This window comes from Magnolia sinica, chromosome 11 (genome assembly GCF_029962835.1).
Source record: "Magnolia sinica isolate HGM2019 chromosome 11, MsV1, whole genome shotgun sequence".
Lineage (NCBI taxonomy): Eukaryota > Viridiplantae > Streptophyta > Magnoliopsida > Magnoliales > Magnoliaceae > Magnolia > Magnolia sinica.
Window position 1 is genome coordinate 10,796,837 of NC_080583.1, and position 72,089 is coordinate 10,868,925.

The 72,089-nt window shown below is 38.8% G+C and overlaps 1 protein-coding gene across 13 annotated transcripts; it reads left to right on the forward strand.

The window, feature by feature from the left end:
- The first annotated feature begins 9,713 nt into the window (after positions 1-9,713).
- On the forward strand, positions 9,714-37,461 carry LOC131218797 (RNA-binding KH domain-containing protein RCF3-like). Of its 13 annotated transcripts, none has more exons than XR_009157859.1 (11): positions 9,714-9,857; positions 14,312-15,061; positions 15,941-16,408; positions 16,968-17,222; positions 17,313-17,651; positions 23,695-23,774; positions 23,875-23,986; positions 24,073-24,233; positions 27,414-27,725; positions 27,916-27,971; positions 37,146-37,461. XR_009157859.1 is itself a non-coding variant. In XM_058213609.1 (9 exons), the coding sequence occupies exons 2-8, from the start codon at positions 14,351-14,353 to the stop codon at positions 24,214-24,216; spliced, it is 2,109 nt and encodes a 702-aa protein (XP_058069592.1). In that variant the 5' UTR covers positions 9,714-9,857; positions 14,312-14,350; the 3' UTR covers positions 24,217-24,233; positions 37,146-37,461. The 13 variants fall into 13 exon arrangements, 6 of the variants coding, with proteins under 6 accessions (XP_058069592.1, XP_058069593.1, XP_058069591.1 ...); XR_009157860.1 differs by lacking the exon at positions 37,146-37,461 and adding an exon at positions 36,395-36,883; XR_009157857.1 differs by lacking the exon at positions 37,146-37,461 and adding an exon at positions 36,479-36,883.
- Positions 37,462-72,089: the final 34,628 nt, after the last annotated feature.

A 72,089-nucleotide genomic window follows, 5' to 3' on the forward strand; every position in this document is an offset into this window, starting at 1 on the left:
TATCTGGAGGAGATAGTTTGGTAGAAGATGAAGTCTCATCTACAAATGTAACGGAGAGTACAGACTTATCACCATGCTCAATTAATGTGACACAACGTGAGAAGGACGAATGTGTCACATTTCGAGACAATATTGCTTCGAGGATGTGGAATGAATTTCATCCTGTGAGTCGTGGTATTTGATATTCAAATTATATTTTGTCATTTTGTAGTAGGTTATAACATCACATGGTTGTACGGCAATACCTATAAGCATGTCTTAGCATTATTTTGGATGTTTGGAAGAAGATGATCCTCACGGTCTATTTTGTATACCATATTTTGTATCTGTGCATTAAATTTTAACTTTCTTCATTTATTGCCTTCCCATGACATATATGCAATGTTGTACTGTTAGACTAAATATATCCATTGTACTATTTGTAGATAATTGAATTTAATAGTGACGAGGAAATGTCTCTAAATGGGTGAAATAACCAGTCAACCCCCACCAAACAATCTGGGCAAGAGTAGTGTGTCACACCACGAAGAACACCGCGAAAGTATAAATTAAAATTACTCGATGAAAACATTGTGTCTAGTGGTGTAATGCGGTGGACGGATGAAATGGATGACTGCCTCATTAATAATTTGATGGATGTTGTGGTGAATGGCTGCAAGAGTGCAAATGGTTTTAATAAGGAGACCTATAAAACGGTTGTGGAAATTGTCAAGAGTGCCCTAGGGATATCAGTACAGGAAAAGCATGTTGGTAATCGCCTCTGGACATTGAAACGATTGTATTTTGAGGTTTAGGAAACCTTCAATGCCAGTGGGTTTGGCTGGGATGAGGACAATAAGCTAGTTACGGCCCCATATGATGTTTGGGAGGATTACATACGGGTGAGATTATTTTTTATATTGAACTAGTTTGTTACTTTAGCAAAATGTTTTTTTAAAGAATATCTCATCGATATTTGTTTAGTAATACAGATTTTTCTTGGTCATTGTCAATAATCACATCCCTATGCACAACACATTCGAGGGAAGGCGGTGCGAAGGTACGATGACCTCACCTTCCTATTTGAAAATGACCGCGCTACTGGATCGCGTGCTTCCACAGGAAATCTACATAGTATTGTGCGAAAGGGAAGGTCCCGTGATTCCGACATTAAGCCGACAACATCGGTTGATCTGAATGACAATACACTTGTGTTGTCGAGTGACGATGTAAGGGACAGTGGACATAACATCTAGTGGTTGTTTCACAGTGGTGACGGTGCTCATGTCGCAACCCGTGGTCCGAATGTCAATGGGAACAACTTGGTGAACATAGGCAGCGCATCCAATTCTAGGAAGAGAACCAGACAAGATCACCCTTGCGACGTCATTGGCAAAATAATGAGTGACGTTGCAGAAGTTGTCAAGTCATTAGCTATAACCATACACCAAGGGAATGATTTGGTACGTATGTCCCAGATTGTGACTGCTTTGGAGCAGATTGAAGGCCTCACGGGTCACGAGATCCTACGCACCACGAAGATACTATCAAAAGATGAACAACAATTTGCCTCGTTCCTTTCACTCTCTGAGCATAAGAGGTTGGACTTTGTGCTGATGCTGCTTGCACCAGATCAGTCTTCTGACTGATTGCACTACCATCCACCTGACCGTTGATGGGTTTCTGTTTTCTTGGGCTTGTCAGCCAAATAGTTTTTGGACAAAACTTCTTTTTTTGGTACAGGGCTAGTTTTGTTGACTAGCTGGAAAAATGTTGCTTATTTTGGATGATATTTTTCTTTTTTATTTGTTTTTTTTTTAAAAAAAATCTTGATGTATGTTTTTTATGATCCTACTATTAATGCGTATTAACTTGCATTACCTTTTGATGCCCATCTTACATTATCTGATGTTAATCTCCTTGATATATTGTTTTCCATATGACTATCTTACTTATATCTGCACTTTGTATAGGATAAGTACCAATTTTTTGATGGACAAGTCATCGCTTCAGGTATGCTCTTAGATCCTCAGATTCGTTATATTATCAGTTATCTATCGTTCCCGGTAAAGTGTATAAAAATTGTTACATGTTTAATTATTAATATCAATATCAATCATCTACATGTTGTACTTATTCGTATTTCAATAGTCTGCAGATGGGTAAGAAAATGTATGTCGTCTTCAATGGACGTCGACCCGGACTGTATAATACCTGGGAAGAGTGCCGCCAACAGGTGGTCAGATTTTCCATGGCCTGCTTCAAAGGATACAAGTCCACGTTGGAGGCATATACTCAATGAACTGCTTTCTGTGAGTATGTGGTGCAGCACAATGAACTGGTGGCCGACATTGAGGACGACCATCAGATGAGGACGTTTAACACCATAGGGCGCTCCCCATCACCATCCTACTATTGTGCAAAGTGTGCTGGCAATGGCACACCGGGAGATGACGTTGAAGAAATGCCATGGTCATTTAAGGCCCTCCTTAGGATTATCGTCGGTTGCTTGCTTTTAATCCTCGCCGTTTAGCTCATGGCGTAGTGCTAGTTTATAACTTTCTGGTTAATGGTTATTTTTAATACGACTGTTGTACGATTTCTGAAGGACTGTGGTTTACTTTGAATAGGTTATGTGGATATTTAGGATTTTATGGGTTAACTTCTAGGTGATTTTCATAATTCATTACTGACATGTCACATTTACAGGAGTACATTATATTATACTCCAGTGGGGCCCATATTTCCTCACGTAGTAAGGATTAGTAGCAAGCACTTGCTATTGACATTGGATTACTGATCCCACATCCAGATTTTCAGTGGTGTGAGTACGCTGATACACTTCAATTTAAAATTTTGAAGTGTAACATATACACCATGACCCCTATATGTTTACTTTTGAATCCTGTGTTTATTTATCCATGTTACAGCTAAATTATGTATACGATCATCCATTATCCTTCAAAATCCAAATTTAAAGGGACCCATGTACCCGCTTTTATTCCGTCGGTATGCTGGCCATCTAGATTCAGTTGTTGCAATGTTAACCGTGAGACACGTCCGTTTGAAACAGGTCCACCACATAGTGCTGATATACATTTTGGTGCATTTCGATATATGTTGTGGACCAGACAATCTATCACAAAGATCATCATGTGGTCCACCACATAGTGCTGTATAAAAAATTTAAGCATATGCAAAGATTGGGTCCCACGATCACTTGTCCAGAGTTGACCAAATTGCTGAAAGGAGAAGTTGTATATTCAGCACTGCTATAAAAATCAAATAACTGATTACAGTTGTTGTAGAGTTGAAATGGTGGACACCATAAGAGCAAAAAAGGAATGATGTGACTACTACACTGTCTATCCAAACATGTTCCTACTAAATTTTCGTCTATTACACCCAAAACATACCAAAAAACAAGCGTAGGAAAGCAAAATATAGGTATTGAAACAATCATTGCTAATACATGTAAAGACGTAATCATATTGTCTTTACACCCAACTACCGTGGTAATTGGAAAACCAAACAAGCCCATAGTACATGAGACTAAAATTGAGATGGATCTAATACTCAAAGACCATATTAAAAGGAAATTTTGAGGAAAGAAATTTCTAGCATCAAAACCTTCCTAAGGTCCACCATGATGTTTATATACCATCCAAACCGTTTATAGGGTCATTCCCACTGAGATGAACTTTAAACACACACACACAAAAAATTAAAAATTAAAAATAAAAAATCAGCCTGATACAAAACTTTCGTGGCCATGCTAATATTTCAAGGGTGGTCGTTCAATTCCACTGTTTCTTGTAATGTGGCCCACTTTAGAGTCCGTGAACAGCTAACCGTTATTGAGTTTCTGTTACTTGACCGAATAACCCCTATATATATATATATATAGAGAGAGAGAGAGAGAGAGAGAGAGAGAGAGAGAGAGAGTCATGCTCCCCTGCGCACCTACGCATGTGCACACCTTTGCACACGTGTCATAGGTGTCTAATCTAAACAGTCCATGTGATGCGGAATCCCATGAAAACCCCTGTGACAAATTTTCACCCCGATCTAAAATTCTAGTGGGCCATAGCAAAGAGAAATGCAAATCAAGGGAGGAAACTGTTTTCATTTTTCATGGCCCATAAAAGTTTTAGATCAAAGTAAAACTTGGTCCCGGGGGGTTTCACGAGGTGTTGCTTCACATGAACGGTTCAGATTTTGGATCCACATCACGTATGATGGGTTCTCAAAAAAGTTCATATGTAGTACGTACGAACTGGTTCGCAGGTGAGCGTTTTCGCATATATATAGTCTAATGTCGTAAAATGAGCTTGCAAAATGGATTAAGGTAGTGGATTCCACAAACATCCCAGTAGGCCCTACTCAACTTCTCACCGCAGGAAATTTCTGTTAAAGGCTTGTATCCTACCCCATGCTACCTAATCCCTGTATATGTGAGACCAAAGTGTTATGGGCACTGCCTGTGATCTTGTCAATCGGACTGGGGCAAGCTTCATGATGCCAATGCCGGTCCAAGGTCTTTTAGTCTAACTGAAGAACGACCATGTCCCGAAAAAGAAGTAATATTTAAAGCACTACCTTTGCCTAGTTTATATCATATATTATATGCTTATAATTAGATTGTTTTAGCCTGTGATCACTTCTTTTTTTAAAAAAAAAAATTTACACACGCACACTCATGCCATTGTGGGATTTCACCACCTATGGGTATTCGAACCCTTAACCAGGTGTTGAAACTCCTAAGAGTCTACCACCGGAGTAAGAGTAAGGACCCTAGCCCGCAATCACTTGTGCATGATGTTCATCACTATTTCTACCAATTTCTACAGGAGTTAATGAAAAAGATGGCGTGTAATTATCACGGAGTTGCATGGTGTGTTTGAATATTTATAGAGGTATATGAAGAGAATTTTGTGACAATAAACTTGATGTTTATTGAGCATAAATGTATATGAAGAAAATTTTGTGGTAACACACCTAATGTTTATTGAGCAATGTCATGTCATCCATTAAGAGAAAGTGGTCGAGCAAAGGGTGGTTATGCTGAAGCGATTATTGGGACAAATGTCAAGCTTAGAAGCAAAGAAAGCAAGTCGTGCTGAAATGATCATAACAACCATCAGAATGACAGAGGCATTCAGATTGTCAAGTTAAGTCTATAAATGACAAATTAATTCAGATGAAAAAAAGTATCATACCAACAAAATCAAATTAAACAAAATCTTTCTTTCAATCATTAATCATTTACATTCCTTAGTATAATCATTATCTTTATCTGCTATTTACATTCCTAAGTATAATCACTTATCTCTATCTATTATTTACAGTCCTTAGTGTAATATATAACATTAATTAGACAGTCGTTGACTTTACATATAATCTGTGTCCACATTCATATATCGTATTAAGTTTGAGTATTAAGTAAAAATTTTCAATCAAAGAGGCGTTCTACAATTGTTTTTCATGACCGAATGTTAGAATTTCCTTTCTATTTTATCTGTATTATAGAGAAAAAGTCATTTCATATGAAAAGACAGAGGTGTGACCCATTTTCAAATGATGAACCCCACCCTCTGACTATAGTTTGATCATCTTAAGCAATGTTGTGTAAGTGGTTGAATATGTGATTGATCTTATTATATATTGGTCATATATAGTCAATTTCTGATATATTTGTCAATCTCAGTGCTTGGGGTTGTAGTTGTTCGATTTGAATCGAGCCGCACATTCAATTTTGGCACACCCGCACTAATCACATGACCAAATTTGAAATCGAACCATGACATATAGTAAATGCATTAAAATAAAACGAAGACAATTATTAAATTTTAAATGATAATCTTTAATTATATTAGTTCAATTTAAATGTTAAAAATTTTATAATTAAAATTTAACTCAACCTTATATATACTAAAATAATGCAAAACTCTCTCAATGTAACTTAAATAAACTTTTAATGATGCAATGGCATCTCTACTAATACTTGTGATTTAATCTTATAACTTTTTATTTTACTATTTTCTTTGTAATTTGGTCCTTCAATATTTTGTTTAGTTCTTTTGATTGTTGTTTTTAACCTTTAATTTTCTTCTTTTTTATTGTTTTGATTTCGTCTACATTGATCATATACATATATTTTTCCACAACAACATCTTATTTCATTAATATGTTAGTACATGTATGACAAAAAATACCAAAATCTCATTTTGAAATAACCGGTCAACTGATTCCAACAAGCTTTATGCCTTTATTTCACATTTCACTTTGATTCAACTATTGGCATGGGGTCACGGGTAACCTTCTCATTAATATATAATACGTGTTTGCACATGTCTGCTTGTAATAATATATTATATACATAATATAATATATATTAGGGATATATCGACACGAGGAATTAGGCCAAGCTCAACCCAAATTTATTCGGCCTAATATGATCATATATTGTAGGGATAACTTATGAGCCCGACTTACCCATAAGGTTATAACCTACAGGTAATAGGATTACAGGAATTCCCCTTGATCCCAAGCTGTGTACGGTCATCACGATATTTGTGTTATATCCGCTTCATTCATCAAATTCAATTGACGGAAAATCTATATAATTACTTGCTAGGCAGAGCTTTGAATTGAGACATCTCTAGGTCTGGGTTGGCATTCGTCATCCATAATCTAACACTACCCGTTGAGTGGTTAGCGCTACCTCTTCTGGGTGCACTTTGACCATCATTGCGTTTCTTAAGCTACTGTCTTAGAGTGTAGGGTTATTGTGATGGAATGTAATTAAGGGAATATGTCATATCACAACTTGCAATGTATCTTATACCAAAACTAATAAAACTTAATAATAAAAGCATTTTAGTCATTTCTTTCTCCGACGTATCTTGAAATTTTCTTTAAATGCTCTCTCGGAATCTATTGATGGGGTTTTCCTCATCGGTTCAAAGGAGAGGCAGTGCAGATCGGATGTTTCAAATCTTGGCATTACCACGTGACTCGACCAGTCGAGGCTTGCTCAACTCAAAGTCTAACTAGTAGTATTTTTTGGTCTCGACCAGTTGTGGGTCAGGCTCGACTGGTCGAAAGGGTCGTTCTACCAATCGAGCACTAGTTGAGGGTTACGTAGATTTTGCGCGGATTTTGTGCGGACTGCGTAAATTTGAGGCGGTTTCTCAAAGGTGCGGAAAAAAAGTTGCCTAAACTATAAATAGGGGTCCCTAGGGCTATTCTAGGGCATGCTAATGCGTTTTCACGACTAAAATAAGAAAGAGAGAGAGAAAGCTTGTGGAAGGGAAAATTTTGCTCGTAGAGGTGATCTACTACGCAGTCGACGTCTCAGCGCTTCTACGTCTTCGTGATTGGTGAGATCTCTCCGTTTTCATTATTCTCTTATTGTTCATTTACTCTTATGTGAGTGAAGAAAGTTTGATCCAAATGGTGTATGCTTGTGATCGGTTGTAACGTTTTACTTCATAGTGAATTGTTGCTCTGGACTAGGTCTCGTGGTTTTTTCACATCTTTGAGGGTTTTCCACGTAAAATCTCTTGTGTCGTGTGGTTTGTTTTTTGATTTATTTCATTGCTTTATTATATCCCATAATTCTAGTGTTTTGAGAGGCGAGATCCTAAGGTTTTTGTGCAACACTCCCAATATCTATATCAATCAAAATACATGTAAACATGTGCTGTCAAGAAATAGATTTCAATGGATTTTTGCTTTAAGTTGTATGTTTGATTTATAAATGGAAATCTCCACTTTATTGTATGAAAGTCACATTAGATTTTGTAATTGAGAATCGTAAATGTATAAAAGTGTAATGATTATATTATAAAATTTATGATTATCTTTGCAAATTAAATAAAAGACAACATTAATAATTACACTTTTCTTTTATTCTTCAAAGTTATCCTACTTATCAAAATAGACCATGAATAACTGAAGAGTTTGTATGGGTCACAAGGTTGGAGCATATGTAGACTCCCTATTTGAACTAGGGACATCAAGCCTATCTTCCTTAGGCCAGTCTCTATGGATTGCTTCAACAGCCCTTGTCTACAGTAATAGAACTATGGTGCCCGTGTAACATCCACTCCTTCCATCGGTTTCTCCAGCTCATATTAGAACCTGAGCCCAAAACCAAGGCAGATCCAAAACTTCAGCAGGCCACATGACATGAATCAGGGGAGATGGAAACTCCCAACTCCCACCATTTAAAACTTCCGTGGCTTATAGTGATGTTTAGTGATGTTTATATGTCATTCAAACCGTTTATATATAAAGCCTTTCCCACTAGCTAGGATCAATCTAAAGTATAAACATTAGCTAGATCCAAAACTTCAAAGAAAGAGTCATTTGATATTGTGGCAGAGCATGACAAATTCTACAGCTGCATTTACAACTTACGCGTGGTAAATAAAAAGCCAAGCCAGTCAGTCATCAGTGGAGGCGGATTGCGTACTAAGACAGTACGAGTACCATGAAGGGTCCTTAGTAAACTCTGTGGGACCCACTGTGATGTTTTTGTCTTATCCCCTCCGTTCATCTATTTTATCAGCTCATTTTAGGAGTTGAACCCAAAATCAAAGCATATATAAAGCTTATATGGACCGCACAATAGGAAACAATTTGATAATGACGTCCACAGTTAAAACCTTCTTTGGGCCAACAGTGATGTTTATCTGTAATCCAATCTGTTTATAAGATCACAAAGATATGAAAAAAATGTAAAACCCAAATATTAGCTTGTTCCTCAACTTCTGTGGCCCTCGAATAGTTTTTAAAGACACACATTCAATTTCCACCTTTTTACTTGTGGTGTGGTTCACTTGAGCTTCGGAAATGCTTCGCTTTTAGGCTCATGTCCTAAGATGAGTTGATAAAACAACGGCCGGATAAGACACATATATCATGGTGGGCCCCACAGGTTTTACTTGTCCGCCAGGCATGTGATAATTAGAGCTGGGCACTAACTCGACTCGTTCGAACCCACTCAATATAAACCGAATGAGTGAGTCGATCTGAATCGAGTAGGCTTCCCTCAATCGGAACTCAAACCAAGTTGAGTTACTCAATTACTTGACTCGAAACCCGATCCGGTCATACTTAACTCGACTTGGATTCATGGATATATATAATAAAAACAAATCTTAATTTTTAATTATCTTTAAGCCTATATGCTGCACCCGATCCCACCACAATCAAATCCCAAACTCTCTCTTCCTCCCTCATCCTCCTCTTCCAAGCCCGGCAATCACCCACCGCCCTCACCACCCTCCCCTCTTCTCTCTCGTCTCTACTCCCACCCTCATCTTCCAAGGCAGCTACCCACCGCACCACCCTCCTCCTCTCTCTCTCTCTCTCTCTCCTCCCTCCCTCATCTTTAGATTCGAATCGGAACCAACTTGAAATGACTCGGTGCTTTTTACTTGGTTGGACTCAGTGGGGGTTAGTCCAGGCTAGACCCAGATTGGATCAGTACAGGCCTGCTTGACTCGGTACCAGGTAGAGTCGAGCTCGGTTCACGTGACATTATATCCGTCGAACTCATAAGCTTGCCTATTTTTCTAACCAAACGACACATTAGATATCCACGAACAAATTGCCAACGATAATATTATTCCAATATATTCGAGGCTTAATCATCCATCTATAATGGTTCACATGATTTGGACCGTTTTGATTTAAATATAACGAGTACTACGTGTACAATTTATAAGTGCATCTGCACGAACAATAATACTCCACTAGAGTACAAATGTTTTTTTGGGTACCAAACCCGACGGTCTCGTTTCAAGCCAGCCTTCGTTGCGGTCTCTCTTTCTAGGGTTTCCGCTCATGAAATCCGTTTCCTTCCGCAGGTAAGAGCTTCCATTTCTTCCTTTCTCGTGTTTTTCTTCGTATTTTAAAACGGAATCGCGAGATTCCTGCAAGATCTCGGCCGTTCTTCAGTTGTGTCCCATCTCGTACCCGCGCTGGTCCGAGAATCAGCTGGTTCGTTTATCAGGTGGCGGACATGCATGTGAAAATAATCGGCGGCTTGATTAAGGGCGACTCTACGTCTATATTCGACACACGCTTTTTGGGCCGTCTGATGGGTGGGCCAGCCCAACGGCCATGCTCATGGTTGTCCCACCTGATGAACGGAATGGATCTCGCACATCCGTGCCAAGTTGGCACGTGCTCTGTGAATTTCACTGTCCTGTGCCGTTTTAAGGATAATTGGCGGGAATCTAGTGGCATTTCACAACTTGAACTTTTGAAAGTCCACACTGTAATGTGTGAAGGTTCTGACCCACCATTTTTGGATGGTCGGAGATGCGGGCTGATAGGTTCCAAGCCCTATCCAGCCCACGTAAAAAGAGGGGAAGGGCGTCCTCTTGTGTGAAAAACACGGTTTAAGGTAAAATTCATCTACATTCCATTAGTTCTCCGGAGAACTACATAAAAGGAGTCAGGGAAGAGCTACAGAATCTTACCTAGATGGTAAGATAAACACAAATACTATCAAGTAAACTAATCTCTTATCTTAACACAAATACTATCCTATCTTAGAAGGGTAATGAAAGGAACTACTAAGATAGGCTCTACTCGTCACGTTAGTATGTCGATTAGGTTGGGCATGTAACATTGCACCCATCTAAAATTTGCCCATTTTCTGATGGCATGAAAATAGGATCACTCCACAGGTTCCACGTAGCCTCTTCACTTGGCATGCCAGGAAACTACCATCGTCGAATCAGGGTCAGATTCCGCTGGCAACAAATTGGGTGGTTCTGATTCCTCAATCATGAGATCTGCATTTTGTTTACAATGATGGCCCGGTGTGAAGCATTCATCGCAATAATAACAAAGACCTTGATTACGTCTGGTCCTCATAACTTCGGGTGTGATATTTTTAATAGAAGTTGTGACTGCTCTAAGCCAAGTTTTCGGATGGGATTGCGCGGGTGCGACATTTGACCCTTTACATACAGATCCTCTCAAATCTGTCTGCATTAGCAGATGACTAGGTGTTGGTTGTAATGACTTTCTTAAGTGTGCAAGCTTCTCCTCTTGCCGACAAGCCACCCCATTCCCTCCTGCAAAGTAGAGGGTCAAAACATCAATACTTCTTGACATGTAACCCTTGAATGAACGTGCCCATTATAGCCTGTTTCGACCAATCTTCAACCAGTGTTTTAAATAGCGGTAGCGTGATGCGCAGCGCTCAGCCCTCTATAGCATGTAGCGTAAGCTACACGATACTTCTAATTTTTAATTTAAAAATAGGACAAATATAATAAATAGTGAATAAAAAAAAATATAAAAATGCCTAAAAGATGATTCATTTTATCAATTATAAGCATGTTCAAAAAAGTTATTAGTTATCATTTATCAAAAGCCAATCCACATATATAAGCCAAATCAAATAATTATCACATCAACAACTTTATAAGCAAACCACTTTAATTAATAATGTCTAATTGAAACCACAAGTTACAATTATGAAAAAAAAATAAAATCCCATAGGTTAAAAGTATCAAGTACAATACAAGTGTCACATTTCTTAACATTAGAAACAAAGAAAACTTGAAAAAATAATAAAAAACTAAAATAGTAAAAAAACACATTGTAGCTTACGCCACAGACGCTACGTGCTACATAGCTGTAGTGTACACTATGTATGCTACAGGGGATTTACGCTATTTGGGATGCTACGTAGTGCTACGGCCACGCTACGCTACGTAGCGTACGCTACCGCTACGCTACGGGCGCTAGTTGAAACATCGCCTTCAACGTGGTTGGTAAGGTCCTTAAATTCGTCTTGATAGCTTTGGATGGTCCCTTTTCCTTGCCATAATTTCACCAACATGACGTCAAGATTCTCCTAATCGATTGGCCCAAAATGGACCAACATGGCCTATGTCATTTCCTTCTATTAGGTGTCAAGGTTTATACTGCTAGACCGTTGAAACCATGCCGACACAGGTCCATTCATGTGGAATGAGGCAATGAGAACTTTCTCATTTTCTGCTATTCAATGGTAGCGGAAAAATTGCTTAGATTTGTAAATGAACTCCAATGGGTTGCGTCCAGTGTTTTAAATATCGACGATATCAGCCGATATATCCCATGATATTTCTTGTATCTCACCTGTGCGATACAAAATGCACAAGTAGTGAGATATATTCCACATGTTTGATCCGGTGAGCATTTTTTATTTTCGATCATTTTTTCTATAAATCATGTTAAATCAGTGTCGAATTGTTACAAATCCATGTTTTTTCCTGTTTTGTATGAAAAATCATGGATTGGGAGCGTTGATTTTGAGATTTGGAGGAGAAGGATCGAGTTGTGGAAAATTGAAAAAAAAAGTTAAAATTTTCCAAATTTCTCGCAAATCGGTTACAATCTTTGTATCCAAACATAAAATCAAACATGTATGTAACCTGATTTAGTGATTCTTCTTTTGCTCTTAAATGTATTGCTTGTGTTTCCACACGTCTTCTTACATTTATAAATTATATGAATAAACTTTGAATATACTCGCATCAATTCAGGTAGACAATGCATAGATTATGACCCCATACAAAGAAAACCTATCATGTGCACTTGTTTTTGTAATGTTTTGATTTGTAAGTGTGTATTGATGTCTTTTTTTATAATCACTGAAATTTCATTGAAAAATTCGACCGATTTCCAATGTTTCGCCATGTTTCCAACAACAACGATACATTACGCGATACAACCGATATATCCCATGCGATAACCGATATGTATCTGTATCCCAAGGGTGCAATATGTAACCTAATATCGATATTTCGAACACTGGTTGTGTCTATCAAAGTGGGAAAAATCAATATGAGCGAAACACGATTGTATCTGACTGTCACTTTGCCCGTTTGGATTTACAATGCTAGATTCCCCAACTCCAGATTGCTCTCCATTGGTGGTGAAAGGAAGCCACAAGGTGAGATGTTCCAACATCTATTGGATCAATTTGTGCTTGGTGTTCATCTAATCCCAAGCTTCCTTCAGATGCTCCACACGTCTCTCCATTAGACTTGGCTTCTCTTGTTGCCTCTCCTTGGCATGCCCAAGAAGGGCCACCTTGAATCCTTGATACCAAATGACAGGGGTGAAGCTTGTATCCAGCCCACTTAAAAAGAGGGGAATGACGTCCTTCTGTGTAAAAAATATGGTTTAAGGTAAAATTTATCTACGTTTCATTATTTCTATGGAGAACTACATAAAAAGAGTTAGGAAAGAGCTACATAATCTTACCTAGATGGTAAGATAAACACAAACACTAGCAAATCTCTGATTTTAACACAAATATTATCAACTAAGCTAATCTCTTATCTTAACACAAACACCATCCTATTTTAGAGTAAAGAAAGGAACTACTAAGATGGCTCTACTTGCCACGTCAGCATGTTGATTAGGTGGGCACATAACACTGGCGCATCCACTATTGGTGGACACTGCCCACAGAAGTTTTAGGGCATGTTTACATGACAATGGTTTCTCATTCCAATTGGAAATACAACTATTACACTTCCGCTGGTTTGAAAATCAAGACGCTTCTATTCCCCCCTAGAAATGAGCTTGGGAGGCAAGATGTGGCTGTCAATCCGTACAAGTGCTAACACACTACACATATGTACGATCCAAACCTGCTCAATTTTCTACTTTAATCCTCGAAATAATACCACCTCTAGTTTAAACTTAGTTTCTAAGATTCCTTCATGTTTGACATGAATAAAGAAGTGGAAAAGGAGCAAATATATATATATATATATATATATATATATATAGTTTGAAGGGTGAAAATTTTATTAAAAAAAGAAAGCAAAAAACTATACAAAGGGAAAACAAAATGTTATGGTTGAATAAAGAAGTGGAAAAGGAGAAAAGTTTTTTTTTTTTTTTTTATAGAGGAGTTATTATTATTATTATTATTATTTTAAAATGGGCCCTTTATGGTTGTATCAGCCTGTAATGGCATATTGACCCCAAGATGGTGTCAATACAGGGCATATTGGCTGATATAGGCCTAAACAACCTGCTTTTCATAATGGACTGATTCACGTAACCGTTTTTTAATACCATTTGACTGACGTCGTGCTATGTTAATCTCTCGTAACTAGCCATCTTTGAATACTATTCTTAAATGGGATGAAGACGGACTGTTGTACAAGATCATGTTGCAAATTGTTATTGCATCTTTATAGTCTTTTACTGCCCTCGATTGAGTGTTGGTTGTTCATGGCATCTCATTTATATTGCTGTCTGGCTACGTCTCATTCTTTCTTTCATTGATTGTGTGCAGAGGCAAACTTTATAGGGTAATTATAATCTTCTTATAGACATGTCTTTTCCTATAACACCTTCTAAGAGACCCTTTGATCGAAACCCTCTGGAGCCGAATGGAAGGGCAAAGTGGCAAAAGACTGCAGCTTTTCATTCAAAGAATCAGCCACTGAAAATATCCCCTGGTTCTACCGTATTCCGTGTGCTTTGTCCTGCTTCCAAATCTGGAAATGTTATCGGTAAAGGTGGGAGCGTTGTAATGCAGATACGCCAGGAAACTGGTGCAAAGGTCAAAGTCGAGGAAACCATCCCTGGTTGTGATGAAAGAGTCATTATGATTACTGGTTCTGATAAAGATGCAGAAATGAGCAATGATCAGAACAAGGATGATGATGAAAACAATACTGCTGATGATGACGGCGATGATAACAAGGAAACTGATGAGAACAATGAAGATAAGGAATCGCCCCCCTTAGAGGTTTTACAATCTGGAAAGGTCACTTCATCTTCAGCACAGAGGGCTTTGTTACTTGTTTTTGAGAGGATAGTCGAAGGAGATTCTGACACCGATGGAGGAGAGGAAGCAGCCAAGAAGCCTTCTTCTTCAGTTTTCGTGAGGTTGCTTGTGCTTTCAACCCAAGTTGGTTGCCTTCTGGGTAAGGGTGGCAGTGTAATCAAGCAAATGGCGGCGGAAAGTGGGGCCCAGATCCGGATCCTTCCTAGGGACAAACTTCCTTCTTGTGCTTCACCATCTGATGAACTGGTCCAGGTAACATAAAAGTCACTGGATCTGGGTGCTTCTTCTTCCTTTCCTATTCTTATAACATATGATGTTGCAATTGGAGCTTTGCTAAGCCCACACACCTCTCCACTTGTTCATTGAGATGCGGATAAACATGCCAGCTTTGCATGTATAGTGCACACCCCAGACATGCATCAGGTGGTTCCAGTAGTGTGGATAACTTGCCCCAAAAGTCAGGCAAGTTAACTCATCAAGTGGGTTACACTTGTATGCCAAATGGTGAACGGTAAAAAAAAAAAACTGAGAATTGTTCGCATTCAACATACATGCGTTGCCCATCCGCATTCGATATGCATGCACAGCCACCATTCAGAAATAAAGAAAAAAAACAAACTTGGCTACCATTCCAAAAAAATAAAATAAAAAAATGCATGGCCCAATTGGTGAGTTGGCTTGCTTGATTTCTGGTCCATCTTGTCTAAAAGTGGGGCCCACTGGATGCATTTTTATGATGTCCGCTTTACATGTCAGGTTGCCATGTCTGAGTGGTTTACAATTGTTTGATATTTCCTCTAACCTTTCTGTTTTTCTTATGCTCTCACGAAAATACTTGTCTGAAGCAACACGTGGATTTTAGACTTATGCATTATTTTTGTGTCTCCTAATTTCTAACGAAATAGTTATCTAAACCAGTCGCTTTTACCAGCACTTTGAGCATGCCTGCTTTATTTAGACCATCAACCATGATCCTGTTCCTCTCCATTGTTTTCTCTTATCTTTAACTTTTACTGCAGTAACCATCTTCTGTCCTAGGGACTAATTAGTCCAGATAGAAGCTTGGCTCATGTATGTCACATGCTTCTTTTCTGACTTTTTAAACTTTTCTCTGTGATATATTCATTTCAGATCACAGGAGAGTTAGATGCAGTTAGGAAAGCTCTTCAATCAGTTTCTCAACAACTTCTGGAGAATCCACCTCGTGATCGTGATTCATTTCCTGCAAGCAAGCCCACTGGGCCATCATCTCATCGTTTTGTTCCTCTTCCTCAGGCAGAACTTTACCCACCTGCAAATTATCATTTCCCTGTTCAACCGACACCATATTCTGCTGGGCCCCACCTTGTTCCTGATTATCATCCACGTGTTGCCTTATCTACTCCTAAATTTCATGAAAATGTTCTCTCTGGCCAGATGAATGCTGTGGAAGAAATACTCACATTCCGGTTATTGTGCATGAATGAGAAGATCGGGGGTGTGATAGGAAAAGGAGGGAGCATAATTAAAACACTTCAACAGGAAACGGGTTCTGATATCAAAATTCTTGATGCTGTCCCTGAGTCAGATGATCGCATCATAGTCATATCTGCTCCAGCGGTAATTCTTCTGTGAGCTTGCACTCTTCATTTCGGTGTTTCAACCGTTGATATGACTGGACTTTTCAAGTTACTTTTCATCTTTATTTAGCTTTTCCTTGTTGATGAACTATAAGATCCCTGCTTCAGCAATCGTATGCAATACCAATATGCAGGATTCTGTGCACGTGGGATCCATCCTCAGGGAATCAAAATTGTTGATCTTAAAGCCCACTATGGGTGAGGGATGCCTCAAATTTCCATGATTAGAAGATTCAAACCCTTTTTATTCCTAGAAATAGATAGGACAAAATCAAGCAACAGTTCATATTCTGTGGACGAGGCCAAAATCTCAAAGGGTTACCATGCTCCAATTTGGGAGTATCTCCCTCAGGCATCCTCCATCTGTTTTGGGGTCCTCATATCAACAGTTCGATTGACTAAAAAGGCTGAACCCCTGTTGTGCAGGCAACTCGTTGTTGCCTTCCACAAATTTATCTTATTATTATTGTTATTTATGTCTATTCTATTTGAGTGAAAATTCAGATGACTATGAAAACTGACACAATTAACTGGCGCAGCATCCAGATGATAGGATTTCTGCTGCACAAGAGGCAGTCCTTCGTATGCAGAGCAGGGTTGTGAGTCCTGTTCCTGATAGTCCTGATAAAGTTCTATCCTCCAGACTCCTTGTCCCCTCGAATCATATTGGTTGTCTTCTTGGCAAGGGTGGCGCCATAATAGCAGAAATGAGGAAACTATCTGGAGCTCACATTCGTATATTGGGGAAGGATCGGATTCCAAAATGTGCCTCAGATAATGAAGAAGTCGTTCAGGTTCAGACTTATGTGTGTTGTCAATTGATTATGTTATAGTTTGTTGTGATTACAGTGCCAGAATGACATTTGAATCCCTATTCTCTCTAGGTAATCGGGGAATTTGAGGCAGTTCAAGAAGCTATGTTGCAGATAACTTTGAGGTTGCGGCAACATCTCTTCCGTGATAAGTTTCCCGCGATGAACCATCTACCACATCTTGATTTTCCTGATCAATTACCGCCTCCATTTGCACCATACATGGGAAGGCGGGATCCGTCGCCCCCTCGAATATATCCTGGTTTAGGCCCGTCATTTCACAAGTTTGATGTTGTCGGAGGCTTCCCTCCCCGTGATGAACGATCTGCTTTTGCGCACGGTATTCACAAACCTGGCTTCCCCCCTCATAGTTCTGAAAGAATGCCATCTTCAGCACCATGGGCACCTCAGGTACCTGTACTGCAGGATCATACTTTTTTTTTTTTGGTTGACTTTATTAAATATTCTTTTTGTTTAATAGCGCCGCCTTCACGAGCATTGTCAGTAAGGCAATCTGTTCTGGGTAGAAAAGCAAATGGAGTGAGCCGAGCTCTTTTTTTTTTTTTTTTTTTTTGATTTTTTAAATTTATTTTATGACCTTAAAAAAAAAAACTTTTGTATAAGTGCATTCTGGTGTTTTGCCACTATTTTACCAGAGTTGATGTTCCACTAAGCAACTAGGAATTGAGCCCTGGATCGGGGTTAGTTGATTGCTTTTCTATTCCTAATTTCTTAGCCCTATTTGGTTACTTGATGAGGAGCTGTGGAATCTCCTCTAAATTGAAAGCAAACTACCAAGGAATATCTTTCTGTGATTTAAAATATCTTTTGATACTGAGTTGATTGTCTGTCAGCTTGGTATTGACCTATAGATGAGATAATTCAGGGGCCCAATTTAGAGAAGAGGTACTGACCTGAATTAGAGAACTTTTGGGTGTTGTTCTGACTTGTTTGAGTTGCACAGTGCTACTCATCCTTATTGACGATACGCAAAATGCTACTTGTTTGCATGGGACTATGAGTGTCCAAATACTGAATCTCGTCTGTATTGACCAAGTTTGTAGTAGTTTGCACATCTGTTTTTTCTAAATGGATAAGCGTCCATGTGGTTTAGCAAGTTAATTCCAGTGAGATATCCATTTCCTTTCCTGAATGTTTTTCCCGTGTCCCCTCCTCCCCCTTCCTCGAGACATGAACCTAAACATACATCTGTTTTTTTTTTTTTTTTTTTTTTTTCTTTCTTTTCTTTTTATTAGATGAATGGCAAAAGTTACATTAAGAAGCAAGAAAGTACATTATATGAGAGTCCATTTGTACTAGGATATAAAATGTAAAAAAAATGTACTAGGATATAAAAGATATTCCATTTTGTAAGGAAAAAAATGATATTCTTGCAGGAATGTTTCAGAAGTGCAATAATGTCATATTTTCCTTTTTTTTTTTTTTTTTTTAATGTCTTCTACTCAAACATTATAATATTAAGAGCTCTGGTAAGTGAACATGCGTATAACTTAGACCATCCACATGCCAAGATAGAACACGGGTAAAAGATCAAAGCTATCCAGCATTTGGGCCCCACTATGGAGATAACTTGGCCAAATAAAAGGCCTTCAGTCTCCAGCAATTGAGTAGGCTGCATTTTACGGAACAAATGGACAACTGAAATAAACTTGCCCAAGATTTTATAATCTGTCAAACTATTTCGAATACTTGCATCCCCAATTTGCCTTTTCCTTATTTTATTTTATTGTCTATAACATTAAGAGCTCTGCTAACTGCACACGCGTATAAGTTAGACAATGTGTATAAGTTAGATTGTCTACATGCCAACATAAGGTACAAGATCCAAGCTATCCATCGTTTGGGCCCCACTATGTAGATTACTTGGCCAAGAAATTAGGTCTCCAGTCTACAGCAATCAATTAGGCTGCATTTTACGAAATAAATTGACAACTGAAATAAATTTGCCAACCACCCCCCACCAAAAAAAAAAAAGAAAAAAAAAAAGGAATTTAAGGCCAGATCATGTTCATGATCAAAACTCATGATGGATGACCTAGATAGGGTATTTTAAATAATTTAGATGGGCCCAAATCTTGAGTGATTAGAGGGCCACTTTGTATGTTGTAACGCTCTTTTAATATATTAATGTATCGTCAATGTTTAGTATGCACACTAGTATGCACATGCGGCTGCCTAGTACATGCGCTTGGGCTTAGCAAACCTCAGAAAGAAAAAAAGTATAACCCCGTCGGCAATGTAGACACTCCATATAATAATAAGGATTTCATGCAACCAAATGGTCACATAAGCCAATTGATCAACATTTGAAGAATCCATCCTTATCCCACACATGTGCACAAGAAAAGGCTCATTTTCCTTTTTTTTCAACTTATCCCTATTTTCCTTTTCTTTCATAATCTATGTTAGGAAATAAGTAATCTTATATATATTTTTTGTTTAAGTGCTTTCTTATTTTAGAGATTTTGTGCTAGGAAATGAGTATTATTAGATTTTCTTATTTAAATATTTTTTCTACTTTGGAGATCCTTCATAATCAATGTTACTTAGGAAATAAGTAATCATATATATATATATATATATATATATATATATATATATATATTTCTATTTTGGAGATCTTGACTAGGTAGGAATCATATTTTGAGATTCCATAGAGTATGGTGAAGACTGGCACTCATTGTAGATAAGGCTTAGGCCTATAGAATAAGACAATTGAATGGTATTCTCTTTGATCAAATTCTTGTTTTTCCATGGAATCTCTAATCCTCCATCTCCTAACCTTTCACCCATATTTATTGCAATTGTCTCTCTCCACAGAGTCTTCCTCTGTATCAAACCTCCACTACCACTTTCCTAGAAATGCTAAATTAATTATTTCTAAGTCTCTCATATTAGCTCCCTCATTATATGGCTTGCAAACCCACTCCCATTCCAACAGAGGAAACTTTTTCTTCTTGTCCGATCCTTGTCACAAGAAATCCCTTCCAAGTCTTCTTAGTGAATCCACCTGAAAAAAAAAACAAAACTATCGTATAGCTATCTGGGCCTGATGCATTGTCTCTTCATAGTGAATCCACCTTTGCTTTGACTTCCTCTTCGGTAAAGAGTTTCTCAAGTGACTATGCTTGTGCGCTTGATAGCCTACTGAAATCTAGATTATCCAACTTTTGGCCTTTCCCACCCTTCTCCATTACTTTTTTCCCTCTTGCTTTCCTTTGTAAAGTTTCCATTATTCATAAAAAAAAATTTGAAATACAAAGTGCAGAATCTGGAAATTAGGCAGTTATATGCAAGGAACAAATCGAAAATGAGATCTATATCTTCCACGAAAATCTAAATCCTGATTTCCATTTATTTTGATTCCTCTAACCAACTTTGACCAGATTGGTTGAAACCCACTTAATTCGACCCAAACTTCCATTTTATTTTTCAGAACTATCTGAGCTTATCCTTTGTTTTGTGAATATTACGATCTTGCTGGTTGGACACCCTTGGATTTTGGCATTTTGCTTAAAAAAATTTGAACGATGCATTTTGCAGTATCTCATGCATCCAAGCCAAAATTACTTGAACACCTAAATTCACCTTGATTGACCTTCCCAACACCACAATTTATCATCTTACGATCTTACCTTCGAATCAACAACCTAGATTTGGTCACATGTCATCCATCTAGAATCTCACCAACCCTTTAGAGAAGCCTTGTAATTCCATTACTTTGCAACGTGTCTCCACACTAATCAATAGAGACCCCACTTCCCCAAGAGTTCTTCATCTTGAATTCTGAGTCCATTGTAATAGAGCATCCCCTATAGGAGACCTTAACCACCTTCCATTAAAAATTCTGCAAATTCTCAAAAGAAATCTTGAGAAAGTGGAAAACAAGGAAGATGGCTCTAGTGTGGGTAGAGAGAATTTGCCATCCTAAGGGGCTAATAAATATGACACAACCTTCTGATTGTGAGCACCGGGGTGCAAAATCCTTGAGAGAAAAGAAGTTTCTTAGTCCCTCACCCTATCCAATTTCCTATTTGAATCCAAAGAAACTGGATTAAGGTAGAACCTTTTGACGAAGATTGAGGCATTTAAAGAAGGTGAAGTATCCATTAAAAAACATAGAAGACGGAGTGCTTGTTGGCTATTCTCCAACATTCCCTCCATTCTTCTTCTTTTCTCTACAATTTCATTGTAGTTCTTATACTTCAAGCAATTCTAGAATTAATATGCTACTGAAATCGTATTATCGGATCCTCATTGTTGGAGGGGAGGGTGGGTTGCTCAGATTGACCCATTGGCTCGCTTGTGGCGTTGCGCTGTTATCCCGGTCCTCTGATTTTGGTTGCTTCTGGATGGTTAGTCACTTGGGATAAAATGTTGACCACTGATCATCTCTGGAATAGAAATATGATTATAAGGAATGCATGCTTTGTCTTGATGATGCGGAATCAGTAAAGATCTCTTCATTCTTTGCAACATTGCCTCCAGTATGTGGATGCAATTTATGGGTATCTTCAAATACAGTTGGCAATGCAAATGAAAATGTAGCTTCTGCATGGGAATGGGGCTTAAATGACAAAGGAAGAAGATCCTATGGTGCCTCTCTGACGCAGGACAATTAACCACTTGCTATAAAAGCTCGAACTGTTAGAGCATGGCGAATTAATCCCTTTATCTCATAGCCCAGGCCCCACATCTCATGGGTTAGGACCTCGGTCGAACCCCCTTCGTGGGCCTCAAATCACATGGGCCACCCACCCCGAATGTGTCCCCGCATCCCACGGGCTACCCCACTTGAGCCCGGTGTGAAATGCGCATTAATCACCCCTGGTAAGGAGTCTCGAACACGAGACCTCCCCCGTGGGCCCCAAATCGCATGGGTCACCCACCTCGAGTGTGCCCCTGCATCTAACAGACGACCCCACTCAAGCCCAGTGTGAAAATGCCCCTGCATTAATCATCCCTGGTGAGGAGTTTCGAACACGAGACCTCCCGCTCTATTTGACGCAGGACAATTAACCACTTGCTATAAAAGCTTGAACTGTTAGAGCATGGTGAATTAATCCCTTTATCTCGTAGCCCAAGCCCCACATCTTATGGGTTAGGACCTCGGCCGAACCCCCTTGGGCTCCAAATCACATGGGTCACCCACCCCGAGTGTGCCCCTGCATCTAACAGGCGGCCTCACTCGAGCCCAGTGTGAAAATGCCCCTGCATCACTCTGCTTTCTTCCTTCTAGTTGATGGTCCTTATGGAGAGAGAGGAACAACATAAATTTTCGACAACAAATTTAGAGAGTGCAAATGCAGTTTTCCAAAGGGCCAAAGGGAGGGTGATTTCATCGGCACTGGAAATCCCCATTTCAAAGGCTGTATATGGGAAGATACTTTGGGATTTGGGGGCCTTTGTTGGATGACTGCTCATCATTACAGTAACACAGTATTTGGCCCCTCTTGAAATCAAGGAGTTGATTGCATGATGCAGTATTACATCCCGGGGCAATGCTGTCCCCATCCTTCTCCTACCTTCTTTCTTTTCTTTGATAATTCCCTTTTTGTTAGGGACATCCCCTCAACACCATCTCTAATTTTATTGTAATTAGGGCATTTTTGCTTTTGTTTAATAAATAAATCACCATCTTTCAAAAAAGGAAAAAGAAGAAAAAAGAAAAAGAAAAACCAACATCTATCAGGTGAAGGAAATCCCCTCTATTGTATGAGCTGGTCGACACCTTCAACAAACTTTTGACATCTCTGCCTTGGGTTACCTTTTATGCAGCAGACACCCACAGAGAAGCAAACATGAGTGAGCTAATGAATGAGTCTTGTCATTTTCTTACATTTGAGTGCATCTTAATTATCCTTGCTTTGTACAGTTTATTCTCTAATTTGATCAATGTTATACACACACACACACACACACACACACACACACACACACACACACACTCTATAATTATGCATACAAAATAATGTTGAGGCCATGTGTATGTTCAGTTCTCTTCACAGCAGGAAGTTTTGTATGATTCCCGTTGTCTAAATTCTAGTCTCTTTGAGGCTTTTTCTTTTAACAATTTATATACTTGGATAGGCTGCCCATTGGATTCTTTGGAGTGAACAGAATAACCATTGCTTTTGGAATATTTGTGGGTTGGCCCCGGATGTCTTCCGAAAGGCGAAGATGGCTGTTTTAGAATGGGCTGGTTGATTGTTTTTCTTTTTTCTCAGGTTTGAGCATCTCTGTATGGTTGCCTTCAGGCATTTCTTTAATAATATTTGATTCCTTAAAAAAAGTACTTTGGTAACTTAAACTTTATTCCACCTCATTGAATAGCCTTCTTTATTGGGTCAATACCTATAAATCGAATTGCAGAATTGCTCGATGCGGTTCCCACAACAATTTATCACTTGTTTTTTGAATTTTTGATGCACAGGGCATAAGTGATGGTGGTGGTCCAATTGGAGTTCCTGATTATGCAGGAGGTCCTCAGAGAAGAATTGGTGGATTTGGAGGGTTTGTGCATTTCTGTTCTTTCAGTTCTTATGTTATCTTTTGGATTACAGCCTGAATTGTTCATCCTTGACATGCTTGGGATATATTGTTTTCTATGTAGCAGAAGCCAGTCAGCTGTTATCACGAGCACAACTGTAGAAGTTGTTGTTCCCCGATCTGTTGTTCCTTCTATATATGGAGAGGATGGAGGCTGTTTAAAACAGATCCGCCAGGTATGTTCTAAGACTTGTGGTGATTGTGATCGTCTAAGCCCTTGTTTTCTTGATGCCTTGATACTGACCAATCAAGGCAATTTCAGATTTCTGGTGCAAAAATTACCATCAATGAACCCAGACCTGGAGCAACAGAGACTGCGATTACAATATCTGGAACACCTGAGCAGACGCATGCTGCACAGAGTCTTCTTCAAGCATTTGTACTGAGTGAGCAGGGCACTCCTTGACTTGTTGCATTGGACTGGTAATCTTTGAAATTCTGCTGCATCTGACCTGTGTTTGAGTATATTCAGCAAGAAAGAACAGTATGATTTGCTCCTTGTTAGCTGCTGATAGATTCATTAGCATCACAACTTCATCATCATCATAGCCTTGTCCCAACTATTTGGGGTCAGGTTTATGTAAGTCCCTACCCTAGGTTAGTGAACAAGCCTTCATATCCCTTCTCAACCTCAATCAATGCCCTTTTAGGTTTTCCTCTGATTCTCATTTCGGGCCCTGCAACTCTGTTTCCCTTCTTAAAAGAGCTGTCTCAGGTCTTCATTGCACATGACCATACCCTCTCAATCTGCTCATCATCATTTTTTTTCTATTGGGACTGCTACTGGGTTGCTTCGGACACCTCATTCTAAACTATGTCATTCCTAGCCTTCCCATGCATACATTTTAACAACCTCATCTTTGCAATGCTCAGTTTTTTTGCTTTTGATGCCCTCATTGCCCAGCACCCATCATAGTTGGTCGAATAGATGTCACAGAGAAATTTCTCCTTGAGTTTCAAGGCATGCATTTTATCACACAAAACCCCGAAGGTACATTTCCACTTCGTCCACCCAGCTCTAGCTCTACTGGCAACATCCTGGTCACTCCCCATCCTTTTGAATAAGATAAAGGTAACAAAACCCATTGCGTTGAGGAATTTCTTGACCGCTGATTTTAATCAAATAAGCGCTTCTATAACCATAGTTTTAAATCTCGAAAACTCGACTGGACTCAGAAGCTTGTTGAGTAACTCAGTTGAGTTTCTTTGAGTCTTTAACATGAAAAATCTGTAATATTAAATATTGTAGTCCTGGCAAGTTGAGTCAAATTTTGTTGTATTCTAGCAACTCGAATCAAGTTGATCAAGCAGTAAGCCGAGTCTTGAACAAGTCTTGACTGAGTCATGACCAAATCGAGTTGTTGTTGTTGTTATTATTATTATTATTTTCCATGTCTTGACGAAAACTGATCAAGTCAAGTTGAGTTTTTCTTGAGTTTTTACACTGTCTATTTCTATTCTTACAAAAATTGCATTCCAAATACTCCATTTTTGCATTACAATTAATTGCTATTATTTTTTGGCTCATCACTTCTAAACACGGAAACTGATATGTCTAATACTTTGATATTTTATGTGTGCTGTCTGAAACTCAACATTGCTCGTCAGCTGAAGATTAAGAAGCTTGAAGAATGTGATTAACTAGGGACAGATAGAACGACTTGCAGTTTTTCCAGTATGATATTCAAACCTCTGGGGAACATTACTAGGGAGTAGGGACATACTCCAAACTTGGCAGATTTACTAGATCTTTGTTGGAAACCATACCCATCGGATTTCGATTGAAGATTTGCTTGGAGTAATCAAACTGTTCTTTGGTACTCATTGAATGAGGAAAATAGAGACTTTTTGGAACTTGATGTAAGAGAAATATAGAACTGAAACTTTTTCGAAATTTTACCAGGACATACTTTTCATGTTCCATTGCTTCTTTTTCCTTTGAAGAAAAATGTCTTGAAAACTGACCAAAAATTTTCTGTAATGGATTTATTGCATAATGAGTTTCTTAACAAAGGCTAATCAAAGTGATTCCAGATCAATAAATGAAGAGCAGCTGGATATGTTAACCATTTGTGCCATTTTTACGAACCAGTCACCTTAGGAGCTGGTCACTTGTTAAGTTACTCTGAGAGCCTGTAACCCTTGATAGTTCTTTCAGCAATGATAGTCGTTCATCATGTTCAAGGGCTTTGCACAGTTTATTTCAGTTTTGTCCCTTGCATTGATTATATTGCTATTCAAAGAGTCAAGCTTCCAATGTTTGTACTGGGCATCATTACATTGAATCTGGTTAATTGGAAGGTTGATGTTCTGTGCAGTTTTTTTTTTTTTTTCAAACGTTAATTAATAGTGTAACTTTGTTTTGGTTACATGCGTTCATAATTTAGGTTTGCCGATTTAATTCTGTTATGATGCATCTAGCTGATTGATGCCATATTCTACAATTACCAGACAATTTTCAAACTACTAGCCTATTGAAATTGCTTTGTGTGCTATAGTCTTCCATTTATTTCTTCTTCTCCTTTTTTCCCCCCTTTTTTGTAATGATGAGCATATACCAATTTTGTGCAAAAGCAGAAGATGAAAACAAAGGATCTAAATGATGGGTATCTGGCATTTTTCTCTCCTCAGAATAAATGCATCAATGTTATCTAGCCATGCATTTTTATTACCTTTGGAAAAGGTACTGGAATTGTGGAATGGATCTTCAGAAAACTTACTATGGGGACATACAAATGGTATAGATGATTGTTTTTCTTCTTTTCTGCACAAAACAAAACTGTGATGCAGCAAACTTGATGGGAACTGAATTCATGAAGAAGTGTGAAGACTTACGTTACCACTTGAGAGATCAAATCCTCCAACTGAATGCAACAAAAAATTTGATATTTAGGCCTAGATAATTGTGTTAGTTAAGTGAAGCAGTAATAGATTCGGGTGTGTGAGAGCAGGGAAGTGTCTGTTTCAAAATGTAGCAGGTACAAACAACTGGGAAGGAGTGATAGTCCAAACAAAGCATGAGTGGCACCTGGGTAGAAGGTTTGTGCAACTTAGGTGGATAACCACACTCTTCGAGTATTGTTACTAGAACAAAGGAAGAAGAACTAATCTTCCAGAAACGTTGACTAGGGAAAACTCAGAGAAATTTAATTATGAAATTGTTCATAAGTATGGCATAGAGAGTTCTATACAGACCTCAATCCTCCAAGAAGTTTCTAGATTGCCCTTGCTAAAATCCCAATGGCTTAACCATGTTACCATTTTTTTTTTCATTGTAATAAAAAGAAGCAAACAAATCTAGTATGGAAACTAAACGAAAGAGTCACGAAACTAACATTGTTCCCTATATACACCCATGTGGGTTATCATCTTATAGGCCTGTACAACATTTAGCTCTTTTACGATTTCTATATATGACCTAAAAAAGGTGTATGGTCAGACTTGAGGGCCCCACAGTGAAACTGGTTGAACATTGGAGACATCCTATAGATATATGGGCCCCATAGTCCAATCAAACCCTTGACTTGCTTCAGATTTTTCATCATGACGTTGATATGGTCTAGATCTTCAATCAGTTCAATGTCGATTTTTGATATGGTTCAGATTTTCATCGGGATCCTCGAATGGTATGATCTTCAATTGAATAGGCTTGATCCTCAATTAGATGGGTCTGATCGTCAATCGTCCAGCAATGGAATCATGGGATCTGCCTTTGGATCTCCTATGGGTGATTGGATGGCGTGCATGCATCAACCTGTCAACATTTTATCAGTGTGACCTAAGACGCATGCTGTTCCCACTTGGAAGTGGTGTTGGGCAACACGAGTGCTTTATTTATGTCAGCAAGTAAGAAAAGTGTGTTCTCCTAATATTTTTGGTGCTACTCTAGTCTAGGAGGCATATTTTTAATCTGGGGTAAGTTCTGTTTTTTTTTTTTTCTTTTTCTTTCTGTTATCTTTGGTTGATTCGTATTGGTGCTATTGTGCTTGCGTTTTGTCAAGGCAGCCTTTTCTATATGGCTTTGCCCACTGTTTGCTCGACTAAAATTAGTAGTATTTTAACACTTGTTATGTTCATCTTCAATTCATATTTTTATATGTGACAGAGAAGCCAAGCTTCCTATGGTGCTGTTTGCTGCCCTCAAAAGGTGTATTCTGCCAGGTTTGTTTTGCTAGGAAAAACCAACTAAACGGAATCATGAGGTGTCTTTCTTTTTGTTGACTTCAAGGGGGCATTTCATATTCTTAGTTATGGATTAATAAACTGAAATCCACTTCTAGTTTTTGCTTCAATTGCATGAAATCCTGATCTTGGTTTGCCACAAACATAGTTTTAAACCTTTGTGGTCCTTAACTCAGGCACATTCTGATAGATGAGATATTTGTTTTTCCACAAACATGTTAAACAGCCGGTTCAAGTCTTTTCAGCCATCCTTTTTGGACTCATTTTAGTTGTGACCTACTTGAGCATAAATCCCAGAAATGTTTGGTCTTGTTCTCTGCTGTTTTCACCTCTTTTGCATCCTTGCGGTCTTCCATTCTCTGAAAATTCTCTGGATGTTATATACAGAGTGCTGATGCTCCAGTCAATCTATAAGTTGGCCTTTCGCATGTTGTCCAGGGAAATATTGAATAATCTGAGGGTGTTTTGTGAAATCAACAAGTGTATAAATATATCATTTGGGTTCACCATCAATTTATCATTGCCTTGACTATCCTTCAGTGTCCAACTATTGTACTTGTATCCTTCAAAAGTCTAGAATACTGAGTTGGGTCTCCTGGGATAAGGTATTGATTAGTTCCAGTGTTCGAAATATCGGTATCGCCTTACGCATTGCATCCTTGGGATACAGATACGTATCGGTTATCACACAGGATATATCGTTTTTATCAAGTAATTTATCACACTTTTTGGGAAACATTGGGAAAATGGTTGAATTTTTCAATGAAACTTCAGGGATTGTTAAAAAAGGCGTTAATACACTCTTTTAAATCATAACATCTCAAAAACGAAGTGCAAATAATAGGTTTCCTTTCAAAATTAGTCTCAATCGACAGCTAGTTGGAGGAAATTTTCGAAAAAACCATGGAGCAATTGAAGAACAAATGGATATCAAAATCAGGCTCCAAATCCATGATTTTTCATGCAAAACATGAAGAGCCAATGTAAACATTTGACACTAATTCAACATAATTTCAACAAAAAAAGGGATTGGAAATTGAAAATGCTCACCGTATAGAACACGTGGGATATATCGGCACTACCTGTGTGTTTTGTATTGCCCAGGTGGGGTACAAGATATATCATGGGATATATCGGCTGATATCGTTGATATTTAAGACATTGATTAGGTCTACCTCCCCGTTGAGATTTGAGCTCCAGATCTAATTGGGTTATTAATTTCGACCTAGAAATTATCTATTTGAGAACATTGACTGAATCCGGTAGTCCTGCCAAACAGACTACAGCTCAACTTCTGAATATTGTTGGGATACATTTACCATTCTTTAGAAAAACATGTATCCAATAACACAACAGCATCAAAGAACTGCAGAGGACCAGGGTTGATGAAAATGCTAAAATTCTAGCATTTGACACAAGTGAGAAACTTTCAAAAAATTTAGGCTGTGAGTCTGGCTCAGGATTTGAGAATTATGAACTATGTTGGATCAGTCAAGGCATGGAAATTTGAAGTATTTTGAAATTTGAATTTTCATGGAATTTTAAAAGTCGCCAAAGTTCTTGAGGTCTATCAACTGCCTTATGCACTGATGACAATTTTTTTTTAAAAAAGCATTGACAATATTATTAATAAAAGGCTAGAGCCACACCTTTACAACTATACAAAACAAGAAAGGTTTACAACTTTGCTAACAATCCAGAAACTGAGCAATAACCTTTGAATTAGTAACATTTGATGCACGGATGAGAAAATTTCTTGATATTAATAGCTAAAATCTTCATTGTCTGGTGTTTTCTGGTACATCTGATAGTTTATATATATATATATATATATATATATATATATATATATATATATATATATATATATATATATATATATATATATATCCTGAAGATTAAACGATGCAGGATCCTTCACTTCTTCAAAGGGGGTCCACAGGGTCCCACTGTTTCCTGATTACAAATCAGGCTATGACTGGTTGTTCAATTGGACTGTAGGGCCCACAGATGACAGTCCAATTGGTCTGTGGTCCCACAGAGTCCATCAGATGGATTTATACTTCATGAATGGACTGTGGGCCTCACAAGTCCCACTGGAGTCTGGACACTATTCTTGGAGTCACGGACAAACGAATCGCAAGTTTTTGGACTTAAACAAACTGTATGGCTTCTATACTCCATGGGCTGTGTAAACAGTCTAGAAGCTGGTATGTAAAGAGTCTTATTCTTATCGTATGTGGACTATATTTCATTGTCTTTATTTGTTTATTTTCTTTTAGTTGCCAGTTGAGACAATTCAGGGAAATCTACTACTACTATCATCATCATCATCGTCGTCATTGTTATCATCATCACCATCTAAAGCTTAACCCAACTAACCGGGGTTGGCTTCAGGAATCCTTGTCTGCGGTTCCACTCTATCAAGGGCCATAACTTCAGTTAGAGCACAGGTCATCTAGTCTTTTCTTACTCCTCAATGCATGTCCTTTTGGGCCTTTCCCTTCTCTTTTAGAGCCTTCAACTTGTACCAACTCACTCTTAATTGACGCAGTTCTTGGTTGCCACTGCACATACCTTTTGGTGCTACTCCAAAGTTCCCTTGAAGACATCCATTTCTACTCTGTGGAAACCTATAGTAATTGGGAACCCATTTGTTTCTCCACTAGTGGTCGTCACTTTTGTTATTGCTCTCTCATATGTATCCTCAATAATGTCAACATATCCTCATGAAATCCCTTTCTTTCCCACCGCCCACCAAATTAACTCTCTAGGGACCCTATCGTGAGCTTTTTCTATATCAATAAAGACCATGTGGAGATCCTTTCTCCTGTTCCTATATTAACTTGGGAGGGAGGGAGGGAAGCCTATTACCTGCACCAATAGGCTTCTAGCCTAGTTTCTTCGATTTAAAGTAGATTTTCATACATATGGGAATCTATACACTTAAAAAAGTTAATCCCATTGCCTTTCCCCATTATCTGATATAAAAAAAAATGATCAACGGAATGTCTCCTGGTTTTTCAACTATCATTATTAATATCGGTAATCTGGCCATCAATAGTTCTTTGAAGCATTTTTTTTTTTCTGTTTTCCGAATATGATATGATTTAATCTGGTAATAGAAAGTCTTAGTTTGAGTTTCACATCCCAACAAATTATTGATATCTTTCATCATTATTGGCATTTTGATACTATGGAAAATATTTTAGTAGAGACAGCGTTTTAGGTTGTGCAATTTTAGTTGTAGTGGTTCAGTTCTATGAGGAGATGGCTTCCTGTTGATGGTTCATGAAACAAAAGATGTTGTCTTTTGCAACATGTAGATTTTAGCTTTATATCAGTTGGTGGTTCACTTCTCTGCAATCCATTTGCATTCCCATATGTTTCATACATCTATGCCCTTCAATACACAGGTTGGGTGGCTCTGTGAGCCAACAAACCTGACATGTTTAAAAGCCGGTCTCAAACTGAGTTTATTGGCTTTGATGTTGGGCTTGGGTATTTAATTAAACAGGTCGCACTAGGGTTGATCCTGGTCTGAGCCAACCTGCCCATACATTTCAATCATATATGAATAAATAGGTACTTTAGAACAAGTATGTGCTTGCTTTAGTGGATAAAGTGTGGATTAGAAGCTTTTGGCTTCGAGCATTCTCATGACATGCACTTGGGTTTTGCCAACTTGCCTGCCTTCATGGGGACGTTAGCAATGTCCCCAAGCCCAAACCTTGTAAAGGTCACACGGGAATGAACTATCGTTGATGTTTCAAGATGATGATTGGACATTTCGTTTCTCTGGTCAATCTTGATTGTCCATTTTCATGCTATTGATTGGAAGCTTTGGATCACCCAATTAGTATAATTTTTGCACTATGGCCTGCTCCTAGTTGTATGTATGAATGAATGGTTCAGAACGACGATAGGTCACCCTGTGTGACCTTTGAAAGGTTTGGTGATGTTACTAACGTCCCCATGAAAGTGGGTCACCTCATGCCCTACACATACATACATATGTATGCACACATACACACACACACACACGAGGACGTAAGCAACATTACCAAACCTTTTAAAGGTCACATGGGGTGACCTATCTTCTATCTGAATTCTTCATTCACCATACAACTAGGATTGAATCATGGTGTAAGAATCATGCTGGTCAGATGAGCCTAACCCTTTGAATTAGGCCAATTTGTTACAATCATCTATTGTTTGCGAGCCATAACTTACATGGTTAGAATGATCAAATCAACTTTAAAATGATAAGAAATACAAGGTGGGATCTATCCATTGTTCGAAGTATCCCCGATATCATTGAAATATCTCTGATATTATTCGTATCTCCAGCTCGGCGATACCAATAACAGTGGTAGCCCCAGAAATGCTAGGTATTGGCGATGTATCACTAAGTATCACCAACGTATTGATATCACCAACGTATCACCAATATTTTTGATTGTGTAAATTTTGGGTGTTGCTTGTATTGCCAATATATCGGTATTGCCAATATTTTCGACTATGTAAATTTCAGGTGTCACTTGTATCGCTAGTGTATTGGCGATGTTTTGGTAATATCACCAATGTATCATTATTGCCAAAAATTTGTTCATTTAAAAAATCCATTTCAAAATTTTTTATGGACACATGGTTGTATCAGTGCTCAAATTGTTGACAATAATATTAATCATATTGCGATATTATTGTTGTCGCAACATGGGCGATATCGAGACCATTGTCTTTCATTTCCTTTCTAGTTGTCGATGATTTCTCGACAAAATATCATGTGGTGTTGATATTCTTAAATATTGATGGATGTTTGGATGGAAGGTTAGATGGTTGGATGGATAGATGGGATGGTTGGATGGAAGGTTAGATGGTTGGATGGATAGATGGGATGGTTGGATGGGTAAATGGGACCGATGGGATGGTTGGACTGGTTTCTTACGTCAACACATGCTTTTATGCCCCCATTAGATGGAAACTTATCATGCATGCATTCTTTTTACATTTTTAATTTTTTTTTTTCTAAATATGTAAATATGTGTATTTTAGTATCCCTTGGAGTTTAATTCCATTGTTTCCCTGAGGTTTCTCCAATGTTTCCTGACATTTCCGGTTATCAACGATATTACCAGAGATATCGATATTGTTTTTATATCCTCGGCCAATGGAACTTGTAGCGATATCGATATTTCGAACGCTGGATTTATCTACTTGATGTTTCAAGATGATGATGGGGCCTATTTTGTTTCTATAGTCAATCTTGATCTCCCATTTTCAATCTATCGATTGGAAGCTTAGAACACCCGATTGGCATGATTTTTGCACAACCACTTGCTCCTAGTTGTATGCTATGTTGAAAGCACCAGTATCATTACATGTATCGATGAGCGGGGATATGGAAACATGTATCGGTATTGCCAATATTATCATTGATACTCGGAAAAATATCGTTGTCTGAAGGAAACATTGGGGAAACATTTGGAATGAAAGTGGAAATTTTTAGTGAAACTTCGAGAGATGTTAAAAGACATGATTTTTTTTTTTTTTTGAAAGGTTGTTAAAAGACACATAATCACACATGTAGGAATGAAAACATTGGAAAAAAACAACTACATACCATAGGTTTCAATTTTATAGGGGCATAATCATGTGTTGTTGAAAAAATTGGTATGAAATTTTTATGGCCAATCAATAGATTGACCAACAGTCATTAATATATAAAATTTCCAGATTAATTAATAGTGAAAAACACATTTCCAATTTAAAAACAGAAAAATTAGGATTTCACCAATATCCCCAAATTTTCACTTACACGTTAATTTTTCGCAACAAGTTCATGTCAGTGCATGAGAATCACGTATAGACCTGGACTTCCATTGCAACCTATGCTAACGTTTGGGGAAAAAAAAAAAAAAGTTTCTACGGAACTTTTGAGTTCCAGCCCATATTTATTTTGAGTCGAGTTTTTCCCTAAATCTAAACTTTGATTCAATTAAAAATAAGAGTGATTTATTGTTAAAAAAAGAGAGATAGAATCACTTGCGGAACAAAAAGAAAAAAGAAAAAAAAGGAGAAGTTTGTGTTTTTGGAAAATTTTCCAATTTTATGCCAATTTCACCTACTAGTGGATGTTTCTATGGTATCCATGGTTTTGAATATTGGTATTGTTATTTTAAAATAAAAATAAAAATTTTAAGCCAAAGAATTGAGGAAAATATCAGAAAAAGGAGAATAATAAGATGTTTTTCTTATAATGGTCCACTTCACCTCGATTTGTCGGATCCCATTCAAATCATTTGTTTTGATCCCAAACTAGGTCTAAATCTAGCCTAAAATGAAAATTTAAGATTTTTTCTTGGTTTAAATGAAAAAGAAGAAGAAGAGGAGACGAGTGAAATTGTGAAAAAAAAGGGGTTAAAAATTAGGCTTTTATGGGCGTATCGGTCTATATCGGCCATATCGGTGTTGATATGCCATGTCGTAACCTGAATCCAGCCCATTGCAACCCACAAATGCATCACATCCCTACTTTTGGCATCTTTGGCATGTACATGATTCAATAACACCATGGTATGCTGTAACGGCTGTTACGGGGCCGTAAAGGCTGTTACGTAAAGGAAACGGTGTCAACTGTTACATGTTACAGGGTCGAAAGGCCGTAAAAAAGGATCCATAAAGGCCGTTACAGCCCCCATAAAGGCCGTAACGCCCTGTTATGGTCCATGATGGGGCCAATACAGGTTTTTTCGGTTTTTATTTATTTATTTATTTATTTTTTTTAAAATAAAATAAAAAAAGATACTGTAATGACCATTGTGGGGGCTGTAACAGCAACAGCTGTTAGAGCCCATATCGTGAGGGTAATGGTAGTGGCCATTCCGGTAATAACTTGGATAATACTGTGGATCTGATTTTTTCTCATTGAAGTTAATATCCTGCAGAACCTTTCTTTGTTGTCTCCATCTTCCTTCAGAATTGTTTTTGAGGTAGCATGTCGCATCATTTGGGAACTAAGTGGGAAATCTTCTTTCTTGGTCGGTATTTGAGACAATTAGGGTTTGAAACTTCTTTTGAGTCCCCTTATAACCGTTATATATTAGGTATCTCTCAACCACGGATGATATTATTTGGTTGTTTTGTTACTGACAGTGTGATAGTTGTATTCTCGTGGGGATTTGTTATTGAATGTTTGAATTAGTAACCTCTAGCGTTTTCTGTTCTCACCACATATCCATCTCTTTTACTTTTCATGTAATCTTGATCATATGATCTTTAGCATACTGAATATCACATCCATCATAGAAAAATCTCAATACCTCACAGGGTGTGATGGTCAATGCAAAAAGAAAAAAGAAAAAAAAGAAAGGAAAAAAGAAGGGGTGTATGTGACATACAAGTAACTCAAATTAAACTGTCCAAGCGGTACATCCCACTTTAGATGGATCATAAACTAGAATTTAAAACTACTTTGATTACTTGGCTAGTAGATTGGTGGACATGTATTGGACAATTTAATCAAAAGCAACCAACCTTTTGACAAACTAGTGTCTGTGCATCAGAAAATGAGATTATTGATTTTGTGATGATGACCCCTCTACAGTCGGTCAACTATTTGGACAGTTTAGTTTGATATAATGGATGGTGGGTGTAGAATTAATCACCTCATTGGATGCTTGGGACTGACTTCCTGTATGTGGGGTTCTGCAAACTTAGCTGATTTTCATGTGGAGGAAGTCTTTATCTGGTAGAAGCCACTTACCCAAAAAATAGGAAAGTTGGAAACAGAGGGTGAGGGGTCTGCTGTGATCTCCGTTTTTAGCTGGTAGAAGCCACTTACGCAAAATTAGGGAAGTTGGAAACAGAGGGTGAGGGGTCTGGTGTAATCTCTGTTTAAGTTGTGACGGGTTCTCTAAAATACGAACCTTCTTTTGGTTTCTTTCCTCTCCTTCCCTCATAACCTACAAACCTTAGTGGTTACTCCCTCTCCTTACCACCTAGGTTCTACTTCCATCTAACTCTAGTGTTATCATCCAAAAAATGACCCAACTTCCTGAAAGTCTTTTCTTGTAATCCGACTTACAAGGGTCCTGACTTTTGTCTTGTAACCTGACTTTCGGGCATCCAAACGAACCCATGAGTCCCTGGGTACCAAACATTGCAATCTGCCAAAGCATCAAATAAACACCCTATCCATATTAGCTGTAGTTTTGTACTTTGTTTATCCATTAAAGAAGAGAGATATGATCTGCTTTGTGATTTCATCATGCCATAGATGACAGATTTCTCCTCAGCTTGAGATACCATATTTCTGGATCTAGATCATATTTTGTCAATGACACAAGTTCTTTCATTACCTTGTTTGCTTCCATTCTGTCAATTCTCATAAATCATTTCAGGTTGCATTCACATCCCATGACTTTCAATCTGTTAACCAATTCCGAATTGCCGTTTTTTCACTTCCCATGTTGGGATTCGAACAGTTAATGTCACAATTTCTCAATCCACTTGCAACTTTTTGGAGCATGCTACTTTTTGGAGCATGTTGGGATTGTGTCAGTTGCATGAAGTGGCTGGGCTGTCCTCTCTTTCAGAATGGGCTGACCGCCAGATTGCAGATGGTTTTGTAGCAGTGGCCATTACGCGTGCGAGCTTGCTGACAGCAGACTGGACAACCCATCATTGGACACTAGCAATTGATGCAAGCTAGGTTCATCTGTATGCTTGTGATAGTCGTAACTAAGAGCTCAAAACTCTGAATTGAAGTGATGATATATGCTTATCTCGTTTTAAGTTTCTATCCATATGAGTCTTTGTAAATCCATACAGTTCTGGTTCTTCCATTTCTTGTTCCAAACCATTCTTTCAATTCTTCTCCTTTTCTTCTATATGCTTGACTTCATCTGTTTATTCATTCAATTAAAAGTCACAGAGCCCTATGGCCTTTTGTTACATAAGCCCCTTACTGTCGGGGGGGATTTTGAACCCTGTTGGGTATGCCTAGGCCCAGCCAGCAGCATTTTGAAAGTGTTGTAGTATTGAGATAACCCAACATTGTATGAAAGGAACAATCTTTGGAAGCTGCTAATCATGGGTTTTCTTTCGAATGCGGTATGTTGCCGCGTTTCTCGTAACCATCTATATTTGCAGGCCGCAGGATAAACAGTTAGGATTGTCCCACCAGGAGTATTTTGTTGCAATGTCCATCAATGGTGGAGCCCAGCAAAATGGATGTTCTGGACAGACTGAAAACGCGAGTATATTGTGCATATCATCATATAATTCCTAAAGTAAAAGGGGACTGGACTGAGTTGATCTCACTATCTCCATAATCTGATTGAGCCCATGGAAATAGCTTTTGTAATCTGGCAGGTTTAAACCGTCCAATTGGTGGGCCGCATTTTAGAACTATCATGATTTGAAAAGTACACTTGATTTGGTTATGAAACTAGCCGATTGGTGAGCATTTAGTGGGTGGAGGAAAAGAGAAGTATTCAATGGTATGAATACGACAGGCAGGTCCACCAACTGATTGGCAGGTTCTTTCCAATCGTTTTATTTTTTGTATGATGATCCATCAACAATGGGCCCTGCAATTTGGAAGGTCCATTTGAGTTATTAAATTCTGCTTTGTAAAATATACTAGCCCCTGCATGTGGGGCCCACTTGATGTATTCATTCCATCCAACCCATTTGTTAGATTGTCACTCTCTTAAAGGGATGAATATAGGTGCTAGGTACGGATAAATCTCAGAGAACTAAAACTAAGTCCTATCCAAAAGTTGGGAGGGATCCCCACCCTCGAATATCACTGGGGCTCACCTGAGATGCAAAACAGCCTGAATTTTGGTATGATCCTTTGTCTGGACTGTATGAAGGGTCTGAACGGCCTTCATTCTATACACGCAGCATGGCGGCCCCCACAATGCAAATCAACGGTGAGCGTTATCTCTAAATGTATGTTCCCTTTGCTGTGGCCCATCTTGGAGGTTTCTGCGGTGACCCATGTATGGACGGGTAGGATTCTCTGAGCACATCACGGGACCCTCATTCGCCCTTTAGGTACCGGTACCACTGAGCGTGCCTTCATTAAAAGCGGCTTTTGCATTGAAAACGATTTTTGTTGGAGCTGTGTTCATGTTTGATAGGGGCATTCACCCCGGGCCCAGTAGATGAACGATCCACATCACTGCAAAATGCACCCATTTGACCTAGTGATGGGTAGGGTTGCTACTAGGACCAAACCCAACTGGTCCAGTCGAGTCAACCCATATTTTCAATTAAGACTTAAAATTCTGGGAAATATCCCTTTATACATCTCTAACTAAGCTTGTCTTATCAAATAATTTTGGAAAATTCTATATGAAGAAGATAGCTTATGGACATTTTGGGTCCATATTAAATATATCCGTTCTAAATCCATTTGGGTCCTAAAATTTACTCTAATGCATGCTAGGTTTGGAGGAGTATTCTTGGTATTAGGCCCATACTCATAAATCATATTAAGAAATAGGGATATTTATAATCTTGGTCATGGGATGGACTGGTTCGATAATGGATATTCTCTCTCTTTTCTCTGCGAGGCTATAAGTGTTTATACGATTACGAAAAAGACACATCTGACTAATTGAAAAAGACACATATGATAGAATTATAACTATTGAATATGCCCTGAATTAAAATGCTGATTTGGATTGGATTCAATCGACTCGGAGTCATTTATCCTTGGGCCTAGCCTCTGAAACAATTGATCTGGCCCAAGCCCCACCTGACTTGACTCATTTTCTTGATGGGCTTATGTAGATACCACACCTGAAATGAGAATAGATTACTCCTTAGCTTTTAGTCAAGCTTCAATAAAAATGTCTTGAAGCAAATTAAGACCGCTTTGAAAGACCATGTGAGTCGAATAGAATATGCTTTGGTCAGTTATAGAAATAACTGATGGACCAGATTGGAAGATCAGTGGGCCCGGCCTATCTGATCCTAATCAAACTACTTAGACCTTCTAGAGGCTCAGAACATATGCTACTCTAATAAAACCATCTTCGACGATTTTAGAAAGCCTTAAAAATTCAGATGATTCGGCAGAAAAGCTTCTTGATTTGACTTGGAAATGATTGATGGATTGGATTGGTGGGCCTGCAACTGGTTGAATAAGATAATGGTCGATTGTCTAAGTTATCGAAAGGCTTAGGCTATGCGCAGCTTCGATCAGGCCACATTTTCTAAACTCGAAGATAGGGAAATTTGAACAAACTAAGTTGAAAGGATTCCCTACACTTCTAAGTGACAACTACCAGGTTCGATCGACCGATGCTAAATCCAACAAAAAGCAAATAAAGGTCATACATCCTGGCTCTCGAAATCCTGAAAATCCCCAGCACATGTTAGTGGATGCATGGAGAAAAGAAAATGATAGGAGACCCTTTAAGGGCCGCTTATAAAGAATAGTAACTCCTTGCTCATATGCCCTTTTTATCTGACATTCAAGGCTAACAACAGGCAAAAGTGAGCCTATAGCATATTGGCAGTCCTTCAAGGGCCACCTATCTAGGTCTATATAAACTACACAACAGCAAGCCTTTGGGCAGTTAAAAGTGTTGTGGGAAAGAAAATTACGGGGTATAGGATTCCTTGGGCTTTTGGGTGTGCAAGGTGCACTTGTGGTGGCCGGTTGAGATTTCTGACGATGCTAAAATTCTGCATGACTCAGGAGATGACTGCCATCGAAGCTGCTACAAGATAAGACTAGGGTTAGAAACACCCTGATCCATATCTCAACTGGTATACTGAGTGGAGATACCTCGTTTCAACACTTGAGGTCTTGGTATCGATCCCTAATGGGAGTGGCTAACAGTGGAGTGTGTACTGACATGGGTGCATACTAACAAGCTAACCCAAAAAAAAAAGAATAAGAAAAAAAGACTAGGGTTAGAATCAGGGACTTCCGACTGTCCCTTTTGCAAAAAATAGTATCTAAATTTTTTTTTTCCACATCTCAAGTCAACCTACATTCCACTCCATACACTATTCTTTTTTTTTTTTTTTTGCAATCCTCCTCCCCTCCCTACATTCTCCCTTCTTTATTATTATTATTATTATTATTTATATATTTGTCTACTCGGGGTCCTAAACCCTACATAGTAAGGCTAAGTGCTGCATATATTATTTTTGCCTACCCGGGGTTCAAACCCTGCAAAGTAAGGCTAGGTACAATTCATTTAATTTTTTGTCTACCTAAGATTTTAAATCTTGTAAAGTAAGGTTAAATGTGATATTGCTGAAGTTCCATTAAATTGTCTAAAAATTGATAATTCTTGCAAAGTAGAAACTGTGTAAGTGCGAGCAAAAAATGGTGCCTAACTTCTTCATTTTAAAAAAAAAAATAAAAAATCATTGAGGCTCTTGCTTGAAATTTACAGTCGTAGACCAATCGCAAGAGTCATTTGAATCGGGAAATTTTATGATTTCTTAATCCCTAAGCAATTCTATGGTTTCTAACCGACTGTAAAACCTAAACTTCATTTGGGTAGTAGAGGCTCCAAATCAACATGAGGTTTCAAATCTACTCAAAGAGGGGGTTTGAAATCTAAGTTGAAAGCTTGGATTACATCCAAAATCCTTCCCAGAGTTGCATATGTAACATGCGTGTCACTAGGCTATTAATCTATTGGACACATGGCCTACCATTGATATCCCAAAACAATTAGATTATCAATTGCATCACTATAGTTACTTTAATATGATGATATGCACCGTCCAAACATTATCCATGTAAATCAATGGTTAAAAATCGTTGGTTAGTCAATGGGATGTGATCTTGTGCTTGTAGCCCATCCGAGACTTGGAATTTCATCATTAGTAGGCAAAGTATATATTTTAACGGGCTTTTTACAACAATTGTGTCAAACATTACATATACACTAATTAGAGATATTAAAGTTGATTTAGTAATTAAATTTAAACTCCTATGAATATGTTATGCATAGCTAACTTTGGATTAGAGGGGATACTAAATTTGGGGTGCCAAACACAATGGGAGGATTCCATATCCAGGGGGTTTCAAATCTAGGGGGTTCCAAATCCAGAGGGTTCCAAATCCACGCTCCCAAACAGGCCCTAAGCTTGTTATAAGTAGGCCACGTAGGGTTCAATCCAAGCCCCACCAATACCTGGTGAGTCTAGTCTTGAATGAACTAGAAAGTGAGTTGGGTTAGCTGACTCAACCCACTACTAGCTAAGGGCAACAGTGGGTTTTGACTAGCCCAAACTAGTCTTCCAGATATCAACGCCTTGCTCAGGCTTAGATTTGTAGGCACATCAGGTTTAAGTCTAGATATTTGCCTTATTTGTAATTTGGTTGGCCTTAGTTTAAGCTCATTAGTCCTTATTGTAGGTTAGAGGTGGGCTCAAAATGGTTATTTTGGGTACGTTTTTACATAGGATTTATACATCGAATTGTCCACTTATAAGGAAGTGATTTCTCACTCTCATCATATGAAGTTTCTCCATAATTTTGTCTCATATGAGTTTTAAGGTGCACGTAACTTTCACCCGAATTGTAAATCACTTACAAGGAAGTAACCTCTCACCCCTAACCTATGAAGTTTTCTAGCAATTTTGCCTCCTATAAGTTTTTAAGTTGTAAGGGTCCGTTTGGATTAAATTTTGTATCTTTCTTCAAGTATACCATATATTTTCATAAATTCAGGGATACAATCAGACAACATCTATAGGGGGTTGCTGATCCCACATCCAACTAACATCATAGGGAACTTTTTCTTGCAGGGCCTAGAAAAAACACATTGGACTCTAGTGGTCCAATACATTACATTGCAGTAATGAGGTGTGGATTAGCTGATAGTAAAACAAAAAAAAAAATGATATTCAAACTTGGGGAGAACAGGTAAGCTCATATGTGGCCACATTTTATTCCAATGTAAGTGGCCACCTTGCTTCCAGTGTCAATTTTGTCAGACTACCCATCTGTTTAAATAAGATCCACCATATAGTGTTGATTCCAAAAAATTGATGCATTTCCAAATATATTGATCCACCATATAGTGCTGATTCTAAAACTTGAAGCATTTCTAAATATGTTGTGGACCATAGTAATATGAATGAAAGATCATCTTGATATTATCCCACGTTGATACCAAACTAAGACCCCCACTGATTACTACATTCGTATCAAATGATTGGTACGGTTGGATCAACGACGTCGATAAAATATGTACAAAAAATTGAGTCCCACAGGATATTAACCACTGTCCATCGGTCTAGTGAGAGGGGCATACTACAATCCATATCTCTAATTAGGATTGCCGTTGAAATCAAATAGTGCTTTGCATTTGTAGTAGAGCTGAGGTGCTGGACACCATAAGAGCAAAACGGAATGACATGACTAATACACCATCTACCCAAACACACGGCTAGTGAATTCATGTCTATTACACCAGAAAAATTTTAAAAAACAATCGTGTGAAAGTAGTCAACAGGAATACGGATAATCATTGCAAATACATTTAAAAAGTAATTATGACCTCTTTAAAACCAACTACCGTGGTAATTGAAAAACCAAATAGGCTTTGAAAGTACAAGCTAATCCAAGCCTACTTGCTAAAGGCCTTGATATAACATAAATCAACGACAATGCCTGATTGGTATTTTAAAACATCGTCCTAGGTAGGAGTGAGTAGCTAACTCAGTAGTTTCATTAGTTTTAAATTACATATGTTATCGACTCAATCAGTGCAGTTAATAATAAATAAGACATCAAGCATTTCCCAAATACTCTTGTTAAATGAACGAATGCGATTATGGAATGATGCATACGCTTTACAATCTAACACTCTCACAAGCGACTCCAATGCCTATTTCGCAAATACCAACATTCCTTTATAAGCGACTTCAACACTAAATCACAACATATTATAGGGTATACATGATTAGTCTAGTGATTATTAATTCCAATTCATACATTAGATTGGCGAAGCTAGAATATCGACGTTATATCATGAGTCCTTATCTGGATCATGTGGTTTGTTGCGACATGTAATGGCTCCTCACCAGTGTCCATTGATCCAAATTTAAGTATCACCCGTTTATCTCACAAATTAACGATTCCGAATGTACGACATGATACCCAAATGTATGAGAATCAACTCGGTATGGGTTGTCACCCAAACATCAAGTATGTTCACTAAGTTCTAAGGTGCGTGCTTGTAATATAAAATCAAATCATCACAAAGGAAATGGCTTGTCACCCAATTCCATTCACGCCCGGGTTGTTCAAATGGTACTCTGGTATAGAACCATCGATTGGGTAATTTGACGGGGGCCGTTCAAACAATAATTTATCACCTCCATTAGTGCTCATGGTCATTACGGGGATGCTCGTCACCCCAGCATAGGCCGATAGCTCGGACACGATGTCCCATACCACCATGCCTAACTCATGAGTCTTAGTGAGATTGTATCACTTTAACAGTTATGAATGGACCAATCCATTGGGAACATGGTATCTTAAATTCAATTTAGTTGTATCATACATTTTGAACATACATGATTAGTCGATTAGTGGACTAATTTGATTGACCTGAGAGAACCCTAGTGTAATTGACATTGTGTGCAGACATCCTGTGTAGTCCAGCTACTATCAGTCGTCTGTATTTAACCCGGGTTGATCAAACAAGCCTATGGTGGCCGCCCTAACTCGGGTCACTCCTTTAGTTCGGGTGGTTAGCTAACTGACCCAATATCGTAGTAATTCTAAGTATCGTTATAGACTAAACACTACATCACGCAATTATAGCATAAGTTCCACTACACAATCACTTAGGCATTTCATCAAACATGTGAGCATCCATTGGGTACTACATTCACTAAAGGATTAAATCAAACATGTGAGCATGCATAAAGTAATATAATAACTTAAGCATTAAATCAAGTATGTGAGCATCGACAAAGTAACATATTCCACCATCATTTCATCAAATATGTGAGCATCCATATCCAACTAATATCATATATTATAGTAAAATCAAAACGTTAATATATTAGTATGCATAAATTCATTTACAAACAACCAATCATTGAATGAGACCCTCAAGGGTCGATAAAAGATAACTTAGAAATAATGGTTCTCACCTTGTGATGATTAGCCCAACTCACGGCTCTCGTAGGGTTAGAGTATTAGGGAAAGATCGTCAAGAACCTAAGCAAAGCACACAAGCTTGTAAGATTTGGAAGGAATTAGCTACAATACTTAAACCTATAAGTATGACTCAATAATTACGTCTAATTATTGCCAAATTGACATCGATGAAGGGAAAAATTGCTATAGAGGGGATGAGATGGTGAAGGTGTTCAAATCCTTACACTTCCATTCTATCTCTCTCTCTCTCTCTCTCTCTCTCTCTCTCTCCCTCTCTCTTTTCCTTTCTCCCCTTTCTCTTTTCTCTTCAAAGCTAGGGCTCGAAATTCGTATGGGGAGAGGGGGTGAGTATTAATAGTGCCAGAAAGTGTACAAATGGCCCCAATTATCCTTTGTTCATTATTCTAACATAAAGGAGGTTGTTTCTGTAACATCCCGAATTTTTACGGCTCGAGTACATACTCATGCTTGAGAATTCCGGGTGTTAATAATATACAAATTGGATGCTTCGAAATGACACCTTATTATTATTATTATTTTTAAAAGATAAATCATATCTAGTTATATTCACAAAGGTAAACATTCACGAGAATAAAATCAACTCTATTTATCATTAGAGTAAAAAATATCTAACTAATATTCAAATGCCCTCTTAATGGGAGCTTATTACATCATCTTAAAGTAATCACTGAAAAATAAATAAATAGATTTCAATGCCATTCTTCTTCTTTATTCAGACGTATATTTTACAGAATGATCATCGTCCGTATTGTCAACCTGTATTTCACCTGCAACATCTGTACGGTTGGAGAGGGTTAATGCCCTACTCATAGTAATAGTTATCCTTTAAGATTAATAATAATTCAAGAGATTTATAAAAGTAATGTAAGGGTTCTGATACGTCTCGTACTCCACCAATACGAGAGGTATCAGTAAACACAACCACTATATATATATATATATATATATATGAATGTATGCCTAACAGAGAGTGTGTGACTCATCATACATAGTGATTATTACAATGTGAAATATAATTCATATAGAAAATTCGACTCACCCCGTATTCCATAACTACGAAGATTCGTCGGTGTGTCTAACGTTACCGTAGATTTACGTGAATACCTCGAGGCGGCATAATACATGAGTCAGATGAATTACGTGACACGATTTATTCATGGAATAACTATTTATGACATCCAATTTCAAAAGTGATGTAACACGCATTGCGAATTACTTGCATCGATTTGTACACCATTACTCAAACCAATGAAATTACGCATCGAGCAAGAAGGTCTCTACCCAGAGCATATTACGTCCATGATAAAATATTTGAATCATTAGTTATGAGACCTCTAATATATCACTTGCACCAAAGGAAAATAAACTGAATCATGAGAGTTTTGGAATTCCAAGATACATGCCCAAGCCATAAAAGGAGGTATCATAAGGCCGACATAATAAAGGAGAAGAGTAGCATAAAGCTATCTCAATAAAAGAGAAGAGTAACAAATAGGCTATCTCAAGAAGAATAAGGAGAGAGCAAAAGGCCAACTCAATATATAGCGGAAGCATGCGTCACTCTCAAATTCGACAAAGGGCATGGCTTGTATCCATCACCCCAAATAAATTTATAAAGATCATGCATACTTAAAATCATACATTAACCATAATTCCCAAATGATAAATAATTGGTAATGTTAAATCACTTAATTGCATGGAGGATTCACAGTTATATGGAAGCATGTAAAAATAAGGTAAATCATATCAAATCAAATTAATGTAAGTTGAAAGGAATCTCTCACCTTTTAAACTCGATTTCTCCTTAGTGTTGCTAGATTTTTATTGTCGTGTCCCAAGTCTAGCATAATTTAACGTGATTATTCAAGTTAGGATATTTTATTACACGGATTATATGGTTACGATCAATCTTAGGCTATGATTTGAGGTTGGTATCGACTTCAAATCAAAATAGGTATAAGTACATTTTGACTTGTAGTTATTCTTAATCCGACCAAACTTTGGTTTAGCAAGTCCCCCTGTTGAGTAGACTCGGATTGACTCAGTTTTTCAACAGATAGTTGCTGTTTAAGACTAACGCATAGATGGATTTTTGCAAGTAGCTTACGAGTAACATACTTACCTACCAGTTGCTACCACAAAGCTTGGATTTGGATGTAACCCCTACAGCTCTTCTCCCCTGCAATTGGCAACTCTCGCTCTCTCTTTCTCATTTCTTTCTCTCTAGTTTCTCTCTCTCTCTCTCTCTCTCTCTCTCTCTCGTTTCTTTGTCTCTGTTTTTTTTTGCTGCATGCTACCTCCAGCGGAGGGCGTGTATTTTTTTTAATAGTATTTCTATGCTTCTAGGATGTTCTTGCATCAAACGTACGCTGAATGCAGCGTGTGAGAACGAACAATGCTGGCTTAGCTTTCATAGGACTCTCCCCTCCTAATTGCGGAAGTTGAGTCAGTTTTGGGTGGGCCATCCTTCGGTCGGTTCAGATCTCTTCGAGGTGAGCAACATACGAGTTGGAATCGGCCATTGAACGAAGAAGATGATAGGTGCTTCAATGGTAGATTTTGCTCCTGCCCTTCTCTCCTCGAGCCATTTCTTCCAAGCAATTCGAATTGGCCAATAAAATCAAAGGTTCAGATGGCTTTGTTAGGTGGTTTGGGCAGAAAGACTTTAAGTCTACGTTAGTGCCTCCTTCGCAAGCTGTCCGATGATCTCGACAAAACTCCTGGCGGAAATTGCTTCTCCGAATCCAGATTCATTGTTGTAGGCATTAGTGGGTCCACTACCTTTATAGCTTTTGGTTTTTAAGGTTTTCCTGTCACAAATGTTTACAAGAAAATCGGCTCTATCTTTCACCTTCACGATTGGTGGTGGTTTCTTGCACGGGATTGCAACGATCCTTCCATCTCCGACGATTCTGCAACACGTGTGATTTTCTCATCTCTCCGAGGTTCCACGTTGGTTTTAGAATTTACTTGGGTGGAGTTTGGACAGTGCAGATTGCATCGGAAGCTTAAGTGGCACGAAAGTTAGTCGAATGCAAGATCACAGGGTTTCCACCATCCACTCGACTCGAAACTTCATACATGGCCTGAGGACCATAAATTAACCGTACACGTCAAATTTCAGCCATTAGATCCTCGTGGAAGTGGCCCAACAGAGAGATCAGAGGACAATAACCATTAAGAAAGCATCTTGGACATCCTTGGGAGATCTGGACCCAAACTGAACTGATGGAAAGAGCACGAAAAATGGTGGATATTTACCAAATTTCACTTCTTTTGGATGATGCAGTAGGGAGGAACGAACAACGGACGTTTCTAGAAGGCAGAGTGGCAATTCTGTAAATATAACGAAATCCATATGCATGCATGCACGTAAGCTAGAAGTTTGCTTTAACGTTCGGTATCGACTCATCACAGGTTGATTGTGTGGCCCACCTAGAGTTTAGATCTACTTCATACTTTGACCCATGGGCTTATACTTTATTAAGAAAATGATGAGCGGAGTAGATCTTCGAAAATACCATCAGAAGTGGGCTCCACCTATTTTTTACAAACTTTCCAAATAGAGCCATGCGAAAGTCCAGTGATGGACGTGCCATCCACTGGGTTTTTACAGTGGGCCCTGCCCATCAGTCTGATCACTGATCCAGACCGTCCATGTGACTCACGTGGTTTATCTTCACCAAGAACTAGGTGATGGAATTTCAAAAGGGAGCGAGTATGGGTTCTCGACTGTTCAAACGCAGGTTGGATGGTGGCGTAAAATATCCCATGGGCCACGTGAATGCAAGTCCAAACCGACCATCTCCGGTCGAAATTTGGAGGAGAACCTAGTGAACGGAGTGGATCTCCTGTTTGAATTCAAGAATGGGCCCCACCGAAAAAACAGCGTAAGAAATCTATTCCTGCTACGATTCGGACTGCGAAGAAAGGACGGTTCCAACTCCAGCAACGTGCGTAAGGAGCTTCCGCTCTCTCCGAGTCGACGTCCTTTTAGCTTATAAAAGAAAGATGTGAGAGAGGGAAAAGGGATCTGGGAGATTGGGCGTGAAGCACAGGACAGAGTTTGTTTTTTTGTTTTTGTTTTTTTTCCTTTTCTTTTCTTTTGAGATTTAGTTAATCAAAATTATGCTGGGCTAAACCTCTTAGGTAGGGCTAAGAGGTGAAGCTTGTAGCGTGATGGGAGAACTATTTGCTTGTGCCTTTTGTTTAGATTGAATGGATTTTTGATTTAATTTTATTATGGGAATATTTTTAGTTTTTAATGGCCTGTTGTGACTGAAATTACAATGGGTTTGCAATGGCTTTGAGTATTTCTTTTTTCTTAATTTGATTATGACGTCAAGAAGCCCTGTTGTTCGCCATCGTCTCCTGGGATGGTTGGATGTCGGTACCCTTCCTAATCTTCATAATCATCTGATTGGTTGGTAATTAGTTTAATTCTGTTGACTTTATCTCCTGGGCATGGTTTGGTGATGGAATCCACTCTAATTCATATACCTTTCATCTCCTTAAAATTATATCAGAGGAAGTTCAGTTTGAATTTTCATGATTTTAAGGTGCATAAGATCTCCGATCTTTACAAGTGGATCCTCCGAATCCCTAGTTTCTTATCTCCGATTTCTCTCAAGTTTTAGATTAATCTCTCACCATTATTCATCACTTTATATTGAATTTAGATTTCATCTTAGGCTAGTTCTATTTCTACCTAGTTTCAGGTAACGTTTCAATCCTTGGGATTCGACCTCGGGCTCACCGAGTTTATTACTACATCACAACCCTATACTTGGGGAGTGTACCTTTATAGCTTTTGGTTTTTAAGGTTTTCCTGTCACAAATGTTTACAAGAAAATCGGCTCTATCTTTCACCTTCACGATTGGTGGTGGTTTCTTGCACGGGATTGCAACGATCCTTCCATCTCCGACGATTCTGCAACACGTGTGATTTTCTCATCTCTCCGAGGTTCCACGTTGGTTTTAGAATTTACTTGGGTGGAGTTTGGACAGTGCAGATTGCATCGGAGTCTGTAGTTTCTGTTTCAATGAAGGTGAGTTATGATCGGGTTTAGTTGTTGCGGACGCTGGACGTAGGGCTGAAAGTCGGGCGGGTTCAACCCGACCGATCCGACATTGGGTTGGGCTCGGGCAGGGTTTATTGTGTTTCGTCTCAGGCTTGGGTTATATAAACACCAACCCGATAAAACTTGGGTTGGGCTTGGGTTAAAGTCTTGGGTTGCCCGACCAAACCCGAACCTGATCGATATATAATTGAGTGTAGATCGAAGGCATGAGAAATTCCAGTGCCGTCGAGTCTCATTAGCCCACATTATTTCCGATGACCCAAGCTAACAAGATACGTTGAATTTCTCTCTCCCAAATAGATTGCATGCTACACAACACGACTTTTAAAGGAGTGGTTGTTGTATATTTTAACTTGTTTATTTTTTTAAAAAATGTTCTTTATGATAAATAATTACATATATAATTAATAAAATCAAAGGTACAAAAAATAAGACCTGTATATAAATATAATAGACTAATGAAATAATAAAAATATTAGCATGTATTCGCCCGACCAACCCGACCGAGACCATTTGGGTTGAGAATTCCCAACCCGAGGTTGGGTTGGGTTGCGTTAGGGTTGAGGCATAGGAGCCTTGGGTTGGGCTAGGGTTGAGCACAACCCGACCCAACCCGCCCGACTTTCAGCCCTAGCTGGATGTGTAAAAATGCAATTTTACACATTACACACATGTGATGAGGTAGGGTCCACTGTGATGTTTCCTCGAGAATTTCACTCTGTTCATTAATGTTGTAGGATCATGTTCTGCTATAGGCTCAAATATAAAGTCGATTTGAGCCTTAGGGGGGCCACACTCACATGTAAAAATCTACGTGATTTTCACAAAACTCACGCTGCAGTGTATCTAAGTTGTGAGTTTATAATTAAAATCTTGCCCTTCTCCATTAACCCAACTTCTATCATCTGTTCTTCCTACTTGCACCATCCAAATGAGATGAAATCTCACCACTAATCATTATTTTCCAAGATCTTTCAACTAGTTAAGTTTGGACCTTGATCTCTCAAGGATGACAAAGATGCTCTTTTTATAGCTAACACACTCTGTGTTTCATAGTGGCAGCTGTATACATATAGTTGAAATATTACCCGATAGTTTGGACATATAACTTAAGATCTTCATGATGATCGGTTTACCACAATATTCGCGTGGCCCGTTTGACGGATCTAAAGATGACAGATGGTCAGATGATGTGCTAAAAATAAGAGAACTTGATGGTTAACACTTTGACCATATATGTAGGTGGATGTATGGTCAGTTTCATAAATGGATGGACATAAAGCGGGTTTTTAAAATGATCAAGAGGTAAAACATGTGTACCGTTAGATTTAAGTAACTTGTTCACATGTGTAAGTTTTCAGATTGTAGTTTTAATGGTGGGTTAAGCATATGCATAAGTGGTAACGAGATGAATGGATCGAAATCTCAATTTAATATGTATATGAGCGGATGAAAAGGTCAAGTAGTTAGTTTACTATGATCGGGTGGTCCAAAATCAAAGTGGACAGGTAGATGTCTCTATCTAGCAGTGAATATTTAACTGAACGGTTTATTGTTATGGATGGGTTAGGATACTTAGATATGTGACGGTCCTGTCTTAAAATCAACGGTCGGATGACTTGATCTATGGATGAAGATTATTCCCAATGGTCAGATACATATTGGAGAATAAGTGTAAGGTTATAATAGTTAAATTCGTATTGTACACATGTACATAATAAATTAAATTTCTTAGTAACACTCGAGAACTTTCAATACTCGGGTCTTGAAAAGTTCGGAGTGTTACAATTTACCCCCTTTAAATAAAATTTTGTCTTCGAAATTTAATTACTTGTACCATTTACATTGATTTATTTAGTTTAATCTTTCACCGTATTCCTCGTGAGGTGGATATATATGTCTAAGTGTGTGTAAAACTGGATATATGAAATCGGGACGCTACAGTTTCCTACTAATGAGACCTAACGGAAGGCATATGGGTCAATCTAAGTCATGGGATATGTATCCCGTAAGGCGATTTATGTTTGGACACAAACATATGATGATCGGGCATGCCGATTAACTAAGAAGGTCCTAACATAGATCGACGACCACCGATGATCAATAGAGGCTGTGGCTATACAGATGTGTGAGAAAACATCTTTAGTCGGTATCTCGAATTTTGCTATGAATTGACAGTTCGAAAGTTACAACTTCGCCAAAGAGCAAAGAGACTGGTTTTACTTAAATTCTAGGCTTTCACTTAAGGCATTCGCACATCCCATGCATTTGGCTTATGGGCTTAAGTTGAGCAATCCTAGACACCATCCTCGCTCAATATCCACGATGGACGTCAAGCCTAGCAAGACGAGTGTCTTTCTAAAGTCTCGGGTTTATTGGCCTAGTAATGAGTGGTTTAGAGCTTATTTCGATAATCATGGTATTTCTAAAATGAATTGGGTAATGATATTTGTTGTGTGCAATGATTAGGGTTTGGATTAGCTAAGTTCATAGTGTGACATATTTGCAACTAGCGAAAATGGTGATTCGATTATAATTACCCTAAACCATCGGTTCTTATGCTAAACGAGTAACTGGGTCAGTTTGGTTTGTTAATTACGATTCGACCCCTAATTGTCTCAACTTTTTGTAGGTTTTTATTTAGTTGTGGTTGTCTTGATTAGTTAGTGATAGATCGGCTGGATTTGCACCATATGTGAATAAATTACAAGGTTAAACTTGATATTTAAGTGATTGGGTAGCTTCGTTGGCTTCCTACGGTTGATTAATTGGATTTATGCAATTCTTTACCGGTACCCCCGTATATAAGCTCACCTCGAGCGTTAAGGGTCAGTCAGTGACAACGTGAGCTAATTATAGTGAAAATTTTTAAGGATTTTTGAAAATCCAAAATAGTGAAAATCTGGGACGTTATACTTTTTAACTTATGTTAAGTAATTAAGTTACTTTTTCTACTTAAGGGTGCATTTGGTAAAACTTAATTTTGTAACTTATTACTTAAAAAAATGCTATTTTTAAGTGATTTTGGTAATTCTGACCGTTTGGTAACCAAAAGATAATCAATACTTGATGGAAAAATCACTTAAAATTTAAGGATTTTTTTTCCCATTGTAACTTGTCTTAAAACTTACCGTGGAATGCGGTAAGTTATCCCTTTATAATTTTTTTTTTTGTTGAATTTTAACCAAAATATCCCTATCAACTTCAAAAAAATGATAAGATTACCCTTTAGATAGAGTGGTGTGGCTTCTCATTGGTCCATGTCCTGGCCAATGACTCAAGCTAACAAGATACGCCGAATCTTTCTCTCAAATCAACATGGGACACAACATGACTTTTAACATGTGGAACTTCTTTAAGCCCCACAATGATTTATGTTTTAGATCCACACCATCCATTAATTTTGATATATCATTATAAAGCATGAGCCCAATACACATCCAAAGCTCAAGTAGACCACACCACAAAAAGTAGTGGGGATTGAACTACTACCATTGAAACCTTTCTAGGGTCCATTGTGAGATTTATTTGCCATATAACGTCTTCATAATCAATTGGCAGACTGAGTGGAGATACCTCGTTTCAACACTTGAGGTCTTGGTATCGATCCCCAACGGGGGTGGCTAACATTGCCTACCAACTCCCAAATCAACATGCGACACAACATGACTTTTAATGTGTGGAACTTCTTTAAGCGCCACAATGATTTATGTTTTATATCCACACTATCCATTAATTTTTATATATCATTATAAAGCATGAGCCCAAAAATGAGGCACATCAAAAGCTCAAGTAGACCACACCGCAAAAAGTAGTGGGGATTGAGCTACTACCATTGAAACCTTTCTAAGGTACATTGTGAGATTTATTTGCCATACAACCTCTTCATAATCAACTGGCAGACTGAGTGGTGATACCTCGTTTCAACACTTGAGGTCTTGGTACCGATCCCTAGCGGGGGTGGCTAACATGGAGTGTTGCCCGCCCCCCCCAAAAAAAAAAAAAAAAAACAAAAAAAAAAACCTCTTCATAAGGTCACACATACTTAGATGAAGGGAAAACACAAATGTCATCTTGATTAAGACCGTACATCATGGGTCCTAAGAAGTTTCACATGTCAACATTTTCCGTTTTCTTCTCTGACTTGCGCGCTTCACCACCAAAGCAGATTAGGTGAGACCCTGCATCACCTATGATGGTGCAACCCTTACCATGGTGCTCAACTTGACATGTGTATTATGTATCCACTCTTGTTTATGGGATTTTCTAGATCACTTTAGGACATGATCTGAAAATTTAAGCAGATCCAAATATTAGGTGGACCATACCATAGGAAACAGTGGCGATTGACCATTAATGGGCCACAAAAGTGTTGGATTAAGCCTATATTTGTTTTTACTCTTCATCTATGCTTATGTGAACTTACCAACAGATTGGATGGCAAATAAAAACTAGCAAAACATTAAGTTGAGCCTTAAGAAGTTTTTAATGGTAAGGTGTTCAATCACCACTGTTTCCTAGAGTATGGTCCACCTGATAATTGAATCTTCTTAGTTTTTAGTATCATGCTATAAAATGATCCGAAAATACGGATGGAAAGAGTAGATACAGAATACACACATCAAGATGAGCCTGGTGGTACGGGCTGCACCATCTTGGGTGAGGCTGGGGTCTCACTTAGTCCGCTCGCTCGTGCACCGCACAAGTAGCAAGAAATTTCTTGAAGTGTGAATTTATGTGGGCCCACGCAGATGTATTTCTTAGATCTACACCTTCCGTCCATTTCTTCAGATGATAATAAGGATACGGACCCAAAAACAATATAGATTAAATATCGTACTGATACAAAACTCTTGTCACCCTAGGCATTCAATCCCTACTGTTTCGTGTGATATGGCTCACACGAGTTTTGGATATTTCTAAAATTTAAAATCATGTCCTATTGTGAACTTACAAATCAGATGGACGGAGAGGAGTTTCATGTACATCTTTCTGGGCTCCACATAGCCCTGGGCATCATAATATCCTTTCACAGGGAATTTGCAAATTGGGTACCTAAAGACATGATTTTTACAAATAATTTTAGGGCATGAGCCAAAAAAAGAGGTAAATTGGAGGCTCAAGTGGACTACACCACAATAAGTAGTGGGGAATATTGAAAGCTTACCATAAGATGGTGGATAATTTTTTATTATTTTATATATTTATTTAATTCAATGATGCCCTGTGCTTAATATTATCAAAATATTATGATTATTCTATCGAGAAGATGTAAGAACTCTATTTAGTGGGGGCCTTACTGATCAATGGTCTGGATTGTCATTTAGTTGGACTGGATGATTGAGTAAACTAGTGGGCCCCACTTCAGGTGATGTGCTGCGCAGTCTATCTTCGCAGCTTTGCCTACTAGGGTTGGAATGCTATAATTGTCTTACGCAGACAGCAATTTGAGTTGAACTAGGATGCTGCAATGTGGAGCGTGGGAGAGAGAGTTGTGATGAGTTTTAAACTCTCTCCACAGATTCTATATAAGAGAGCTGGGTCCTCGATCCTACACCATGGCAGAAATTCGAATCCCATCTTGTGAATTGCAGAAAGGGTGTGAAGGAGAGGAAGATCTTAGGGCCCGTTTGGCTGGGTGGATTGTAAGGGATTGAGTGGTATTAGGGTGGATGACATGGATTTCTAGGTAATGATGGTGTTGTCAGTGGATTGTCTTGAGATCCATGGGATTGCTATATCCAATCTGTTTGGCATGCCCGGCCAATCCTGGGATTAAACCTTCCTATCCCTTCCAATCCCTCGAACCAAACACGTCCCAGGCAAATTTGAACAGATTAGGGTGGATTGGATGGAATTTAAAGGTAATGATGGTGTTGTCAGTGGATTATCTTAAGATCCATGGGATTGGAATTAGATCACCAACTCTGTTTGGCATGCCTGGCCAATCCCGGGATTTAACTTCCAATCCCTTCCAATACCATCCAATCCCTTCCAATTTGACCAACCAAACGGGCCCTTAAGCTCTATAGGAATACTGGTATTCTTATCCGGCTTCCATGGCGGCATCTCATCTAGGTACACTATCTAAATCCCTGATCGCCATGACCCTTGCATAGACAGATCCGTGGGCCTATTCCGCATATAGATTAAGTCCCACAGTTGGTATCAGAGCCACTGTGCAGAGGCATGAATGATCAGATTCAGATTCATCCATTAAATATTTGAATTCATAATCAGATTTTCAAATTCCCAAATTAGGAAAATTGGAATTTCAAATTTTGAATTTAAATTAAGGATTTCGGATTTGAATTCCCAAATTAAGAAAATTAGGGATTTCATATTTGAATCACCAAATTAAGAAAATTAGGGTTTTCAGATTCGAATACCCCAAAATCTAGAGTAGATTAGGGATTTTAATTTCGAATCCCCAAATCAGAAGATTAGGGTCTTTAATTTCCAATCCCTAAAATCAGATTTTTAGATTAGGGATTTGGATTCGAAACCCTAAATACAAATTTTCATATTAGGGATTTGGATTCAAAACCCTAAATCTAGAGTTTCAGATTGAGGAATTTGGATTTGAAACCCTAAATACAGAAACCCATATTAGGGATTTTGAAAAACCCTAAATCCAGTTATTCAGATTGGGGATTTCCGATTTGAATCCCGTATAAGAAATTAGGGATTTCAATTCCATAACCCCAGATCCAGTAAATATTGGGGATTTTGATCCCATCGGACCTTATCGATCTAGTCTCTTACCGTGATCTGATGGATTGGCGGCCATTGACGAACCTCGTATATGCAAACGAAGGTGATGGCTCACCACCATTTTCTTCCTCTTTCCGGAGCCATTACCAACGTCTCGAGCTTTCATGTTCATTAATGGCAGCCGTGGCCACCACTGTTTTCGATGCCGTTTACAGTGCTGTGTTGCTATGATTGCAAGAAATCTTGCAGATAAGAGGAGCTTGATATCTTCTTGTCGTGACGGGCGGATTGCCTGATTGGCTCTCTCTCTCTTTCTCTCCTACAGTGAGACATTTTCGGAGATAGCCTCGTGAAGAGTTTAGGGCGTTATGCCCTGTTGAGACACAACAGTCGGGATCCCTTCGTTTTTATTATTCGGGTATATGGACCCGATTTCAGTCCATTCGGACATGCGGACTGTGAATGTTGACACTCTATCCGGGCCCACTTCTTTTAGGGCCCACTGATCAATTGATCAGATCCACTTGTACCAGGATTGATTTCGATCCGGGGATATTGGATCTAGGCCGTTGTTTCAGGCCTTCTCCTGGAGCTACATTAATCATTGCTTATTAGATCTGGACATCAGGTTGTATTCATATAATCTGGTACATTTATTAGATGGATGGTATGGCAGATGAGCCTTTCATCTTATACAATGGATCAGTTCCACCTATATTAGGTATGTGATGCATAAATCTCATTCACATAGTAAACCATTCTATGTCAAACATCCATCTTATAAATGATAAGGATTGAACCTTGATGCTCATTAATAACGTCCATATCATACAGAGTCTTGATTCGGCCTGATAATAAGCCCATTACCCATCTTTAGGAATTGATATGGACCGTTGGAATATAAGGTGTGAAAACTATTTATATGTTTCACTTCAAGGATTTCCAAAAGGTCAGTATCAACTAACTTATGGGTCGCATCGGACTAATTAAGATATAATTCATAAAGAGGCAGGATTATAATTGCAATCCTAAGTCTATATTTGTAGTTTTGGATTCGGTTGTGTTAGCCACCATAGTGACCTCAATCGATGAAAATATTAGAAGTATAGACTTGTAATATTGGGAGAAGCGGATTGCATAAAGTTGCGTTCACATTTTCATGCATACGGTAACGAAAACACAGATGATTACCATTTGGCAGACACGTGAACGGGTGAAGTAAATGGTATTGGCAATGTAAAGTTAAAAGACTCGTCTCACCCACAGGTGTTGAGTGTCTCAGATTTATATAACTGACATCACTTAGCTTCAAGTTCAGGAAGATCACTAACATGTTATTATTACCTTCTACAGGAGGAATGATGATGATGTAACAGATTCTCACCAGGATGTGATAGTTGGGCCCATTTTCATCTTGGATGATTCAGTTGATGCCTCCCTTAACAACTGAATTAATTAACTTTGCCTGATAATTTTGTTTATATTCACGAAATTGTTTTGTAAAATTATGAACTAATGTGAGTATATATGTATCTCTTTTATTTCAGTCTCAATTCCAACTAATCAGAATCAAGTCCCTACCCTTAATGGATCTAATTATGCTCAATGGAAGAACGCCATTGAAGTTGTACTGGGCTGTCTTCAATTAGATCTTACCCTGATTACACCAGAACCGCCAAAGCCATTTGATAATGCCACTGAAGCTGAATATAATCGATGGGTTGCATGGTTTAGATCAAATAATACATGTCTGAAAGTCATTAAGTATTCAATTTCTTAATCGATGAAGGGTGCCATGCCTGAAACAGATAAGGCCAAAGTTTTCCTGACTGAAATGGGAAAACGATTCAAGAAATCTGATAAATCTGAAGTGGGCATTCTTCTGAATAAATTGACACGCTCGTCCTGCGATGGAAAAGACAACATTCGTGAATACATTGTAAAGCAGATCGCAGTTGTTTCTAAGATTCGTGCTCTAGGGCTTGTACTCACTGATGATTAACTGGTTCATTTGATCATGAACAACCTACCTCCCCAATTCGGCACGTTCCTGATAAACTATAACACTCTGAAGGACATGTGGACATTGGATGAACTCATCACTCAATGCGTCCAAGAAGAAGACAGGATCAGGAAGATGGTAAAAGTTCAAAATGTTAATATGGTGACTTCAGGACAAAGGGCATGGGCAAGGGAATAAAGGTAAAAGGAAAAGGAAACAAGGTTCTTATAAAGGATTTTTTGGTTCTTCATCTGGAAACCATGAGAATCAATCTGGAAATGGATCTAAACGCAAACGGGTTAAAGGTAAACCATACTTCTTTTGTAAAAAGGCGGGTCATCTAAAGAAAGATTGCGACGGTTTTCAAAATTGGCTCATAAAGAAAGGTAATCATTCTATTCTTATCTGTTTTGAATCTAATTTGACCGATGTGTCAGTGGATTCCTAGTGGATAATTCAGGAATTACTATTCACATATGCACTTCTATGTAGGAATTACTACAGGCCAGGCAACTAACTGATGTGGAGCGCTCAGTATACGTAGGCAATGGTGTCAAGGTTGACGTGGAGGCAATATGAGTCTATAGGTTTAAGTTGATTTTTGGTCATTTTTTGAATGTAGTAGATACATTCTGTGTGCCGTCTATAAGGCGCAATTTAGTTTCAATTTCCTGTTTGGATAAGTTGGGATATTCATTCTACTTTGGAAATAAAAGTTTTAGTATTTACTTTAATTCGATTAAAGTTGGAACCGGCTCTATAGGAAACAACTTACACCAGTTAGACTTGATTGCCTCTCACGTCTATAATATTAATTCCTTGCATTAAAATGTAGTGGGATCCAAGCGAAGACTAGACTATAAGAATTCCTCCATGTTGTGGCACAGGCGGCTATGCCATATATCTCGTGAGAGATTAGACAAACTTGTGCGAGAAGAAATTTTGCATTATCTAGACTTCTCTAACTATAAAGTATGTATTGATTGCATAAAAGTGAAAAAGACTAGAACGAGAAAGAAAGGTGCAACCAGGAGTATAGATCTATTAGAGGTTATACATACAGATATCTGTGGACCATTCCCTACAGTCTCATGGAGTTACCACAAATATTTTATTACCTTTATAGATGACTACTCTTGCTTCGGGTACCTATACCTTATCAGTGAGAAATCAGATGCCCTAGATGCTTTTAAAATCTATAAGGCCAAGGTTGAAAATCAACTCGATAAGAGAATTAAAGTTGTCAGATCTAACCATGGTAGTGAATATTATGACAGATATGACAAATCAGGATGCAATCCAAGGCCATTCGTTAAATACTTGCAGGATTGTGGCATTGTCGCTCAGTACATTATACCTAGTACTCTAGAACAAAATGGAGTGGTTGAGAGACGTAATCGCACCCCTATAAATATGGTGCAAAGCATGATCAGCAATTCGACATTGCCAAAGTCTCTGTGGGTGATGCGATCAAAACCGCAGTTTATATACTAAACAGGGTTCCCAGCAAAGTAGTAAGCAAAACTCATTTTGAGTTGTGGAATGGGAGAAAACCAAGTCTCCGATATCTATATGTTTAGGGTTGTCCTGCTGAGGCCAAAATTTATAACCACATGAAAAGAAGCTTGATCCTAAAACTATAAGTTGTTTCTTCATTGAATATCCAGAAAGATCAAAAGGCTATCGATTCTACTGTCCTTCCCACTCTATCAAGATTGTTGAGATTGAGAACGCCAGATTTATTGAGGACACTGAAAATAGTGGGTGCACGAACATAACAAATTTTGTATTTGAGGAACAAAGGACTGTCACTCTAGTCATAGTCAATCCAGTTCACGTGGATATTAATAATGCAGTCGATTCTACAATCACTGTAGAACAATACGTAGAACCTCATATACAAACCACTAATGAGGAAAATCAAGATCAGACCTAATAAACTAAACCATTGAGAAGATCTGAAAGAGAGAGAAGGCCTATAAACCGAGACGATTACATCGTATACTTACAGGAGTACGACTTTGACATAGGGGTGGAAAAGAATCCTGAATCCTTTACACATATTAAACAAAGTGCTGGTCCTTCTCGTTGGTTTGTGCATGAAAGATGAGTTGAAATCCATGAGGACAATAAAGTATGTGATCTTGTAGAGTTACCTACTGGAATAAGGCCGATTGGTTCTAAATGAATATTTAAAACCAGATGGGACTCCAAAGGTAATGTCGAACGATATAAAGCCAGACTTGTTGCCAAGGGTTTTAACCAATGTGAGAGCATTGATTTTAATGAGACTTTCTCACCAGTTTCTAAGAAATACTCATTCATGATCATAATGGCTCTTGTAGCTCATATGAATTTAGAGTTACATTAGATGGATGTAAAGACTGCATTTCTCAATGAGATCTAAATGAGAATGTATACATATTGCAGCCCGAAGGTTTTGTAGCTACTGGCTCAGAACATTTGGTTTGCAAACTTAAGAAGTCCATCTATGGGTTGAAACAAGCATCGCGACAGTGGTACCTTAAGTTTCATGAAGTAATTTCCTCATATGGCTTTGTAGAAAACACTGCAGATGAATATATCTACACTAAAACCAGTGGGAGTAAGTTCGTTATGATGATTTTGTATGTTGATAACATTCTGTTGGCTAGCAGTGATATTAGGATGTTGAGCGACACCAAGAAATTCTTATCTCAAAGGTTTGAAATGAAAGACCTTGGTTGAGCTTCTTACGTCATCGACATTGAGATTCGCCGTGACAGAATACTTGGACTGCTCAACCTGTCATAGAGGGCCTATATTACTAGAGTACTCGAAAGGTATGATATGCAAAATTGTGTTTTAGGAAAGTCGCCCATTGTGAAGGGCGACAAATTTGATCTATTTTAGTGTCCAAAGAATGATTTAGAAAAGAATTGAGTGAAGGAATTTCTGTACACATCAGTAGTAAGGAGCATCATATATGCTCACGTTTGCACGCGATCGGACATTGCCTTTATCACTGGAATGTTGAGAAGATATCTATCTAATCCCGGAACGCAACATTGAATAGCTGCGAAGAAAGTATTGCGGTATCTTCAGAGAACGAAAGACTTCGGACTCACATATAGAAGATCTGATCAGTTGGAGTTGACTGGATATTCAGACGCAGACTTCGCAGGCTGCGTTGATACTAAGAAGTTTATTTTAGGATACATCTTCATGATGGTGGGAGGAGCTATGTCATGGAAAAGCGCGAAACAGTCTACCATAGCCTTATCCACTATGGAAGCTAAATTTATTGACTGCCATGAGGCATCTAATCAGGCATTATGGCTACAGAGTTTCTTCTCAGGTTTGTGGCTATTGGAGCATATCCTGAAACCATTGAGAATATTTTGCGATAATTCGGCTGCTATTTCCTTATATAGTAATAACAAGCATTCGTCAAGGTCGAGGCATATCGACACAAGTGCCTTATTATAAAGGAAAGGGTTCAGAATCATCAAGTGTCCATAGAATTCATTGGCACTAAGCAGATGATTGCAGATCCGCTCACTAAAGGACTCCCTATCACGCCATTTCAGGAGCATGTAACATCCATGAGAGTCACTGATCCCACAGATGTTTTCAGTTAGTGGGAGTTGAGCGTATTTTATTTTTTCACAGACACTTAGAGATCTCGTTTTATACAGTTTGTTTGGATGATTTTGATATAAAGATTTATTTCTGCTTCTCTATATATATGTGCAAATTTTGAGTAAGTAGAACTACAGTCGTGTCTTGTTGGAGACATGTAAAAGCTTCAGAACCTCTTAAGGATAGACGTATATCATCACACTAAAGTGTGTAATCCTTATACCACATTTCCTAGTTCGTGCTCTATGTCATTAAGATTGAAAGTACTTGTGATCGTGCTTAGTCTCACTTCGCCTAAATTAAATGTTGTGACGACTACTGCGTTTCGATACTGACAGTCTTAATGGACCAGATTAAATAGCATTACTCATATTGTCCAACTATTTCATTGGTTAACCATTTGGATATTTTTCTTAAAAGATCAAAACTTGTTTTCAAAATAATTCTATATGAATATCATTGTCGTTGCTCAATGAGGCCCAAGTGGGAGAATGTAAGAACTCTATTTAGTGGGCCTTACTGATCAACGGTCTGGATTGTCATTCAGTTGGACTGGATGATTGAGTAAACCAGTGGGCCCCACTTCAGGTGATGCGCTGCGCAGTCTATCAACATAGCTTTGCGTACTAGGGATGGAATGCTATAGCTGTCTTACGCAGACAACAATTTAAGTTGAACTAGGATGCTGTAATGTCGAGTGTGGGAGAGAGAGTTGTGATGGGTTTCAAACTCTCTCTCCACAGATTCTATATAAGAGAGCTGGGTCCCCAATCCTACACCGTGGCAGAAGTTCAAGTCTCATCTTGTGAATTGCAGAAAGGGTGTGAAGGAGAGGAAGATCTTAAGCTCTACAGGAATACTGGTATTCTTATCCAGCTTCCATGGCAGCGTCTCATCTAGGTACGCTATCTAAACCCCTGATCGCCATGACCCTTGTACAGACAGATCCGTGGGCCTATTCTGCATATAGATTAAGTCCCACAGAAGAGTATATCACATGGTCTATTAATTAAGAGATCATGTTCGAGAAATGTATGTGGATGGAAAATAGGTGAGCTAAATTTGGTAGCAAGTCAATAGCATATTTTGTCTCATATTCTCCAAAATATAGAAATTGAGATAATATGAGTAAATATGAAAAATTGTTAATTTTCAGACATTTGTGGTTTGTTTTTATCAAAAAAGTTTTTGTGAAAAAGATACTTATTTTTAAATATTAGTACTTTTTCAAACAAATTACCTAATGAATTTCTCCATACTCATGAGTACATAAGTTAGCAATTTCAACTTTTAGTAGCTAAATTAATTTTCAAACCTTATTTTTAGTTTACCAAACTGCACTTAACTTACTTTGGTAAGCATAATGTAAAAGTAACTTACCTTGCGGTACACGTCAAAGGAGGCTTTGTCTCATGGTCCAAATTAAAGAAGGCCCCACTTGGTAGACTATCTACATTAAAGGCGGGGCTCACATTGTGGATGGTCCACATAAAGGTGAGCCCCACATGATGGATGACCCCATATTAATGTGGGCCTACATCAACACATCAAAGGGCGGTCCATAATGATAAAAAGTTGTTATGATGGACGACCCACTTCAAAGGTAAGGCCTATATGATGAACGGTCCACATTGAAAGTGAGCTCCACAAGATGGGTGGTTGGCATTGAAGTTGGGTCCTATATGATGGATGACCCATATTGAGATGGCCCTACATGATGGATGGTTCATATTAAAAGTCAGCTCTTAATGATGAATGACCCATCCAAGGCGAGCCGTGCATGATGGGCAACTCACATAGAAGGTGGGGCCCACATGATCGATAGTCCACATCAAAGGTAGGCTCCACTTGATGGGAAATTAATAATGGTGGGCCCCACATGATGGATGGTCCACATCAAGGTGGATCCCACATGATGGATGGTCCACATCAAAGGTCGGCCCTAATGACGAGTGGCCCATATCGAAGGTAGGCCCTGCATGATGGATGACCCACATCAAAGGTGAGGCCCACATGATGGATAGTCCGCATTAAAGGAGGGATCCACACGATGGGTGGTGGACATTGAAGGTCGGCCCACATAATGGACAATCGCATTGATGGCGGGCCCCACTTGATGGATGACCAACATCAAAGGTGAGCCCTACTAATGAATAGTGCACGTTAAAGGTTGGGCATAAAAATGAATGACCTACATCTAAGGTGGGCTGTATGATGGATGGTATGCATCAAAGGTGAGGCCCATACAATGAATAGTCTACATCAAAGGTTGGCCCCATATGATGGATGGTGGATGTGAGGGTGACCAAACGAACTTGAGGAATAATTGCTTAGAATGTTGGAAATTAAATATGCGTTTCTATTTTTTGATTAATAAGTATCTTTCCACTAAAGAAGTTAAAATCGATACAAGCTACTCATGGCATAAATAGCTAGCATATAATTCAAACGTCAAAGCGATTCCAAGGTGAATCTCTTCCCCCAAATGCCACGTGTGACTTGTCCGGTGAATCACTTACCACTTATGGAACTTACGAGCATCCAAATGACCTCTTGTGCCAGGAGGATCGGTTATACAAACTTTTAATATGGTGGGACCTAAACGATCCTGATTCTACACATTGTCACCCACTACTAGCCCTAATGCCCAAGGAATATGGATTGATGACTCGTTTTGAGTCGGAAGCAACTCGTCCAAGTTGGTTCGACTCGGGCTAGCTCAAACTGGTTCGGCTCCACGAGTCATCGTGAAATAGGCTCGACTCGGCAGGGATGACTCACCCCTTGAGTCGGTCCAGTTGCAACTGGACTCAGGACCGAATGGTCCGAGCTGCTGAGTCTTAAAACCATGCTAGTGGCCGTATCTGGAAAGCAAAATCCCACATCTAGATGGCTTTTTCTCTTCTTTTTTTTCCAAACACTTTTCTCTATGCATTCCAGCAGACGACTTGACGTGGAACGCGGATTGCCTGCCCCAGCCTGTCCCAGGGACTTCCTGCAACAGGGATCTAGGTGGGGCCCACTGTGATGTTTGTGAGAAATTCACCCGTCCATTCATTTTGCCAGACCATGCTATGACATGACTTAAAAATATGGCAAATCCAAAACTCAAGTGGGCCGCGTAACAAGAATCAGTTACGATTGAATGTCCACCGTTTGAAACATTTGTAGGGCCACCGTTACAAACTTTCCAAGGCCCCATAAGAAGATCTGTAATGTTTAATTTCCATCCAATCCGTTGATAAGGTAAACCAGACCTGGATGAAGATAAAATATAAAGATCAGGTTGACCTAAAACTTTTATGGCTTGTGAAAAGCTTTTAATGGTCACTCACTACCTTTTTCAATGGTCTGTTCCACTAGAGATTTGGATCTGAATATGTTTTTGAATAACATCCAAATATTATCTGAAAAACAAATGAACGGTGTGGATATATAACATATTCATCAAAGTGGGCTCCAGACGGTAAGGGTAACACCGACTAAGGTGTACCTGGGTGACACCTAATCCTCTCCCCTCCTTCCCCTGTATTGCATGTAAATACATGGGCGCGCATTAGGTACTGCCCATGACCAAGCTAGAGACGGGCATTTTAGGGTAAGAACTTAAAAGAAGGCGGGTTAAAGACTCAAATGGACCACACCGCGGGAAATAATAGGGATCAAACTCCCACGGTTGAAAACTTCTTAGGTCTATTGTAATGTTTATTTTCCATTCAACGTATTCATAACGTCATGTAAACCCATATGAAAGGAAAATATAATACCAACTTGATTCACAATTTCCGTGGCCTCTTAGAAGCTTTCAACGGGAAGCTTTCAATTGCAACTATATGCTGTGGTGTGGTCTACTTAGCTTTAAGTCTGCGTCCTTTTTGGATGCTTACCCTTAAATAATTTTTCAAAATGGATCCACCGCATGGATAAACATATTCATCACGGTGGGTCCCTAGAGCCCTGAAGGACCATCCGTCTCTAGTTAATTAGGTCCCCGTGGGTGCGCCCTTTATCAAGTTGGAGTTGGGCACAGGATGACTCGACAGACTTGACTCATCCGACTAGTTCAGACTCAACTTGATCCAAACTGAATGGGTAAGTCAGTCCAAACCGAGTAGGCTTCGCCCTATCCGAAGTCAAATTGAGTCGAGTTTGAGTTACCCAATAACTCGACTCGAAACTTGATATATATATATAAACTTAATTTCTAACATTTCTAACCCTACCCGCCACAGCCGACCTCGACTCAATCCCAAACTCTTTCCCTCCCTCCCTTCTTCCCTTATCCTCTTCTAAGCCCGACAACTACTCACCACCACCACCACCACCCTCCTCCTCCTCCTCCTCCTCTCTCTCTCTCTCTCTCTCTCTCTCTCTCTCTCTCTCTCTCCTTTTTACAAAATAACATCGGCCTTTTTATAGGGAATTTTAATGACAAATTCCTCACGAATCTGAATTTTATTAAATGATGCTTTGAGCAGTTGAAAGTCTGTAGCAGTGCTTTCAAAACCGGATCGAGTCGGGACAGCCCTAACTCGGTTCGACTCAACTCGAAGCCCAGCTCTTTGTTCAAATTAAACCGGCTTGCGTGTGACGACCCCAATTAGATATGCCCGTGCCAGGGCTGTGTGGGGTCCCCAGAGATATCCGTGACAAATCCACTCCGTTCATCTCTTTTGAAAGACCAAAATAGGTGAAATATATAAAATAAGTCCGATCCAAACTTAAGTGGGCCACATAATGGAAACATTCACCGTTGAAACATTCCTGAAGCTGATCATGATGTTTATACGCCATCCAAACCGTTCATAGGGTTGTTACCACACAGTAAAACAGTTGGAGAAAATACAATCCTGATACAAGACTTCTGTCACCCACAGGCGTTCAATCCCCACCGTTTCCTGTGGGATGGCACACGTAAGCTTTGGATCTTACTAATTTTTAACGTTCCTACCCTATTATGGTCTTACAGAATAGATAGATAGATTGGATATGTCACCCACATCTCTGTGGGCCACACACATCTACAGGAATATCTCTTTGTATGGGGTCACAGGAAATCTACTTCATCAAGTCACCTCCAACAAGGACACGCGTATCGTATTCTATCTCGCACGGTCTTTTTCTAGAAAAGGGAGAAAATTCCAGATTAATAAAAAATGTAGGGTCTGCGCTCTAAAAAGCATGAAAAAAGGTCTCTCTATCGGAGAAAAAGGGCTAAAAAAATAACATGGTGGAGCACACCGTATATATGAGTGTGGGAATACAGCCTTATGATAGTTCACCACCATTTTGAAAATTGTGATAACTCATTTTCTCAAACCTTGCACTCATCTACAGCCATCCGAACCATCCAAATTGTGTGATACTATAGATGAATTATATGTTCAAAATCAACCTGATCAATCAATCCTGACCATCCGATTGAGGTTTAAAGATAAATAGTGAGTAGTTGAAAAATCAGATCAATGGTTGCTAATATCTTATCAGATCATACACGTTTGGAACAGCTGTTTGGACGTTCTGGATTACCGTACAATTGTGCCATATGTACGGTTGAAGTGTCTGTACTATTTTAAAACGGTGATGAACTAACACAGGAATCTAATAATAAATGTCCCCACGTTACTTTGGATAACGACTCCGTTGCTTAGAGCCCAAGCAAACCCAGGCGAAGTCGGACGGGAAAACTTCGGGGTCCATTGGTTTTAACGGCGGCACGAGATCAGGACCGTTCATTGGGTGGAATAGTGTGTGAATGGTCCTGAGGTGGACCACGTGTGCATTGGACGTGGACCGTTGGTGGATTTTTCCATAGAGAATAGTTAAGGTGACGGATCTAGACCATTGGTTCAGATGGGCCTTGCACGTATATCCAATGTTGATCATTCTTCAATCTTCGACCGTCCATTTTCTTATCTGTCCACTTGATGAGTGTTCATGGTGGGCTTGGTCCATTTGATAAATGGCCCGGATCATGCACATGTCTTCCGATGATGGTCCATCAATCATACATTGTGGGACCCACCTGACGAATGCGCTGACGTTCTATTTTATAATATGAACTTGTGGAGGGGGAGCGGATTAGCTGTTACCCTAACTTTGTGGGGCCCACCTTGATGTATTTTTTCTATATCCACGCCGTCCATCTGTTTTTCCATCTCATTTTAGTACGTGATCCGAAAACTTAAGAAGATCCTAATCTCAGGTGGACCATACCACTAGAAACAGTGATGAATGACCATTAAAAATTTTTTTGGGCCACAAAAGTATGATCTTTATATTTTTTTCCCTTCATCCATATTTTCTTGACATTATCAACAGGTTGGATTGAAAATAAACATTACCAAAACTTTACAACGGGCCCTTTGAAATTTTTAATGGTGAGGCACTCAATCACCACTGCTTCCTGTGGTGTGGCCCACCTTAGATTTGGATCAGCATAATTTTTGGGACTATCTTAAAATGATCCGTGGAAACGGATGGACGGCGTGGATATACAACACGTCATCAAGGTGGGCCCCACTGTAAGTGTAATACGTAATCCGCTGTCCTCGTGGAGACGGCATTGAGTGGATTAAGTGTCCGCTTGTTGCGAATTTTGCTTAAAAGCGAAGACAGTGGCCTGTTTAAGTCAAACTCTCCTTTTTAGTTCTCGCGATTGCTTAACGGCGAAGAGAATAGCATATCGGGTTATCGTACACTGCTCGACTTAGGATCCTGCGTGCATCGTCACCCAATGGGGCCCAGATACTGGAATCATACCATGATTTGAACCGTTCATATTCTGTTTACTATGATTGATAATCAATTAGAGCATAATCACACTTCAATAATCATCCTAGTCTTTGATTTTTTAAATTGAAATCTAACCATTATCGATGTTCTAAGCTTATCTACAGATGGTGATGGGCAGTTTGTACATTGCTTTTGGTAATTTAGTTTTCATTTGGAAAAGTGGGACTCACGAACAAGTGATCTAAACCGTTGGGATGATGGCCACGTGCAGATGGGTTATATATAAAATTCCATCAGGTGAGAGGTGGTAGATTTATAGTGTTTTCCACTTTTCATATTGCTGGTGAACCGTTACTTTGTTTTCTTTTTTAGCCTTGGGCCGCTACTGATTCCTTAGTATTTTTCTATCTACGAATTTTCTGTCTCATCCATCCAGTGGAACCTGCAAAATCGACGGTTTGGATCCGAGAATCATGACTCGATGATAGTAATTGATGGTCTGAACGGTACCGTCCGAAAGCCCGAGTTTGTATGATACTGATCTCACTATCAAAATATCGCCAGCAATACAAGTCAGCCACGAAATCTCGAGTCGGTGAACATGTGCAGGTAAAATTACTTTTATACCCCCAACGACCGCAACATATCATCCGTATAGTCAGAGGTTTCTCTGCTACCAAAGGACAAACATACCCTTTCTACTCCGGACGCGGATTTCCTGAGAAAGCCTTTTGTAGTAAATTCCTGCAATGGCAAAAGCTAGATGGGGCCCACTGCGATGTCCGTGATAAATTTGTCCTGTTCATCTGTTTTGCTAGATCATTTCTGGACATAGGACAAAAAATGATGTATATCCAAAACTCACGTGAGGGGTACGACAGAAAACAATGAGGATTGAATGTTCACCGTTGAAACATTGGTAGGGCAAAAGAAGTTTTGGATTATGTGTTTTCAGTTCATCACAGTAGGAATGACCTTATGAACGGTATAGATGACATATAAACATCACGGTAGACCTAGAGGTGCGGTCCACTTGAATTTTGGATGTGTCGTTTTTTGTCCCATGTCCTAAGAATGATCTCGAAAACGGATGGATAAGGGGCATTTTTCACAAAAATCACTGTGAGCCCCACCTAGCTTCGCTTGGCAGGAACTTCTTCAATGCCTGAATCCCCCCATATCAGATATCTAAAATAACAGGGATTGAATGCCTACAGTTAAAACTTCTTAAAGCCCACTGTGATGTTTAATTTGCCATCACACCTGTTGGTAAGTTCACTCAAAGTTTAGAGGAAAGGAAAACATGAATATTGTTGCTACTCGATTTGTTTTATGTCATGTGCAGTGGCATGTTGGAATTGATATAGATGCTTAATTTAAACTAATCGGCTTTGACCTCAAGCATTAAAATAGGCAGATATGTCAAATCTTGACCATATGTAACTGAAATTGAGAACATCGGTCACCTACTCAGCCACTCGCAAAGTATCTATAATGATCAGATCAGGCGATATTCGGATGATGGCGTTCTTCCTCCGAAGATGGGTTACGCCTTGCCTTTTACAAGAATGGACTTTTCAGTTACCGGTGCAATCATACAAAAGAAAAAACTTATAATTAGCCAATGAGAATAACTGTAACAATGCGTCTCTTGAAAAGATTGTTTATATTGGATAAGGATCAAATTCCACAAATGAGCATAAACTTGAATTTCAACTAAGAAATTATTGCTATTGGATTATCACTACTCATAAGATAGACTTAGCTAAGATAAATTGATAAATTTGATTTGTTTGTTGGATTTGGTTGTCTCCTACTCTACTAATCTTCTTAATATTTATAGAATTATTTTGTAGATATTTTTCAAATGTTTCTTTTCTTTCTTGGACGGTGATGACAATTGAGGAGTCACCATGTCAGCCTTTCAAAATCCTTTTTTCCTTTGACGTGTGTCCTTCTAACCGTTCCTCTTATGCTCAACCGCTTTTCGCTTCCGGGCTTCATGCCCTTCGGCCGCTCAATCGCACTTCCTAGATTATTGATCACATTTCGTTTCGGCCGCTTGATCGTGCTTCTCGGATTCTCGATCGCATTCCGTGTCTTTTGCTCAATCGCACTTCTCTCTACTGCTTTCCATATCTTTTCGCTTCTCGGCTGATTTTCGCCTCTTGGACTTCTCGGCCGTGCCCTTGGCGCCAATTGTACTTTCATAAAGAATACTCCAAATATCTCTCGCATTCTATACATTCTCCTTGCACTGACATGTGTCCTTTCACAATTGGATTTTTCAGGAACGGTAAAAAATAGGGTATAACTCACCTCGCTTTTAGTTGGAAAGATGAAAGCGATGTTTATTCATTATTCAGCGCAATAAATGTGATTACTTGGCTAGCAAAAATATCAATTTCGACCATCTTAGTCGAAATCGACTATCATGGTCGAATTTGGCCATCTTGGTTCGAAAAATAATAATTTCGGCCATATTGGTTGCATTCAATCATCTTGGTTCAAAAATAGCAAATTCAACCATCTTGGTCAAATTCGACCATCTTGGTTGAAAAACATTAAATTCGACCGAAACAATAGAAATTGTTGGTCAATACATTCTAGATAAGTCTTTTGGTAGATCAAGGTAATAGTACGACCGAGAACTTAGTATGCAAGCTCCTGGACTGGTTGTTCAATTTGATTACAATCCTAATATTTTTGCTCAGCCATTAGAGATGGCTCCGGAACAATGGTGTATTGTTCCTCATAATAAGGTTGGTTTCTACGCAAACGTTGCCCCCCCAGGTATCCCTTGATTCCTAACTTTAGAGACAATATTCCTATTCTCCCATTCAGGTTACCTAAAATCCATAGGTGGTGGTGAATTTTGCATGTCTAAAACTAGAACAGGGGCAAGATGTGTATTTTACCATAGAAAGGGTGTCTGTGGCATTGGCTATACTGGAGGTATTGGTGTCAGATTCTCAACTAAACTAGCATTAACCTGTTGTTAAGGTGCAATAGGTACCCTTTCAGCAAACGTAGCCATCAATCAGTTCATGCTCTCAATGTGGTTACCCATCCATATATTAAAGGTTTCGGTCTAAACTCGTGACTGTTCAACTTGAATACGCGATAATTCTACGATGTGCTAAATTTCCCTTTGCATGTCGACCATCCCAACTGACATAATCTCAAGAGTTTTAACCAAAGATGTCGATGCTTTATTCGAATTTGGTAGAGAAGGTACCAGACTGGGTGGTGGATTCATTTGCTCGGGTATTTGCTGGGTACAACTCTTTCTCCTAGATAGGAGATCATTAGTTGCAGCATCAGTAGTTGTGTAGTTGTAACATCAGGAGCTGTAGCATTAGTAGCTACAGAAGCATTACGACCACCTCTTCGGCTAATAATTCCACATAACTTTTGTACCGGTAAATATAATTAGTGTCCTACTAGCACATTAAAATTGTTCTTTTTTTACACAGCTTATACAAAATAAATATTTATGATAGCTAAGTAGTTGTTTGTGTCCCACCGGGCATGCTAAAAATTATTGGCACTTAGTTTCTTTTCTGTCATGTGTGGTGTGTGCGGGGGTGCCAGAATCGATATAGCGACTCGATTCAAACTGATCAACTTTGACCCCAAGCGCCAAAATAGGTAGATATATGAAATCTTAATAGTATATAACGAAATCTGAGGAGATTAGTCGTCTACTCAGTCACTCAATGAATATTTGTAATGATTAGGTGAGGAGGGTGGGTTCTTCC

What these genes read in the sequence shown, in the direction of transcription:
- LOC131218797 (XM_058213609.1), top strand. Translation starts at nt 14,351, where the DNA reads ATGTCTTTTCCTATAACACCTTCTAAGAGACCCTTTGATCGAAACCCT. An exon ending in CAGCACCATGGGCACCTCAG is followed by an intron (nt 17,652 to 23,694) that starts GTACCTGTACTG and finishes TTTGATGCACAG; the next exon opens with GGCATAAGTGATGGTGGTGG. An exon ending in GTTTAAAACAGATCCGCCAG is followed by an intron (nt 23,987 to 24,072) that starts GTATGTTCTAAG and finishes AGGCAATTTCAG; the next exon opens with ATTTCTGGTGCAAAAATTAC.